At 41.8% G+C, this 72089-nt stretch overlaps 2 protein-coding genes across 4 annotated transcripts in view; both read left to right on the plus strand.

Annotated features, from left to right (window-relative positions):
• The window catches only part of LOC311133041 (serine/threonine-protein kinase Sgk1), a 6880-nt gene extending 836 nt beyond the window's left edge, over positions 1-6044 (plus strand). The window contains exons 2-9 of the mRNA XM_084166466.1: positions 14-89; positions 1153-1225; positions 1464-1649; positions 1830-2074; positions 2454-2673; positions 2973-3128; positions 3256-3345; positions 3604-6044. Of these exons, the coding sequence (XP_084022592.1) occupies positions 14-89; positions 1153-1225; positions 1464-1649; positions 1830-2074; positions 2454-2673; positions 2973-3128; positions 3256-3345; positions 3604-3765 (1208 nt within the window). The 3' untranslated portion in view covers positions 3766-6044. The remainder of the gene's footprint in view (positions 1-13; positions 90-1152; positions 1226-1463; positions 1650-1829; positions 2075-2453; positions 2674-2972; positions 3129-3255; positions 3346-3603) is intronic.
• Positions 6045-9004: 2960 nt separating this feature from the next.
• Positions 9005-38964, plus strand: eya3 (EYA transcriptional coactivator and phosphatase 3). 3 transcript variants are annotated; one of them, XM_084165677.1, is made up of 18 exons: positions 9005-9129; positions 19501-19600; positions 20962-21011; positions 21587-21684; positions 26160-26243; positions 26509-26578; positions 27342-27451; positions 27764-27904; positions 28951-29027; positions 31460-31640; positions 32611-32780; positions 33227-33310; positions 33476-33624; positions 33799-33959; positions 34546-34660; positions 34811-34932; positions 35163-35263; positions 35449-38964. In XM_084165677.1, the coding sequence occupies exons 1-18, from the start codon at positions 9026-9028 to the stop codon at positions 35527-35529; spliced, it is 1998 nt and encodes a 665-aa protein (XP_084021803.1). In that variant the 5' UTR covers positions 9005-9025; the 3' UTR covers positions 35530-38964. The 3 variants fall into 3 exon arrangements, with proteins under 3 accessions (XP_084021803.1, XP_084021804.1, XP_084021805.1); XM_084165678.1 differs by having other exon boundaries at positions 19504-19600; XM_084165679.1 differs by lacking the exon at positions 27764-27904.
• Positions 38965-72089: the final 33125 nt, after the last annotated feature.

The raw sequence follows: 72089 nt of genomic DNA on the forward strand, positions 1-72089 counted from the left end.
TTTTGATTTGCAGCTTTCATCAAGGAGAGGAAAATTGGACTTAACGACTTCATATCGAGGCTGGTGTCAAACCCACATATGTGTCAACAGTAAGTATTATATGGAGCACTTATATGGCCAAATTAGATGTTTAGATATTATATATAGGCTACCAACTGCCATTGAAATATGACAATATTATGACAAATTACCTTTTGTGAAAGTATAGATATTTATCAAATAGCCGAGATATCTATATGACAGGTACGCACACAATAGGCCTCTGTGCGTCATTTCATCTGCTTCCCATGGCATTACATTAGGCCTGTGTGTTTATTTACAATTGTATCGGTCTACCTAGGTCAGTGTAAGTTACTGTACATTTCCAATCCACCACATGTCACTATTCACATTCTGAGTCAAAGCAGTAATCTGGGGCCAAGCAGGCAAAGCCAGCACAAGAATAGTTATTTCATGTCAAGTACGTTCCCGCCACGGCCTCTCCAGTGCCTAAGCACCTTTTCTGCAAATCCCCTGTGTCCCCTAGACTGGGATAACCGGGTAATTCAATTAAGTGCGCACCACACAATATGGTTTGTTCTCAACAGCCTGCAAAGGGGCCAGGTGGGGGTCTAGCTCAGTGGAAAATTCCCAAGCACCTTGTCTACCCTCTCCAGGTGCTAGATTGTTACAGCAGTCTGATTCTGGGCTGTTTGGGCTAGTCATGTCTGATCCGCCGGCTTAGAACTACTTTTCAGATGTTGCTGCAGGCTACATGCTGTATAGGGGGTCAACAACAACTGAATAGTCTCTCAGGAGTTAGAGAAGAGACCCTTATTGACAGTCTTGGCCGGTTTGTATCTCATTTGGGTCAGTTATGACAGATGGAACCTTCTCTATCTATTTGCTCAATTAAATCACTGTAAAACTCAACATTTTATTGCAATGTCCAACTTTCAAAAATAGTATGAATTGTAATACTGGCCTTTGATGGTAATCCAAGTATTAGTCTACTGTTATAATTTAACATGTCAACTTAGAGGTCACTCAGCCCTATAAAATCCCAAAGTGGCCATGAGTGTATCAGTCAAAATAACCTCAGACAATCATAAGTGAAGGAGGATTCCATTCTAACATTCTAAAATTCTAACATTCTCTCTGTTCATTCCTCAGCTCTGAAGTTGACTTCCTCAAGATCGATGAGAACCAGAATGAGAAGATGGACAATGCTGAACTTTTAAATCCGGTGAGCATCAGCATAACACATGCCTTGGCCACTGGGACAGACTGAGCCAAAATGAACCCTATTCCCTATATAGTGCAAATTTTTTTTAAAGAGCCCTATGGTAGTGCACTATATAGGGAATAGGGTGCCATTTGAGATGCATACTAAGATATTTACCAGTGTGAAAACTGAAAATAGATCATTTTATCCAGAGCCAAGATGGTCATTCTTACCTCCTTCTCTCCTCCTCTGTTCTTAGACGTTACTGACCTCCCCCAGAAGCTCACTAGCTGAGGAGTTGGCGATCAAACCATGTGATTTCGACTACCTGAAAATCATCGGCAAAGGGAGCTTTGGGAAGGTGCTGCTGGCTCGACACAGGGAGAGCAACGAGTATTACGCTGTCAAGGTTCTACAGAAGAAAATCATCTTGAAGAAGAAAGAGGTGAGTCTTACTCTACTGATCTTCACCATAAAAACACACAAGCAATACTCCAAGCAAGCTGCAATAGCCACAAACAGACAACCATTCAGTCGCTCACTCAGTTGCTCTAATTTAAGTATTGCACTGATGTCATTGTGAGTGGTATGCTCATCTCTCTCTTTCTCTTCCTCCCTCATCCAGCAAAAGCATATCATGGCAGAGCGAAGTGTCCTGATGAAGAATATCAAACATCCTTTCCTGGTGGGGCTGCACTATTCCTTCCAGACTACCGACAAGCTGTACTTTGTGCTTGACTACGTGAATGGAGGAGAGCTGTTCTACCATCTCCAGAGAGAGCGGGTGTTTCTAGAACCCAGAGCCAGGTTCTACGCTGCAGAGATCGCCAGTGCTCTGGGATACCTCCACTCTCTGCATATTGTTTACAGGTATGAACTAAGATCCTATCCTACAGTACCCTCTGGTGGTGACCATATATAATAGCATGACAGAAAAAATACCACTCATAGAAATGTGTAGTCTGGTCTAGTGAATAAGGGCCAGTGGTTTAGTGGAAGGTAAACGCACGTAAACACCTTTTTTATTTTGCGTGAGTGTTTACCCACCTTTTGCGCAAAAATGCATTGTAAGTATAGGGAGCGTTACCTTACTCACCGCGAACGGCGATCATCGTTTACCTACCTATTTTTTAACTGATAAGGACTGAACGCTAAGGGATACTGGAGAATTAATGTGACAAGAAAAATGTAAGTATTGTATTTATTTGGTTGGCATTTTCCTAACCCTCACCTTTCTCTTCTCCTTCAGAGATCTGAAGCCTGAGAATATCCTGCTAGACTCTGCGGGCCACATCGTCCTGACAGACTTTGGCCTTTGCAAAGAGGGCCTGGCGCCCACTGGGACCACCACCACCTTCTGTGGAACACCAGAGTACCTGGCACCCGAGGTGCTGCAGAAGCAGGCGTATGACCGAACCGTGGATTGGTGGTGCCTGGGATCCGTGCTGTACGAGATGCTCTATGGACTGGTGAGTCATCACTGATCACTGCTCTTTTCCAGCATCTCTTTCATGGTTCAGCTTTCACAATGCATCTACAATAGTTATGATATCCACTATGGAAGCATCCCCAATGGCACCCTATTCCCTATATAGTGCACTTCATTTGACCAGAGCTCTATAGACTCTGGTGGGACACACCGTATGTCACCATGTCAGTTAAATATAAAGAATGTCAGTATGAATCACATAAGTACACTGACAATCATGGTGCGTAAGGAGTTTGGCCAAGTAGCATTTACTGATCTTTGCTGTCTCTCTCTCCATAGCCCCCCTTCTACAGCCGCAACACAGCTGAGATGTACAACAATATCCTGAACAAGCCTCTCATACTGAAGCCCAACGTGTCCAACGCAGGCAGAGAACTGTTGGAGGGGCTCCTGCAAAAGGACCGAACTAAGAGACTGGGAGTGAAAGACGATTTTGTAAGAACACACACACGTACAACAAACAAATACATTATTTGAAGAACACCAAAGAAAAATATTACCAAGGTGTCAGTAGTGTTGTTCTGTACCAGTGGATTGATGTAGTGTTTTAATCTGCCTCTAGATGGAACTGAAGTGCCATGCCTTCTTTTCACCCATCAACTGGGATGACCTGATGGCAAGGAAAATCACACCACCCTACATTCCCTCAGTGGTAAGTACATCTACATCTATCAACAATGTATACATATAGGCTTCCGGGTTAACGTGAGAGAAGTAAAAATGTACCTTTTCTTGTTCACGTCAAGTAGAAGTTCAATTGTTTTTTGTCTTACTCAATAATGGTCACAAACTGCATCCCAAGGACAACAATGTATATATTTAGAGGCTGTATGGGTGTGAAATGTGAATTTTATGTTTGTGTTTTGGAGCATGTTTCTAATATACTGCTCTGGCTGGTTGTTTTTCACAGAGCGGGCCTACGGACCTCAGGCACTTTGACCCAGAGTTCACCCACCTCCCTGTGACCTCATCTCTGTGCAACACGGACGGCCTGCTGGTGACTAGCAGCATCAAGGAGGCAGCTGGAGCCTTCCCAGGCTTCTCCTATGGACCTGCTGACGGCTTCATGTGAAGGACTCCTCTATCCTCATCCCCTCCACAGTCGAGAGGGGGAATAGGAACAGACAGACACAGACAGAGACGCTGCCTGGGACAGTGACCATGTACTGTTAGAGCAGCTTAGGAGGTGTGCATGGCCTGCTAATGGAACTCCTGAGTGACATGCCTAAGAGGCATGAAAAGGGGGTCCAGAAACTCCAGATCTTGTCTGTTGCATAAGGGGTGTAGATTGCATGGGACTCTCATTTTCAACACCGATGGCCCTACCTACCTACCCACCCACCCCAAAACTGATCCAAAGTGTGCCAAGGTGGGAAACAGAGATTACATTTAGTACTACAGGGAGAAAGGACATTTCTCTCGAATCGCTGTGGACTACGACCACTGTCGGAGATAAGAGTGAAGTGCCTGAAGTTTCAAGGCAGCGAGAACAGTACTGTACGAACAGGGCTAAGCAAGAAGAGCCGGCCGCATCAAACCCACAACACTTTCCAGTCTGTTTGGACTTATGACCCTGGCGCTAGCTGTAGAGAGGTCCATGCCTTCCTGATCTTTCTGCATATATTGAAGATATACGTCTGTCCAAGTCACAATGCATTTGTTATCTGTTTGTTATGTGAATGCTGGATTGCACTTGAGGAAACAAGGGTCAAGAAAATGATTGCATTGCTTAAGCATCCACTCTGTCTCTTGGTCATCTGCATATCTGTTCACCCACAAAATCATATCTCAAACAAGTAGGAAAACACCAGAATGGATAATGAAATTTCAACATAATTTTTGGGGGACCAAATAGGGTACTATGGTACCATCTGAACCAAATTCTACTGGTGGAAAAATTTTCTCCACATACTGAAAATGTTAGCGCAAATTAATGACAATGCGTAGAAAGCAGATACAGAATATTTTATTTTACAAGAAATCTGCAAAATCATGTCATGGCATACTAATTGAATCGTAATCTTACCAAATAGTTTATTTGTTTTCCATTTTATGGTACTGTTCATTTTACTACTGTATTTCAGTTTGAGAAATTACAAAGTACTCTTTTAAAAACACATTTTCCACTTGGATCTTTAACAAAAACCATAGTAATATATTAGCAAGCTCTAAATGTTTAACTATTTATACTCCCTATGTGAACAACATTTTCTTGCCTTTGTTCTTCTAATACCTGCACTTTTACACATTTACCCCCGAGACTGTGTTGACAAATTGTGTTGACATGTTTGTAGACTCATTCATATATTTTTCATCATAAATACAGTAAATGGAGTATGACATTTTACCAGCAATAATAGGTATTCTGCAGTAATAACACATATCAATCATTGTTATTCTTGCGAGTGAAAGTGATTGCTGTTTTGCTGGCAAAACACTCTAGAGAATCCATTATATTGTTATGTATATCCATTTGCATTGTGTACAGAACTCCTGCTAGATTGATATAGAAAGGAACTGTGCATGTCTTTCATTTTGTAAAGTGTGCCTGTCTGTTCCAGCCATGTTACAGTAGGATAGGAAGGCCTGATCCATACGTATCTATTTCTTCCCTGTTATCCTCATGGTCTAGAGACAACGACCTGAAAAGCTGTGCTGCTGCAATGACGAGAGCTTAGTCTGAAATGGCTCTTTGTAAACAGTGCTAGCGACGTTAATTTAGTGATGGCCCTAAATAGTGCAATAACATTGCAGGTTTGGCAAGAATCACCTTTAATTCATCAGAGATATATTTTTCCATTAGTCATCATGCCTTAAAGAATTATCCTCTAAAAATGACAGATTATGGAAGATCACAGTGTTTACCAGATGTCAGTAGTCAAAATAAAAAAGGGCATGAACTGATTTTATTTTATTTGGCCTTAACAGATATGATAATTGTTCTGTCAGCCATTACAAGGTTATCTATTCATGACGAAAATCACTTAAGATTTGTTTTTGATATGTCACTTACACTTCATTGACCCTGCTGAGTCTGAAAATGTTGGTCTGCAAAGAAGTGTAGACTGCAGTGAATATCTACAGACCATTCTGTGGTACCACTTCCTTCTTGTAGAAAATTACAAACAACGCAATACAGTTCTAGGTGATTTTCTTCCATATTTGGAAGCTTTACTTATCTTATTTGTTTTTGTATTTTATTTCTCTATGTATATTTATTTACATGTCACGACACATAATGTACTGTATGTTTAAAGACCAGAGGATAAATTCCTAGTATTGATAAATTAAATATTGAATTGTAATCTATCTGTTCAAAATGGTAAATAAAATGTATTGACCAAATTTAAATGTAAGGTATGAAGCAAATGTTTTTCTGGAGGCGAGTTTGATACTGAATTGAGGAGTTTTAAGAAAATATATTTTTGAAAATGTGTGAAATGATGAGTCTTGGTAAGTAGTATGCTAAAATAGTAAGTAGTCCATTTTAGCTGACTACATACTATTCCAAGGAACATGTTTACATAGATTTTCATATTAATTAAAAAAGCACCACACACCCAGTACATTTTGATTATTGGTGCTGGTCTCCTGGAGAATTAGGCTACATTCAATCATATGCACTGAGTGTACAAAACATTATGAACAACTGCTCTTTCCATGACAGACTGACCAGGTGAATGCTATGATCTCTTATTGATGTCACTTGTTAAATCCACTTCAATCAGTGTAGATGTATTTATTTTATTTTTATTTAACCTTTATTTAACCAAGTAAGCCAGTTGAGAACAAGTTCTCATTTACAACTGCGACCTGGCCAAGATAAAGCAAAGCAGTGCGATAAAAACAACAACACAGAGTTACATATGGAATAAACAAAACGTTCAGTCAATAACACAATAGAAAGTCTATATACAGTGTGTGCAAATGTAGTAAGTTATGGAGGTAAGGCAATAAATAGGCCATAGTGCAAAATAATTACAATTTAGTATTAACACTGGAATGATAGATGTGCAGAAGATGATGTGCAAATAGAGATACTGGGGTGCAAATGAGCAAAATAAATAACAATGTAAATAACAATATGGGGATGAGGTAGCTGGGTGGGCTAATTACAGATGGGCTGTGTACAGGTGCAGTGATCGGTAAGCTGCTCTGACAACTGATGCTTAAAGACAGTGAGGGAGATAAGTGTCTCCAGCTTCAGAGATTTTTGCAGTTCTTTCCAGTCATTTGCAGCAGAGAACTGGAAGGAATGGCAGCTAAAGGAGGTGTTGGCTTTGGGGATGACCAGTGAGATATACCTTCTGGAACGCATACTACGGGTGGGTGTTGCTATGGTGACCAATGAGCTAAGATAAGGCGGGGATTTGCCTAGAAGTGATTTATAGATGACCTGGAGCCAGTGGGTTTGGCGACAAATATGTAGTGAGGGCCAGCCAACGAGAGCGTACAGGTCACAATGGTGGGTAGTATATGGGGCTTTGGTGACAAAACGGATGGCACTGTGATAGACTACATCCAATTTGCTGAGTAGAGTGTTGGAAGCTATTTTGTAAATGACATCGCCGAAGTCAAGGATCGGTAGGATAGTCAGTTTTACGAGGGCATGTTTAGCAGCATGAGTGAAGGAGGCTTTGTTGCGAAATAGGAAGCCGTTTCTAGATGTAACTTTGGATTGGAGATGCTTAATGTGAGTCTGATAGGAGAGTTTACGGTCTAACCAGACACCTAGGTATTTGTAGTTGTCCACATATTCTAAGTCAGACCCGCCGAGAGTAGTGATTCTAGTCGGGCGGGTGCAAGCAGTGTTCGATTTAGTTTTACTAGCGTTTAAGAGCAGTTGGAGGCCACGGAAGGAGTGTTGTATGGCATTGAAGCTCGTTTGGAGGTTTGTTAACACAGTGTCCAATGAAGGGCCAGATGTATACAAAATGGTGTCGTCTGCGTAGAGGTGGATCTGAGAGTCACCAGCAGCAAGAGCGACATCATTGATATACACAGAGAATAGAGTCGGCCCGAAAATTGAACCCTGTGGCACCCCCATAGAGACTGCCAGAGGTCCAGACAACAGGCCCTCCGATTTGAACATTGAACTCTATCTGAGAAGTAGTTGGTGAACCAGGCGAGGCAGTCATTTGAGAAACCAAGGCTATTTAGTCTGCCAATAAGAATGCAGGTCGATGAAGACGGCTGCACAGTACTGTCTTTTATCGATCGCGGTTATTATATTGTTTAGGACCTTGAGCGTGGCTGAGGTGCACCCATGACCAGCTCGGAAACCAGATTGCATAGCGGAGAAGGTACGGTGGGATTCGAAATGGTCGGTGATCTGTTTGTTAACTTGGCTTTCAAATACTTTCGAAAGGCAGGGCAGGATGGACATAGGTGAAGGGGAGTAGACAGGTTAAAGAAGGATTTTTAAGCCTTGAGAAAATTGAGACATGGATTATGTATTTGTGCAATTCAGAGGTTGAATGGGCAAGACAAAATATTTAAGTGCCTTTGAACGGGGTATAGTAGTATGTGCCAGGCACACTGGTTTGTGTCAAGAACTGCAACGCTGCTGGGTTTTTCATGCTCAATAGTTTCCCGTGTGTATTAAGAATGGTCCACCACCCAAAGGACATAGGGGGCGGCAGGTAGCTTAGTGGGTAAGAGCGTTGTGCCAGTAACCGAAAGGTCGCTGGTTCTAATCCCCGAGCCGACTAGGTGAAAAATCTGTCGATGTGCCCTTAAGCAAGGCACTTAACCCTAATTGCTCCTGTAAGTCGCTCTGGATAAGAGCGTCTGCTAAATGACTAAAATGTAAATGTAAATGTAAACATCCAGCCAACTTGATTCAACAGTGGAAAGCATTGGAGCCAACATGGGCCAGCATTCTTGTGGAACGATTTCGACACCTTGTAGAGTCCATGAGCCAGCTGTTCTGGGGGGTGTTCTTAATGTTTTGTACACTCAGTGTATATTACTTACAATTTTATTGAAAGGAGCAGTGAGCACCATCAGTAATACTTTCTGTGGGGAAATATCCATGGCAATGTTTTCCATGCTGTAACATTGTTACATCTCTCTACTTCATGTTGTTACATTGTAGCTACATCTATCCACTTTTTAATGGTTGCGTTTAGACAGGCAGCCAAATGTTTGATTTGAAACGATCTGATGTGATTGGTCAAAAGACCAAATAGTGGAACAAATATATATCCGAATTTGGCAACGCGACACGCGTGGTTAGTGCAATCCGTGCTCTTTAGAACGTCCCTACTCTAACCATAACCCTTATCTAATCTAGTGACGTCCCAAGGATCCCGGATTGCACACGGCGTACCATGAATAATCAAAACTTCCTGCTAAATAGTGGTCTAACAACAGACAAAGCGGTGCGGATTCAGTACGAAGACATTCGACTAAAGCAAAATACATTATACCAATGGTAAGATTAAATTTGACAAACTCTAATCATAGACCTATGGTCTACGTCGGTAAAATTTTCAAACTTTGGAAGGGAAATTCCAGCACTTTGCCGTAATACTCCGTTAGCTAGCATAGTAGCATCTCGAGAGAGTTGGCTAGCTAACGTTAGCTAAAAACAATGCAGTTTGCTATGCGCTAGCTAACACGTTCTAGCTATGTCCCCAGTGCTCAGCTGGATAATCACATTTGTATTTAATTGCAATAGCTAAAACAATATTTATAGCTTTCCAATGCCTCTTAGTTTGCAGCTAAGTAATGTAGTAAGTTGGCTAGCTATATTATTTACTAGTAATAACTGGACTTCACCTTCAGAAGCTGTCCTTCACTCTACAAATGTAGAATGTTCTAGGAAGCGTGCCATCGCTAGCAACACCATTAAAAGCGTGTATACATTTCCTGAATAAAGATTAATAGAAATGTGGAAACATAGCTATTTATTTGGCTAGCTAACTGTTCGATTCAGTGTTGTTGCGCATGTGTAGCAGCTAACATGAGCTAGTTAGCACACATCTGTTTTGGGCATGCTAAAGTTACCTATTTTAGTCCCCCCCGCTCACTTGTATATAATTTAACTTGGATTTGCCTAGGAGGCAGAAGTTCGCAAGCTAGCTATTTTACTATCATCTGCATGCCTATCATCCAAAACGTATTGAAATGACAGACTAAAGTTAGCATCTGACAACCACCACCATAGCTGCTTTTAGCAAGGCTAGTATTTACACACTAGCCTTGAAGCAGCTACCGCCACCACATATGTCATAATTAGCTTGTAAAAAATGGAATAGTCTGCCAGAAGTAAAACATTACATTTAAACTCACTACTCTGCCGGTTGTCCGTGGTGTTGGTCCTTATGGGGTGGAGGGGGATTTGAGAAAAACAAATTAAACAGGCATTCCAAACGTGGGTCTGTTGTAGACCCGCTTACCTAGCTATATATTAAAATCTGTACCTTTTTTGGTGGACCCCAGGAAGAGTAGCTGCTGAATGTGCAATAGCTAATGGCGATCCTAATACACTATTTTGACACGAGGTTTAGTTTACAAGTCCTGCACGTGCGCCATACCTGCACACAAAAAAAGCAATAACTTGTGTGGGACTTTTATTTTGACATGAGGTAAGCCGAGATGAACTGCATGGGTATACAACAGACTCACGTTTGGAAATTCTGTTTAATTATATTACATTAGATGTTTTTTCTCAAATTCCCTCCTGCATAAGGACCAAGCCTACAGACAATCGACAGAGTACGTTGAAATTGAATTTTCCGGAGGACTATTGTTTTTTTGCAAACTAATTCCCAGCAACACTAGTGTGAAAATACTACCGTTGCTAAAAGCAGCTACCACCACCACAGATAATGGCAAGCTGCCACCTTGTCATTGGTTTTTACCTGTGTTAGCTAGCTACTACTACGAGGGTGAAAGCTTATAATTGAGTAGCTTTTAATTAAAATAATTTGAACCCATGCTGCCAAAACAGGATGTTATAGCAATCCAGCTAGACAGTAGGTTATTTGTTACCAATAGTCCATGAGCCAGGGGAGAGTCAGAAAGAAGCAAGAACAGAATCCAAAGGCAGATAAGTTCTCTATGGGCTGTTTTCCTGGACACAGATTTACCCTGGTCCTGGACTAAAAGCATTCTGAGCTTGCTTTTTTGTCCAGGACTAGTTTTAGGTTTAGGCCTAATCTGTCTGGGAAACGGGCCCTATATGTTTTATTTTTCTTCATAATGTTGCTCATAGAGTTTGACTTGATTAGATTCATTCAACAAAAATAAGGCTAGTGCATGAGGGACCATGACTATAGACCAAGCCAGTTGTTGACTAGGCCTATATCTTCATGTAGAGGATGCTCAATCCCCAACTCTTTGTAGCCTAAATCTCTGTTCTTGTGATTGGCACGGATCAACAATAGAAGGCAGTGCAGAACATCACCAAAACAGAGATTTATGCTACAAAGAGTTGGGGATTGAGCATACTCTCCATGAAGACATAGGCCTAGCTGACTACTGGCTTGGTCTATAGTCATGGTCCTTGGATTAGCCTCATCTTTGTTGTATGAATCTAATCAAGTCAAACTCTATGAGCAACATTATTAGGAAAAAACATACAGTGGCGTCAGAAAGTAGTCATATTCCTTGACTTATTCCCACATTTGTTGTTACAGCCTGAAATCAACCTGGGTTGAATTGATTTTTTTCTCTCACCTATCTACACACAATACCCCATAATGACGAAGTGAAAACATGTTTTTAGAGAGGTTTGCAAATGTATTAAATGAAATACAGAATTATCTAATTTACATAAATATTCACACCCCTGAGTCAATACATGTTAGAATCACCGTTGGCAGTGATTACAGCTGTGAGTCTTTCTGGGTAAACCTCTGAGCTTTGCATTACATTTTTCTTTACATTTACGTCATTTAGCAGACGCTCTTATCCAGAGCGACTTACAAATTGGTGCATTCACCTTTATAGCCAGTGGGATAACCACTTTACAATATGTTATTTTATTTTTTTTCTTTGGGGTGGGGTAAGGGTGGGTAGAAGGATTACTTTATCCTATCCCAGGTATTCCTTAAAGAGGTGGGGTTTCAAGTGTCTCCGGAAGGTGGTGAGTGACTCCGCTGTCCTGGCATCGTGAGGGAGCTTGTTCCACCATTGGGGTGCCAGAGCAGCGAACAGTTTTGACTGGGCTGAGCGGGAACTGTGCTTTCGCAGAGGTAGGGGGGCCAGCAGGCCAGAGGTGGATGAACGCAATGCCCTCGTTTGGGTGTAGGGACTGATCAGAGCCTGAAGGTACGGAGGTGCCGTTCCCCTCACAGCTCCGTAGGCAAGCACCATGGTCTTGTAGCAGATGCGAGCTTCAACTGGAAGCCAGTGGAGTGTGCGGAGGAGCGGGGTGACGTGAGAGAACTTGGGAAGGTTGAACACCAGACGGGCTGCAGCATTCTGGATAAGTTGTAGGGGTTTAATGGCACAAGCAGGGAGCCCAGCCAACAGCGAGTTGCAGTAATCCAGACGGGAGATGACAAGTGCCTGGATTAGGACCTGTGCCGCTTCCTGTGTAAGGCAGGGTCGTACTCTCCGAATGTTGTAGAGCATGAACCTACAGGATCGGGTCACCGCCTTGATGTTAGCGGAGAACGACAGGGTGTTGTCCAGGGTCACGCCAAGGCTCTTCGCACTCTGGGAGGAGGACACAACGGAGTTGTCAACCGTGATGGCGAGATCATGGAACGGGCAATCCTTCCCCGGGAGGAAGAGCAGCTCCGTCTTGCCAGGGTTCAGCTTGAGGTGGTGATCCGTCATCCACACTGATATGTCTGCCAGACATGCAGAGATGCGATTCGCCACCTGGTTATCAGAAGGGGGAAAGGAGAAGATTAGTTGTGTGTCGTCTGCGTAGCAATGATAGGAGAGGCCATGTGAGGATATGACAGAGCCAAGTGACTTGGTGTATAGCGAGAATAGGAGAGGGCCTAGAACTGAGCCCTGGGGGACTCCAGTGGTGAGAGCACGTGGTGCGGAGACAGATTCTCGCCACGCCACTTGGTAGGAGCGACCGGTCAGGAAGGACGCAATCCAAGAGTGAGCCGCGCCGGAGATGCCCAACTCGGAGAGGGTGGAGAGGAGGATCTGATGGTTCACAGTATCAAAGGCAGCAGACAGGTCTAGAAGGACAAGAGCAGAGGAGAGAGAGTTAGCTTTAGCATTGCGGCGAGCCTCCGTGACACAGAGAAGAGCAGTCTCAGTTGAATGACCAGTCTTGAAACCTGACTGGTTTGGATCAAGAAGGTCATTCTGAGAGAGATAGCAAGAGAGTTGGCTAAAAACGGCACGCTCTTTGCACACTTGGATTGTACAATATTTGCACGTTATTCGTAAAAAATTATTCAAGCTCTGTCAAGTTGGTTGTTGATCATTGCTAGACAGCCATTTTCAAGTCTTGCCATAGATTTCAAGACTATTTAAGTAACAATTGTAACTAGGCCACTCAGGACCATTCATCCTCGTCTTGGTAAGCAACTCCAGTGTATATTTGGCCTTGTTTTAAGTTATTGTCCTGCTGAAAGGTGAATTTGTCTTCCAGTGTCTGTTGGAAAGCAGACTGAACCAGGTTTTCCTCAAGGATTTTGCCAGTGCTTAGCTCTATTCAGTTTATTTTTATCTTTAAAAAACTCCCTAGTATGCTTGTCATTGGCAAGCATACCCATAACATGATGCAGCCACCACCATGCTTGAAAATATGAAGTGGTACTCTGTGATGTGTTGGATTTACCCCAAACATAACGCTTTGGATTCAGGACATAAAGTTAATTTCTTTGCCACATTTTTTTCATTTTTACTTTGGTGCCTTATTGCAAACAAATGCATGTTTTGGAATTTTTGTATTCTGTACAGGCTTCCATTTCACTTTGTCATTTAGGTTAGTATTGTGGAGTAACTACAATGTTGTTGATCCATCCTCAGTTTTTTCCTATCACTGCCATTAAACTCTAACTGTTTTTAAGTCACCATTGGCCTCATGGTGAAATCCCTGTCGTTTCCTTCCTCTCCGGCAACTGAGTTAGGAAGGACACCTGTATCTTTGTAGTGACTAGGTGTATTGATACAGAAAGAAGAAGAAGAAACCCGCACACTGCTCTTGCTAGTATCACTGCTCTTTATAAAGCTTAATAAAGAGCAGTGATACTAGCAGAACAGTGTGGGTGTTTGTTCTTTTTTCTCATCTCATTCAACTGTTACATGCACCTGCAACAAAGATAGCTCAGATGTGCGATTGCCTTTTGAATTTTGGGTGTATTGATACATCATCCAAAGTGTAATTATTAACTTCACCATGCTCAAAGGGATATTCAATGTCATCTTTTTTTTTTTTACCCATCTACCAGTAGGTGCCTTTTCTTTGGAAGGCATTGGAAACCCTCCCTGGTCTTTGTGGTTGAATCTGTTTGAAATTCACTGCTCGACTGAGGTACCTTACAGATATTGTATGTGTGGGGTACAGAGATGAGTAAACACTATTACACACAGTGAGTCCATGCAAGTTATGTGACTTGTTAAGCAAATGTTTTACTCCTGAACTTATTTAGTCTTGCCATAACAAAGGGGTTGAATACTTATTGACTCTAGACATTTCAGCTTTTCATTTTTAATTAATTTGTAAAAATGTCTAAACATTGGGCAGTGACACAATCTCAATTTAATCAATTTTAAGTTCACGTTGTAACACAAAAAAATGTGGAAAAAGTCTAGGGGTGTGAATACCTTCTGAAAGCACCGTAGGGCCTTAAGTCAAATCAGCACAGTACTCCTGTAAATGTCTCATTAGAGGAGGCAGTAATAACAGTAAGATCATCATACACACAACGTTTGCTTCTCAAGACAATACTCATAGGCAGCACAGAGACATCCCCATTTTTGTAGTCAAGCAATCATGCAGTAGCCTAGGCCTACAGGACAATATTTGCTCATTCTTTGGTGATCAAATATGATAAATGACAGAAATCAGTCAAATATTAAATAAAGTAGACCAGGGTTCCCCAACTAGCGGCCCGCGGGCTAAATTTCATTTGGCCCGCCAAGTTTCCTTAAAAAAAATGAACTAATTATAAACTAACATTTCTGTTGGACATAAGACTGTACAAACAGCAGGATTTTTAAAAATTTTGATTTAAGAAATCTGTTCCCAAATATTCCCATGCATAATAGAGACAAGTGATGGTATACAAATGTAAGCCAGGCTTGAAATTATTATATTTTAGTCAAACATTAGCTGTTTGGCTTCTTGCGGTCAATTTGCAGTCTACAAATTATTTGTAATTATGTTCCGGCCCCCCGACCATACGCTCAACAACACATCGGCCCACGACTGAATCTAGTTAATGATCCCTGAAGTAGACTATAGCCTATTTGAAAAAGGATTCATACTTCAGTGTCTGTGGAGCAGATGACAGAAAAAGCAGTTCTCTTAGCTTGTAGGCTTGCTTCATTGTTTTGCATAAAGCGTACTACAGTGCCTGTGTGTGCTGTGATTGAGAAAGCTAGAAGTTTAGTGACGGTTCTGAGAACTGGCAACACCATAGGGTAACATCAGCTGATCACTGTGTACAGCACAGGTACAGCAGGTTACAGGTTACCTATGTCGACAGCAGGTGCAGAGAGTAGTTCGAGCTTGTGTATGGTTGTCAGGACAACCGAGATTGCATTGGGTTCACAATAGTCTCACAAGCCAGATCTTAACATTGTATTAGCCTATAGAGGCCAGATTCACAATAGGCCTAAATTCAATAGAAAATTCCAGGGCTGTTTGCAAATCTTTAAACCATCTGATTAAATTAATATAAAAAAATGTATGTGTGTTTTTACGCTGCACTGTGAATGACGGGAGTATTTTGTACTTTTAATTTATTCTTCATCTTTGCCTTTTGGTCGTCCTAGTGCTACTGGGCGATTCCAGCATTATGGACGTTACATTTGGATGCAATATCACAACTCTACTGTCTCAGAATGCACAAAATATAAAATGAAACTTTTAATGTGTGTTTATAGTACCCCTTGCGGGGAGTTTACAGTGCATTCGGAAAGTATTCAGACCCCTTGACTTTTTCTACATTTTGTTACGTTACAGCCTTCTAAAATGGATGAAGTTGTTTTTTCCCCTCATCAATCTACACACAATACCCCATAATGACAAAGCAAAAACACGTTTTTAGAAATGTTTGCAAATTTATATAAAAAAAAAAAACGGAAATATTACATTTACATAAGTATTCAGACCATTTACTCAGAACTTTGATGAAGCACCTTTGGCAGCGATTACAGCCTCTAGTCTTAGGTATGATGCTACAAGCTTGGCACACCTGTATTTGTGGAGTTTCTCCCATTCTTCTCTGCAGATCCTCTCAAGCTCTGTCAGGTTGGCTGGGGAGCGTCCCTGCACAGCTATTTTCAGGTCTCTCCAAAGATGTTCAGGTCCGGGCTCTGGCTGGTCCACTCAAGGACATTCAGAGGCTTGTCCCGAAGCCACTCCTGCGTTTTCTTGGCTGTGTGCTTAGGGTCGTTGTCCTGTTGGAAGGTGAACCGTCGCCCCAGTCTGACGTCCTGAGCGCTCTGGAGCAGGTTTTCAGCAAGGATCTCTCTGTACTTTGCTCCGTTCATCTTTCCCTCAATCCTGACTAGTCTCCCAGTCCCTGCCGCTGAAAAACATCCCAACAGCATGATGCTGCCACCACCATGCTTCATCGTAGGGATGGTGCCAGGCTTCCTCCAGACGTGACGCTTGGCATTCAGGCCAAATAGTTCAATCTTGGTTTCATCAGTCCAGAGAATCTTGTTTCTCATGGTCTGAGAGTCCTTTAGGTGCCTTTTGGCAAACTCCAAGCAGGCTGTCATGTGCCTTTTTTACTGAGGAGTGGCTTCCGTCTGGCCACTCTACCATAAAGGCCTGATTGGTGGAGTGCTGCAGAGATGGTTGTCCTTCTGGAAGTTTCTCCCATCTCCACAGAGGAACTCTGGAGCTCTGTCAGAGTGACCATCGGGGTATTGGTCACCTCCCTGACCAAGGCCCTTCTCCCCCGATTGCTCAATTTGGCTGGGTGGCCAGCTCTAGGAAGAGTCTTGGTGGTTCCAAACTTCATCCATTTAAGAATGATTGAGGCCACTGTGTTCTTGGGGACCTTCAATGCTGCAGAAATGTTTTGGTACCCTCCCCCAGATCTGTGCCTCGACACAATCCTGTCTCGGAGCTCTACAGACAATTCCTTTGAACTCATGGCTTGGTTTTTGCTCTGACATGCACTGTCAACTGTGGGACCTTATATAGACAGGTGTGTGCTTTTCCAAATCATGTCCAATCAATTGAATTTACGACAGGTGGACTCCAATCAAGTTGTAGAAACATCTCAAGGATGATCAAATAGACAAGCTTTTTGGGGAGACTGCTGAACATTTTACCAAAGGTCTGTGAGTTTTTTAATAGGGCCGGGGCAATACCAATATCGCGATATCCGTTAGTATCGTGGCAAGGAAACAAAACATGAATCGGATTAACTTCTTTAGGAAAACAGCCCTAATGTTGAAAACAAACATCATTATGTTGTCATCCAGTGTTTATTTATTTTCCAAGCTATAGCACACAATATTTTACATACAGCAGATTTTTAAACGACCAAAGAGTTTGATCTGCTTTGTGTTTTCATTTTTGCCATATAAAGAATATTGCAATACTGGTATCTTCACAGCCCTAGTTTTTAAGTCTAAGGTCAAAACATGGATAGCCATTTTGAAACGAAAGGCTTGGCTGAACACAAAAACAATAATTTTAAAAAGATTGTCATTTCAATTGATAATTTAGAGCGGGAAAAACAACCGTTATTAATGTTACACACTTCTTTATGGATGTTACAAAAATAGATTTTGATCAAGAAATCTTTAAGATTTTAATCTATCATAACACATTTGTCATTTGAAATGTTTTTGAAATGTCAGCAGAAGGCATAGTATCACTACTTAAGGATTGGAAAATTACAGGTAGCCTGAATAGTATACAAGGCAAGGCACCACACCTTAATAGGGTATTTTCTTCTCTTTTGATACATCCAAATTAACCTTAACCAGTTGAAGGTAAACACCAGGGTTTCCCAACTGGTGGGCCGAATTTGGCCCGCGTGTGGTTTTATTTCGCCCCCAAACTTTTTTGAGCATAAAACAAACATGTATTTTTTTTATTTTAGTTGTTGGACATAAGACTGTAAAAACATACATTCAATACAGTGCCGTGACCACTTACACCCTTAGCTCTCGCCCCTTCCCTTCCACAAAGATGTAGTTCAGTACTCTTCCATCACCCAGGATTTCTCCATGCAGTTCACAGAACTTCTAATCAGTCAGGAGAGGCCTTGAGTTATTGGGAGTACACATTACTACAGTCCACTGCAGGCCACTAAGTAATTACTTCTCATACACAAAGAGCTTGAACTTAACATTCATTTCAATCTCTAAGGATATATAAAAACAATCTATTCATACCAAGAATGCTATAAAACAGTAAAGATATAAAACAAATGTACAATCTATCAACGCAAATATTTAGATTTTTTTTGTATTACCATTTTTCTGATATTGTTTGCATACAAAATTAGAAAATTATACAATATAATTTACATGTGCCAATACCATCAATTCACTTTTCTGGACACTGGATGAAGTCAGTATGTTTTGGGGCACTTTAATTTGAAAAATACACTGTAGAACTATTTAAAGATTGTTGATAAACACTTATCTTTCTATCAACAAAAAAAAATGCATTTCAGTGTGTATTTTCTAAGAGAATCTTAGCTAAAACACATTTTCAATATATCAACAATTGCTTCAGTAAAAGTCTGAAGAATACATCTCAGAACAAGCGCACACAATGTGGTGAATGCACAAGCTTCTGAAGCTAAGATATGATCCATCAATATCAACAGTTATGGATGTTACGGATATCAACACTGAAAAAGGATGGGCCTGCTGACAATTAAAAGAGAAACCAATTGTAGAATATATGAAACTTTGACAAAAGTTCGCTTTACAGAGAAAGGTGCATGATCAGACGTAAGCTGCATGGTGTACAAAAACGTTTCCTAAAAAAAAATGTAGTGGTCCATTTACTGGAAAGGGTTGCATAAGTGTTTTTTGGGACACCTGCCTCGATTATGCCTATAAATCAGGTGGCTGGCATTCTGTTCATGTGCACGGTTTCGTTAACAAGTGTCTGATAAATTAGTGTTTTTGAATTTCCCACGTGACCTATTTTCTCCCTTTTCTTTCCGCAAATGCCAGTTATATCAAGGCTCTATGGCCAGGGCCCACAGAGAGAAGGCTAAAGGGGGCGGCCGGTGGCTGAAAATGAGGTTAGATCTTATCCAGCGGACCACCCATTGATACGACAGCTTGCACCTGAACACCTAATGCCTCTCATATAATCCGCAGAGAATACATTTCCTCAAAAGTAGGCTAGGTCACATGTAAGGAGGCAAGCTCCCCTTAATCCAACTGTAAACACCGGAGTGGTGGGGCCACGGTGCGACGTCAGTGCTGCACGTGCCTCGCCTGCCGCTCCCGTGCGGTAGATTAGGCCAACCGTGCACCACTTCTTCCCAAGTAGGCGACATCACGCCTCACTGTTGATCAACTCCTACGATAGTAGGGGGGGCGGAGGGCACCGGAGATGCGTCAGGGTGGAGGGGATTATGGCTGGTCAAAGGGAGACTACTTAAAGCAGTGGTCCTGTCCACTCACCCTGTGCACACCGTGTTTGTCTGTATGTGTTTGTGTGAAGCAGGGTCCAGACAGCCTCCCAAGACGAAGAGAGTGAAGATATGTCAGGAGGACGTGGCTCAGCAGACATGGATGACTTGCAGGACCTGCCTGAACTGCCGGTGAGTTTGGACTCCAGACATTCACCTTAAAGGAATATTGTTTTTGTGCATCTCTGCAGGATTTTCAATTGATTCCCTGTGTCATTTCATGTTCCCTGTGTCATTTCATGTTTTCATGGGTATCTGAGTTATTGACGTTCAAGCAGGCAGAAATCCTGCCGGTATGACATAGCACTGTGATAAAGTCGCTGTCACTACACTGGAAGATAATAGGAATACAACTGTTAGATTGCGAAAACGTCTATCATACATGTTAGATTTCAATACTGGCCTATGTCATAACTCGGGAGGATATCTTCTCTCGAATGAGCCATTGATCAGATTTTTACGATATTCCTACCTCAATAAATGTGTAATTTAACGGAGGGTCTAGCACATTTCTCCTATTTGTCTGCCTCTTTAATCCAGGGTGTATTGCATGGTGCTGTTGCCAGAGATATTATAGAAAGGAGATAGGAATCCAATGAATGAAGGAACGTATAAGGACCCACTCAGCACACTGTCGACCAATTGCGTTCACGTTGTCATGCTGCGTCACGCGGTTGCTAAGCTAATCGTCACGTAATCCCTTCTCAAAGTCAGTGTATATGTCGAGAAACGTGCCTATTTTCCTCAAATATGTAATGTCACAATTCTAAAGCTAAACGATACTACAGATAGCACGTTAATTGTTTGGGGAAATATTTGTAATGTTGTACTTCTTGTTGACAAAATGTGTGCACATGTTGGGTTTTGGGGCTAGCACCCAATAGACTCTAATTCACTCCTTGAAGGAGAGCGCTTCTTGTCCCAGAATGCACGGCACGGCCCATTGACGTAGCATGGGCAATGTTTCCCATGTCCTCAAAAGTATATCTGCCGTTGCAAATGTTAGACTCCACTCTGTGAGGCACTTCGATCTGCAGGTTGAACATGGTGAGATTGTAGACTCCTAAATTGATAGCTGTAAAATCGCCTAAAACTGCACTAACTAGCTACATTACATGCTGATATTGTCTTTGGTATTATTGTGTGTAGCTATGTTTGCTTGCTAGCTACTAGCCAGCCAGCCCATAGAGAGAGCATTGCATTGTGGATTTTGTAGTCGACTTGAGCTACAACAGATTTCCGCAATGATTTTCCATGTTGCTACCAACCTTATTATAACGCAAAAATGAAACATTTGTTTAAAAAAATATATTGTTATTTAACACTGTAAATTGAAGGAATTAGTGGTTTTGGGTGGATTTTTCCTTTAACCTCATACCTTGCCAGGCACTAAAGTTGGCACTACCTGTCATAATTTGTTTCTAAGTGTTTTGAGACGGAAAGAAGAGTTAACATGTCATTCGTGTGTGTGTGTGTGTGTGTTACTTTCACAGATCAAGAAGGCAAGGCATGAGCTCAACGTTGGACTGGACAAAGAGCCACAGTCAGTTTTTAATTGTTTATTTCTAACAGTCGATGCTTTTTAACATAGCCCATTTCGTCTCCTCTGGAAAGCCACTCCGAATTACATTTACATCATTTAGCAGACGCTCTTATCCAGAGCGACTTACAAATTGGTGCATTCAACTTAAGATAGCCAGTGGGAAAACCACTTCTTTTTTTTGGGGGGGGGGGGGGGGAGAAGGATTACTTTTATACTATTCCTGGAATATTCTGGAATGAATGAGATCTATGTTCTGATAACAGGTGACTGAAAGAGCAGACATTTGAGAGGGTCTGTCAGCTTTTTCAGCATTCTCACATAAACTAGAAGATCATTTTGTGATTGTTTCCTGTTGTGGTTCGTACAGCGATGTGTTGTGTTTGTGTTTTTACTGTGTTTATGTTCTTATTCATGGCCTTTCAAAGATTATTATATGGTTGGCTAGACTGATAAATGTATTACTGAATAGTTTGATGGTCCAGTTTTACTTGACTCTCATTACCACAGGTAGTGCTGTCTGTGGGTAGTAAATAGGCCTGTGATATTTGGTAAATGGATGTTGATTTGTTTTTTAGGGGATTGGGTGGTGATGACCAGAGCCCCCCTACTCTCTTGGGCTCAGGAGATCAGGATGACTCCTTCTCCTCCTTGTCTAATGCCCAGCTTGATGGAGGTGAGTGGAAGAAAAGAAAGCCTGAGAAAGAAATGGCTCTGAAAAAAATGCTCATCCATCTATTGCAGGGCCTAAAATTTACTTTTTGATCCACCACCCACTGTGGCAGGTAGATTACGAAATCCACCACCCACTGTGGCAGGTAGATTACGAAATCCACCACCCACTGTGGCAGGGAGATTACGAAGTCTACCAGCCACTCACAAAACGGATGACCATGCATTGTGATGTTTCTAAGACAAGAAATGTATTAGAAAGAAGTAATGTGGTATATTGCTAAATTTAATTTAATTTTTGTTGACTCTTTTAACTAACATATCAGAAACAAAATGTTCAGCTGCCCCTTTAAGAATCCTGTCGCGTGTGTGTGTGTGTGTGTGATTTGGGATCTGACTAGGGTGTCTCTTCGCTATCAGTTGAAGCAGCAGACTCAAACTAACATTGAAAAACAACCAACCTTGTGAGCAAAACAGTGTGAATAGCCAAGAAACACGAGGACAAAGTCTCACTTTGTAGATTTTCAAGTAAATTAGACAGAATTTTATGCCAGTGCCTCCAAAAATGAATCTATCAGCACTGCACTGCACTTCACTGCCAGGCAGGGTTGCTGCGCGAGGTGGGATATAGGATTTGTATTTCTTTGTGTGATTAGCAGCTATGAAACAAAACAGCAGAAATACTTTGAAAACAGCTACTGCAGCATTTTTCTAACCCTAACTCGCACGTGCACATACTTGACTTTTGAATATTTTCACATTTGCGAATGTACTGCTTGCACAGTAGAGCCCTGCAAATTGACCACCTGCCAAAGTAGCTGGTGAAATAGACATTCTTACCCGCCAATACCTACATCTACCCACATTTGGTGGGTGTTCATTTTATGCCCTGATCTATTGAGTGTGTGGGGATATAACGAATAGATGAAACTTGTAGATGGAGTTAGTGAACATACAGTTGTCGGATGTTTACATACACTTAGGTTGGAGACATTAAAACTTGTTTTTCAACCACTCCACTAATTTCTTGTTAACAAACTGTAGTTTTGTTAAGTCGGTTTGGACATCTACTTTGTGCATGACACAAGTAATTTTTCCAACAATTGTTTACAGACAGATTATTTCACTTATAATTCACTGTATCACAAGTCCAGTGGGTTAGAAGTTTACATACACTAAGTTGACTGTGCCTTTAAACAGCTTGGAAAATTCCAGAAAATGATGTCATGGCTTTAGAAGCTTCTGATAGGCTAATTGACATAATTTGAGTCAGTTGGAGGTGTACCTGTGGATGTATTTCAAGGCCTACCTTCAAACTCAGTGCCTTTTTGCTTGACATCATGAGAAAATCAAAAGAAATCAGCCAAGAAATTGTAGACCTCCACAAGTCTGGTTCATCCTTGGGAGCAATTTCCAAACGCCTGAAGGCACCACGTTCATCTGTACAAACAATAGTACGCAAGTATAAACACCATGGGACCACGCAGCCGTCATACCGCTCAGGAAGGAGACGCGTTCTGTCTCCTAGAGATGAACGTACTTTGGTGCGAAAAGTGCAAATCAATCCCAGAACAACAGCAAAGGACCTTGTGAAGATGCTGGAGGAAACAGGTACAAAAGTATCTACAGTGAGGGAAAAAAGTATTTGATCCCCTGCTGATTTTGTGCGTTTGCCCACTGACAAAGAAATTATCAGTCTATAATTTTAATGGTAGGTTTATTTGAACAGTGAGAGACAGAATAACAACAAAAAAATCCAGAAAAACGCATGTCAAAAATGTTATAAATTGATTTGAATTTTAATGAGGGAAATAAGTATTTGACGACCTCTCAATCAGAAAGATTTCTGGCTCCCAGGTGTCTTTTATACAGGTAACAAGCTGAGATTAGGAGCACTCCCTTTAAGAGTGTGCTCCTAATCTCAGTTTGTTACCTGTATAAAAGACACCTGTCCACAGAAGCAATCAATCAATCAGATTCCAAACTCTCCACCATGGCCAAAACTAAAGAGCTCTCCAAGGATGTCAGGGACAAGATTGTAGACCTACACAAGGCTGGAATGGGCTACAAGACCATCGCCAAGCAGCTTGGTGAGAAGGTGACAACAGTTGGTCCGATTATTATTATCCATATACAAATGGAAGAAACACAAAAGAACTGTCAATCTCCCTCGGCCTGGGGCTCCATGCAAGATCTCACCTCGTGGAGTTGCAATGATCATGAGAACGGTGAGGAATCAGCCCAGAACTACATGGGAGGATCTTGTCAATGATCTCAAGGCAGCTGGGACCATAGTCACCAAGAAAACAATTGGTAACACACTACGCCGTGAAGGACTGAAATCCTGCAGCGCTCACAAGGTCCCCCTGCTCAAGAAAGCACATATACAGGGCCGTCTGAAGTTTGCCAATGAACATCTGAATGATTCAGAGGAGAACTGGGTGAAAGTGTTGTGGTCAGATGAGACCAAATTCGAGCTCTTTGGCATCAACTCAACTCGCCGTGTTTGGAGGAGGAGGAATGCTGCCTATGACCCCAAGAACACCATCCCCACCGTCAAACATGGAGGTGAAACATTATGCTTTGGGGGTGTTTTTCTGCTAAGGGGACAGGACAACTTCACTGCATCAAAGGGACGATGGACGGGGCCATGTACCGTCAAATCTTGGGTGAGAACCTCCTTGCCTCAGCCAGGGCACTGAAAATGGGTCGTGGATGGGGATTCCAGCATGACAATGACCCAAAACACACGGCCAAGGCAACAAAGGAGTGGCTCAAGAAGAAGCACATTAAGGTCCTGGAGTGGCCTAGCCAGTCTCCAGACCTTAATCCCATAGAAAATCTGTGGAGGGAGCTGAAGGTTCGAGTTGCCAAACGTCAGCCTCGAAACCTTCATGACTTGGAGAAGCTCTGCAAAGAGGAGTGGGACAAAATCCCTCCTGAGATGTGTGCAAACCTGGTGGCCAACTACAAGAAACGTCTGACCTCTGTGATTGCCAGCAAGGGTTTTGCCACCAAGTACTAAGTCATGTTTTGCAGAGGGGTCAAATACTTAGTGGGGAGAACAAGTATTTGATACACTGCCGATTTTGCAGGTTTTCCTACTTACAAAGCATGTAGAGGTCTGTAATTTTTATCATAGGTACACTTCAACTGTGAGAGACGGAATCTAAAACAAAAATCCAGAAAATCACATTTTTTAAAGTAATTAATTTGCATTTTATTGCATGACATAAGTATTTGATCGCCTACCAACCAGTAAGAATTCCGGCTCTCACAGACCTGTTAGTTTTTCTTTAAGAAGCCCTCCTGTTCTCCACTCATTACCTGTATTAACTGCACCCGTTTGAACCCGTTACCTGTATAAAAGACAGCTGTCCAAACACTCAATCAAACAGACTCCAACCTCTCCACAATGGCCAAGACCAGAGAGCTGTGTAAGGACATCAGGGATATAATTGTAGACCTGCACAAGGCTGGGATGGGCTACAGGACAATAGGCAAGCAGCTTGGTGAGAAGGCAACAACTGTTGGCGCAATTATTAGAAAATGGAAGAAGTTCAAGATGACGGTCAATCACCCTCGGTCTGGGGCTCCATGCAAGATCTCACCTCATGGGGCATCAATGATCATGAGGAAGGTGAGGGATCAGCCCAGAACTACACGATAGGCCTGGTCAATGACCTGAAGAGAGCTGGGACCACAGTCTCAAAGAAAACCATTAGTAACACACTACGCCGTCATAGATTAAAATCCTGCAGCGCTCGCAAGGTCCCCCTGCTCAAACCAGCGCATGTCCAGGCCCGTCTGAAGTTTGCCAATGACTATCTGGATGATCCAGAGGAGGAATGGGAGAAGGTCATGTGGTCTGATGAGACAAAAATATAGCTTTTTGGTCTAAACTCCACTCGCCGTGTTTGGAGGAAGAAGAAGGATGAGTACAACCCCAAGAACACCATCCCAACCGTGAAGCATGGAGGTGGAAACATCATTCTTTGGGGATGCTTTTCTGCAAAGGGGACAGGACGACTACACCGTATTGAGGGGAGGATGTATCGCGAGATCTTGGCCAACAACCTCCTTCCCTCAATAAGAGCATTGAAGATGGGTCGTGGCTGGGTCTTCCAGCATGACAACGACCCGAAACACACAGCCAGGGCAAATAAGGATTGGCTCCGTAAGAAGCATCTCATGGTCCTGGAGTGGCCTAGCCAGTCTCCAGACATGAACCCAATAGAAAATATTTGGAGGGAGCTGAAAGTCCGTATATACTATTATTCTGACATTTCACATTCTTAAAATAAAGTGGTGATCCTAACTGACCTAAGACAGGGAATTTTTACTCTGATTAAATGTCAGGAATTGTGAAAAACTGAGTTTAAATGTATGTGGCTAAGGTGTATGTAAACTTCTGACTTCAACTGTAAGTGGTAGTTCACTCATTGGCGTAGATGGTTGACTGTTGTCTTTTGATTTCAGTGAGCAGGGACCAGTCTGGTCCAGACAGAGGAGGAGCGGGGCCTCAGGCTTGTGACGAGTCCATGAACCCCTACACACACACTGGTATGAGCACAACACCCTACACCAGGGTTCCCCAAACTCAGTCCTGGGGACCCCAAGGGGTGCACATTTTGGTTTTTGCAAAACCCAAACCGTGCACCCCTTGGGGTCCCCAGGACTGAGTTTGGGAAACGCTGCCCTACACACACGCCGGTACGAGCAAAACACTCCTTGGGTCTACACACGCTTTTAATTTGTCATAGTGAGACCATGTTTTGTAAAACGTGTTTAAGCTGAGGCTTGGCTACCATTGTTCATGTTTTTCCAGCGGTGACCTGCAAAGAGCTTACCATGACAACAGCCTCTGAATATAACTCCCACATCTACCATGGAAGCAGGTGAGTATCCTCTGCTGTCATGATGGGTTATTCAGTGTTTCCTGGTCCTGGAGACCCAAAGGGGTGCACATTTATTTTATTTTATCCCTAGCAATAACACACCTGATTAAAAAAAAATAGAAGGCTTGATGATGAGTTGATTTGTTGAGTCAAGTATGTTAGGGCAAAAACAAAAATGTGTAACTCTTTGGGTTCCCAGGACCAGGATTGGGAAACACTGGGTTACTTGTATGTTGGGATTTGCATGACTATTCAATTTAAACTTTATTGTTCCCGCAGGGAAATGCTTTGTGCAGCCAGAAGTAATCAGTGTGTGATGACTTCTAGTTCTACTGTATAAATATTAATGTAAGAATCTGTCTGTGGAAACTAGATATTAAAACTTTCTGTTCAGGACCCATATTTATCAAGCGTCTCAGAGCAGAAGTGCTGATCTAGGATCCGGTCCGTCCATAATAATCTGAATGATTATGATCTAAAATGCCAAAATGATCCTAGATCAGCACTATGCATCTCAGTCACTTGATAAATGTGGGCCCAGGGCCCATAATCATAATGCGTCTCAGAGTAGGAGTTCTGCTCTAGGATCAGTTTGGCCTTTTTAAATCATAATGCATCAGATTACATGGACATGGCGGACCTGATCCTAGATCAGCATTCCTACTCTGAGACAATTGATAAATGCGGGCCCAGTTCTCCACTGCATGCTATTGGGAAGATAGTTTTCCTCCAGTAGGTCTCACAGTCCCCGTCTGTCCCACAGCCCAGCCGTCACGTCGTACAGCAGCCAGGTGGCCTTCCCTCCTCTGACCCAGTCCACTGTGTACACCGCCTTCCCCCAGGCAGGACAGACCTACGGCCTCCCACCATTCGGTCAGTCCTTGATCTCTCACACACACAAACACCATATACGTCCCTGGTCTTCTCCTAACATCACCTGCACAATAATCCAACACTACGCTTTTGTTCGTTCATTGTTACGCTACGTCAAGCTTTTGCACTGATTCAAATGCCCTAAAATTTCACTTTCACTCCTTTGACTGAAAGGTCTTTCTTTCTAACTCCTTTTTCCCTTCTCTACATCTTTTTCTTTCCTTTTACACCTCCCTCTCCTATCTTTTGCTCTCTCTCTCTCTCTCTCTCTCTCTCTCTCTCTCTCTCTCTCTCTCTCTGTCCATCCCTCAGGTGCTATGTGGCCAGGCGTTAAGACAGAGACAGGGCTGCCTGATGCAGTGCCTTCTGTTGGCCAGCCTGGGTTTCTCAGCTTCAGCTCTGCATATACCTCAACCCAGCCAGGCCAGGTGCACTATTCATACCCCAGCCAAGGCAAGCCATCGCCATCTATCAATCTCACTACCCTAACTCACATCATATAACCTAACGTAGCAGGTGTAGAAAGACGCCTGAGAGGATTCCCTTCTTCTGTTTTTCAGGGCAAATGGAAGTTAGGTTGAAAATACTGTATCCCTGAAAACTAAGAAACATCTGCTTTCTGTCAATGCCGCTAAGGGTGCACCTCATATACCGTATTTTCCGCACTATAAGGCGCACCGGAGTATAAGCCGCAGCAGCTAAATTGAATGATATTGAATGATGTGTACATATATAAGCCGCACTGGACTATAAGCCGCAGGTGTTTTAATGTTTAATTACCATATGTAAGGGTTCGTGCACAGAGGGGATTGTCGGGAAAGAGACAAACTGTCTCGCTCTCGTAATGTCTGTCTGTCTTGCTCTCGTTCTGTCTCTCGTACCACTCTCGGTTCCACTTTTACTTTTGCGCGCTACCTGTCTCACTCTTTTCCGGCCTCCAGCTTTTCCTGCTGGAGCCCGCCGCTTAAAGGTGGGGGGCGTGGACCGGTCATAGAGCCCATAGAGTTAAAGTTGGTGGACTGTAACCTGTAAAATCCATAGATTTAGGAGGTTTTCTAGTGGCCGTTAGCTGTAAAAATCCATAGATTAGCCGCACCGTTATATAAGCCGCAGGGTCGAAAAATTGGAAAAAAGGCGCGGCTTATAGTCCGAAAATTACGGTAATACTCTTTCTAACCAATGCTTGATTCACACTACAGGGACAAACTGAGCCAAGCTGTGCTGGGCTGGCCTGGTTACGCAAGGCAATGTGGAGGGAAAATATCCAAGCCAGCACATTACGGTTCTGAACGGTCCCATAGTGTGAGTCAGGCACAAGCTTACTGGACAAGAAAATCAGGGGGCTATGATTTATGCAGATGTGTTCTTGCACTTTTCACTACTATGGTTACTGCGCTCACTGGAGTGAATGATCTATTCATTGAAATGGATTGAGATGAGGTATTAATTCTTGTCTGTGTTTTTCCAATGTTTTGAGGTGTCTGTTTTCTCTCCACCAGGCTCCAGTTTCACTACATCCAGTGTGTACACTAACATCCCCTCAGCTACCACGGCTACACCTACAGTGACTCACCAGGTAAGGACTGGCCAGCTTTGAACAGGGAAATTAGGGCATCAAAAAGCCAAAAAAACTCCAAACGATCTCTGTTAGGGCTGTGGCGGTGATGAAATTTTGTCAGCTGGTTATTGTCATGCAAAAGCCTGCTGGTCTCATGGTAATTGACCATTCATTAACATGTTTAGCATCTCCAGGCTTCACTCATACAAGCCACTGATATGTGCCTTTTGGAACATCTACATAAAATTTTTTATAATAAATCAATTTAATATACACCATCACAATACATTATTTATTTATTTTAGGCAGGTCTAAAGAAAAATTATTCATATCATGTTTTTTTCAGAAGAACAGAGTTGGCCTACTGTATGTTATCTGACTATGCCATAAGCTGTAGGCTTGTTCATTTACAGTGGGGGAAAAAAGTATTTAGTCAGCCACCAATTGTGCAGGTTCTCCCACTTAAAAAGATGAGAGGCCTGTAATTTTCATCATAGGTATACGTCAACTATGACAGACAAATTGAGAGAAAAAAAATCCAGAAAATCACATTGTAGGATTTTTAATGAATTTTAATGAAGTTACAGCTCTCACAGACCTGTAACTTCTTCTTTAAGAGGCTCATCTGTCCTCCACTCTTTACCTGTATTAATGGCACCTGTTTGAACTTGTTATCAGTATAAAAGACACCTGTCCACAACCTCAAACAGTCACACTCCAAACTCCACTATGGCCAAGACCAAAGAGCTGTCAAAGGACACCAGAAACAAAATTGTAGACCTGCACCAGGCTGGGAAGACTGAATCTGCAATAGGTAAGCAGCTTGGTTTGAAGAAATCAACTGTGGGAGCAATTATTAGGAAATGGAAGACATACAAGACCACTGATAATCTCCCTCGATCTGGGGCTCCACGCAAGATCTCACCCCGTGGGGTCAAAATGATCACAAGAACGGTGAGCAAAAATCCCAGAACCACACGGGGGGACCTAGTGAATGACCTGCAGAGCGCTGGGACCAAAGTAACAAAGCCTACCATCAGTAACACACTACACCGCCAGGGACTCAAATCCTGCAGTGCCAGACGTGTCCCCCTGCTTAAGCCAGTACATGTCCAGGCCGGCTACTCCGGTAATTTCGCTGCGCCATAGGTGATATTCCCCCCAAACGCTGTATGCCATGGGCACTCCAACCCTGCTCTAGCAGCTACCCAGTGCTTAATTTGAGAAACCAAGTGAAATCTGTTCGGGAACATCGATAGTCACATGTTTTCACAACAAAACATTTTTCATTTTCACTGTTGACAGTGAAGAAAGGAATAGAGGAGAGAGAGGGGAGATGGAAACTCACGGTGGTGAGAGATTCTGTAGCTAAAGGTAATCTGTCAGTCTATTAATTATGAAAATAAAATAAAAGTCCTATTACTATGCTATTCAAAATCTTAAACAAATTCACTATAATTGTAGGCTAAATCTGAATTTGTTTAATTTAGGCTAGACCAGTTATGTAACGTTACCAAATATATTTTAAAGCAGTAATGTTTTTCTGTCGTGTGTATGCGGTTGGCTATGTATTGTATAACGGCCCAATCATTATTTTAATTCAGTTTTTGGGGGGGTATTGGGCTCATATATAAGCCTATGCTAATGCTTCATCACCTTAGAAAGCGCTGTCCATTTCGTTGTGTTAGGCTTTGAAACAACATCCACAATGGCCATGTTTTCCACTCAGTTTCAACCTATTGTTGAACTTCTTTCATCAAATTGATCAATCAGAATGAGGTGAATTTTTTAAAGCACATACTGTTTTGATGATAAGTGTTTGATGTGATTTTCGATTGCATTTGCATTGATGTTAGAGGGACAATAGAGCCCTGAGTACCAGGCCATTAGTGACCTGATGATCGTTAGCGAGTTGGATAGGCTACTACTAAGGCATGTCCAGAGTGCATAAAAGGAGATTACCGTGACTCAACTTCCATTTAGAATTTTACTGTGGTCATTTTTATTTTATTTTTGTCATTTAGCAGACGCTCTTATCCAGAGCGACTTACATGAGCAATTAGGGTTAAGTGCCTTGCTCAAGGGCACATCGACAGATTTTTCACCTAGTCGGCTCGGATTAGAACCAGCGACCTTTCGGTTACTGGCACAACGTTCTTAACCACTAAGCTACCTGCCGCCCCACGTCATGACTCATGACTGCCCTAGTCTCTGTAGCAAAACGTCACTGGAGCATACGTCAAGTTACATCTCTATACAGAGCCTTCATTGTGTTGCATGGTCGTCACAATGCATTCACGGAGTATGTCTAATGGAGTATGGTTGCCTCACAAATGGCACCCTATTCCATACATAGTGCACTTTTGACCAGAGCCCTGTGGGACACAACCTGTAAATCCATCCTTGGATTGTTTCATATCCCTTCTCTGTATGCGTGTCTTGTGCTGCAGGAGTTCAGCAGCTATAACTCTCTGGGCCAGGCCCAGTTCCCTCAGTACTACGCCCCGCCTCCTAGCTACGTGCTCGCCGGCCAGCCCAATAGCGAAGGGAATGGATCCAGTGTGGGTGTGGCTGGCTATCCAGCCATCAAGACCGAGGGAAGTGCCTCCGCTGGACTGCCCAGCACTACAGGTACTTCAGCCTTACCTCATAACAATAGCTAGTACAGTCTTGCCTAGGGTTGGTAGGTTACAAATGTTAACATAATTTGGGTAATTAACAAAATCAATGGTAACTTTGGTAATTTATACTGGAATAACTTTTAACAAATGTATTCGTATATAGTATACATTTTTTATATCGGTGTCATATTGTCCATGAGTTTCTAGTAGATAGACCAATATGATTCAAGAGAAAAGAGCCTAATTAATGAAAAAAGCATCTAATCAACGACAATCAACACACAATGACATTATTTTCAATTAACTCTGCAACTCTTCCAACTATTGACGTTTTTCACAACTGCCACCAGTTTGACGCCAAAACATTGATGACAAATACATATTGAAATAGTAAAATAAATGGGTGCGAAAAAAATATGAAGGATATTTCATGCATGGTTTATATTTAGGATAATGTTTTACAGCTTTGTTATTCTATTTTTATGTTAAAATCATCTTATTTAATATATTTTACATGCGATAAGGCCATATAGATGGCCAGAGATCATTAGACACCTGTAAAAAGCTGAAGTACCCAAAAGGGCCATTAGATGTCTTGTGATAGATTACATAAAATCCTTAAAAGATGCCAACATTCTGGTAGTTTAGCTGGTAAACCTCGAAAGTTTCCAGTAATATACCCTCCCTTTGCAACCTTAGTCTTACCTTTAGGACCATGCAGGTATCTATAGGTACTTCTGGTCACTCCCATTATCGGTTTCACTCTGCCTTACCGTATGAATGTCAGTTCCATGTTTATAATATAGCTGGATGGATAACACTGGGATCCAGTAGTTATTGTGTTATCAACATTGCTTTGATTACGGGCTTGTTAGGCCATTTAGGCTGAGGTGTTCAACATTCAGAAACATGGAGGATTGTGTCAATGCTCAACTGAATTGTCAACTATCTATCCTCAACCTGTCTGCCCTCTCCCTCAGACGCGTCTCCACGTGAAAACCTCCCGACCGGAGTGGCCCTCCCGACAGGGGTGGCTCTCCCCACGGGGGCCCGGGACCAGGATGAGGCAGGGAGGAGGAACCCTGCTGGGAAGGCCAAGGGGAAGGCCAAGAAATCAGACAGCAACCAGCCCACTGACAACGACCTTGAGGTAACTATAGGACCCATATGAACAGAGATGCACAACCACTTACTCACTCACAGTCACATACACATTTACCAGCGACTCAGATGAGGGGTTCTTTTAAAGTAACTTTTTAGTAAAAATCTCACTTAAAAGTTCATAGTCTGTTAACTCGTACCCAAATAATGTAGTTGACTCATCCTATACTTATATTTGTGGCCAAAGCATAAATTAAAATAAAATAAAAAACACTTCAAAACCCCCACCTAAGACTGTTTTAAAAGATGCAGTCATTCATATACAGACGTACAAATTAACCAGCTACTCAGGTGACTGGTTATTTGTCTTATTTATGTATCTGCTCTGGAAAATGTTATTTCATTTTTACATGTTCATGTAATTTTACAAGATTCATAATTTCTGATTAATCCCACTCCTTAGTTACTGACCCATTCCTCTCCCGTCTCTTTCAGAGAATCTTTCTATGGGATCTGGATGAAACCATCATCATTTTCCACTCTCTACTCACCGGGTCCTTCGCTCAGAAGTTTGGCAAGGTGTGTCTTTGGGAATGATAAAAAACATTGGGGAAATCACAACAATCATGTTTTGAGCTATCATTTATTATTTTACACATCTGTGTAATAGAGAATTTCTCTGTTGATATGTGGTAAGATTTCTATTGATATGAATATAACCTATGTCCTGTTGGGGCTGTGTAGGACCCTGCCACAGTACTGAACCTGGGTCTTCAGATGGAGGAGCTGATCTTTGAGCTGGCAGACACACACCTGTTCTTCAATGACCTGGAGGAGTGTGACCAGGTCCATGTTGAAGACATGGTTTCTGATGACAACGGACAGGATCTGAGGTATTGATATGTCTTCAGTTATGATGCTGCTGGATACAACCAGTAAACGCAAGAGGCCATACTATTTAGCTAAATAATGATGATTTGTGATGCTTATATCAGGAAACGGTAGAGACTCAGTGACCCTACTTTCCACGCTAGCCACATACAAACCTCTCATCCGCCTCCTCTCAGCACCTATAACTTCCTGGCGGACGGCTTCAACGGCCCCAGTGGTGGAGGGGCCCCAGGGGCCACCACTGGAGTCCAGGGTGGAGTGGAGTGGATGAGGAAACTGGCCTTCCGCTACCGCCGTCTAAAGGACATCTATAACGGATACAAAGGGAACGTGGGAGGTGAGAAGTGTGACTGCGTGTCAACTGTATTTGTGTTCAAATTCGAACTAATCACCGGACTGTGACTTACTGGGAAACCCTTAGGGCACAGCATCCAAACACTGATGACATCTGAATAGTTCCCCCAATATTACTTTGAGATGTTAGTTGATGCATTGTTCAAATAAAAACTGTATGCTTTTGTGTATTCTTGCCCTGTCATAGTATCGCCTGTGAGGAATATTCCTGTTTGTGCACAGTCATTTTATTTTTTTGTGTGTGGCATACTGGAATCTAGAATCTAACCAGACATTGATATAACAGCCAGATCTAAAGCCAGATACCAATACATTATAAAAGAACAGGGAGATGATGGGGAGGTTGTAATTGTGTTCCTGCGCCATCTCCTGGTTGCTGTGGTAATAACACCTCTAAACGCCCAGCTCTGATATCATTGTTTTTGTATACATTTACATTTTAGTCATTTAGCAGATGCTCTTATCCAGAGCGACTTACAGTTAGTGAGTATACGGTATCATTGCAATAAATTGGTGATGCTATAATTGTGTGTTCTTGCGCCTATCCTGGTAATAACGCTCTCCTCTAGGCCTACTGAGTCCCATGAAGAGGGAGCTACTCCTTCGACTGCAGTCTGAGATGGAAAATGTGACAGATGCCTGGCTCAGCACGGCACTCAAATCCTTGCTGCTCATCCAGTCCAGGTCAGCACAGTGAGATTGACGTTTTAGACAATCTGTATTCAAATTTTACAGTTTTTAACTTGATGTTTTTTAACAGAAATTTGGACAGTGTATAGTAGTGTAGTTTATTGTGGCCTTGCTCTCACAGTGTGTGTGCATCCTTGTCCACAGGGGTAAGTGTATGAATGTCCTGGTGACGACCACCCAGCTAGTGCCTGCTCTGGCCAAGGTGCTGCTCTACGGCCTGGGGGATGTCTTCCCCATAGAGAACATTTACAGCGCCACCAAGATAGGTAAACTAAACCACTAACACATTTTTTTACATTTGAGTCATTTAGCAGACACTCTTTTCCAGAGCGACTTACAGCAGTCCCCGTAGCTGTGGGGTTTAAAGGATTTGTATTTGATCCAAGGTGGATGAAATAGATTAAATCCAGAGTTTGAGTATCTCAGCTGAAAGTCAATCTACTAATGTGTGTGTGTCCTTATGTGACTATTTGCTTTTCCTGTGGTCTTTCTGTAGGGAAAGAGAGCTGCTTTGAGCGCATCGTCTCTCGCTTTGGGAAGAAGGTGACCTATGTGGTGGTAGGAGACGGTCGTGATGAGGAATTTGCAGCAAAACAGGTAGACCTATGTATTGGCTGCATATTACAAGGTATTAAGACTGAACAAACAGCCGGCAGTAATTATTCTGTGTTGCATACAGTATGGCAAGTACTTCTGCTATTCACCATTTTACACTCAACACTGCAGTAAATAAGTCTTGGTGTATTGATTTGACTGTTGGTTTCTCTGCTCTGTCTTTGCAGCACAACATGCCTTTCTGGCGTATCTCCACCCACGGGGACCTAGTATCCCTCCACCAAGCCCTGGAGCTAGACTTCTTGTAGAGCGGAAGGGATAGAGGTCTGACAGAGGGAAACAGTCAGTCACCCCTCTGTTCGCTTGTGGAGTGACTTATTATTATTATTATTATTATTATTATTATTAGGGTACTCAGCTCCACCCCAGCCCTCTGAAACACGCACACACACCTACACACACACACACACTCTTACACAACTGCTGGCCCTAGTGAGTTAATCTTGCCCCAGTGTGATGGCCATGGACTGAACTGAGGTGGACTTTGGGATGGTAGTGGTTGGGAAGTAGACTGGACAGACATACTCTCTGATGCAGGGCTACCGCCCAGCATCACTCTCCCTATGGCAGCTATCCTAGCACTGGGGCACAACAGTCAGACAGACAGGACACGACTAAACGGAAGAAGGCAAACCTCTCGCTCTCTGGCTCCACAACCCACAGGCTGTTGTTCCTCTGGATTCATCCCAAATGGCACCCTATTCCCTATGTAGTGCACTACTTTTGACCAAGTCGTGGGAAAAAATAGTGACTATACGGAAAAGGGTGCCATTTGGGACGTACACGCTCTCTTTCGTGGATTGACCAAAGCAAAGGTCTGCAGCACTGTCAGGCATCACGGACGGACGCTTTGGGTTGTTTTAGAGCCCTCAGTTTCTCTTTCTGGAGGGTAGCTATACATGTATCAATGCTATATCTTTTTTTTTTAAGGTTGTTTTGCACTCATTCCAAAGCTTAAACAGAAGTCAATGTTACTGAGGCAGCATTGATAGGGGTCGGTCATTGTTGTATTTTTTCTAAGTATATGATGAGATAGCTACTTAGGAATGACCTTCAATTGTCTTCTGGATATAACCTTTCTACTAGTTATACTCTAGTACTGACAATGTCCTCCATGGAGATAGAATGGTGGACTCATTATAAAACCACCCTTCTCTCAGCTGTCCCGACCTCTCCACTGTGTCAGACTTCAACAGCCTAACAGTCTTCGGTGGTCTTTTTACATAAACTGATGTGTGGTCAGACAATGACTCAATGAAGAACCTAACCTGTATTTCACTGCATGATATCTATGGACCCCAGGTTGCTGTATATTATTACCTAAGATAAGCCAAACCAGGCCTTTCTGTAAATTAACTTTAAAAGACCAAGAATGGGCCTTTGAAACAATGTGTAATTTCTTCAGTATTGTGCTGAAGTTTAATGTTTGTACATGTATACATAACCTTTAGAAGAAGCTGGGCTAACTGTTCCTCAGAGCACAGCCCTAAGTGTCCTTGAATTCCTGCAAAGAGACTTAAACTTGACAAAGAGCATTTAAAAGCAGTTCACTGAAAGGGATGGCAAATCGCACAATCCATTCACATGTTGTATAAGATACAGTGCAATTGTTATCTGTTATTGTTCAATACTGGAAATGCTGTTAGACCAAGTCACAGGAGGTCCTGATTACCTCACAACATGACAGATATTTTCCATCACAAAGATCAACTGCTTGTGTCATGGATAAATGAAAATGGGTGTAGGTCTCCATTGTAGAATCAATCTGTAGTTGATTTGCATGGTGTGGGTCACACCCAACCTCAAAACCCCAGATACCATTATTTCAATGTGGTGGTTAATTTACCAAAAATATTTGTGTGTTGATTTATTTCCCAAGAGTGATGTCGCAGTTTCCAAATACTTCACATTTTACTATAGTCATATTTGAATAGAGAAACAGCGGCATACAAAGATATTTCCCAAGTTGGTAATTCATCAGTGAACTAGCTGGGGAATCCCCTCTAAATTTGCTATTGATTTGTGCAGGTCCGATGCCCAAAAAATATACCGCCGCAGTCTGTTTGCAGTGTAGTCAGTCGGTCTACCCTCGTCATTATACATATTAGGAAAAACCAGGGATGACTGTGCAATACATTTCTGGTCAGTGGTAATGTTATGCCTGTTTATTAACTGGTCTATAGTTCAAGGGACATTTTGTTGCCGCATGTAGCTAGCTGGTCAAGAGAGGTGGTTAGAGGGTTGATATAATTAATCCCTGGTCCGTGTGAGATTACGACTAAACAATACTGAGCCTGAAGAAGATTAGGCATTTTTACACACCTGCAGCTTGACCGTTAAGAATGTGTTCTTTGTGTATTTGTTTGCGTCATTCTTGAGTGTCTTGTACATATTTATATTGTGCCTTTTTAACCATCTATATTGTATATGAATATATCATCTCTAAGGGAAATACTTAAGATGTGTTAAATGCATTATCAAACATGGTTGTTACACTTTAGTTTAAGTGTTTCTTATTTTATTACTCATACCTTTTTTTTAACCATTAATCGGTGCCGAAATATTTTATTTGTAACTATCAGTAACGCTGAAAAGCTTACTGTATGTGAATAATGTATTTTTTCCTTTTCACAAAGTTTTTATTTTCTTGTTTTGATTGTCTTGCCGGTGACATGTTACAGAGGAAATTCTCTCCTTTAAAGACGATTCGCAGCTTTGTTCACCCAGTCGTAGCATCCTTCCCCTTGTTGAAAACAGAATCCCAATACTGTCACCTGTTAAATATTATTTTAGCATTTATGAGTCGCTGTGACTGGCTTTTACTGCTTAGACAATCAAATCTGTATCACATGGTACTTTGAATGGTGCCCAGATCCACCTCCTATGGTGAAGCATGTATATAGACTTGCAGTATGTTTGGTGTATGTTCGCCTGAAACGGTACATGTTACTACCTAATGGGAGTTAAGAGGAAATGGATGCATTGTAAAATTATGTATTAGATCCTTTGGAATGGCATTTTGTGAAGTTGACACAGACATTTTGAAATCAACATACCCCAACCAAAATCCCTTTGTGGCTGATTTTTCATTGTGAACTGATCATTAGATCATCTTTAGTTTTGTTTGTCTTTCACCCTTGGGTTGGTATGATTTTAGTTTGTTTGTCATGGTAGGTGTTTACGGTGCATGTATTTATATCAGTGATTTCAACAGTACTTTGTTGCTAACAAAATGTATGATTATGTAAGAGTTTTTTTTTTTTTACTTATTTGCTGGGGCTGGGTCTGCTTTTTGCATTTCCTTTGGATTTGTGTTAAAGGCCAAGAACTATATACCATTTTATAAACTAACAAACCTTTTGTTGAAGTGCATTTTGACCAGTCTCTGTTGGCTGTCATGTAGAGTTATTTTCTAGTAACATTTCAACTGTCGAATGCAAGGTAGAGCTATGAAGGCACAGCTTTGTAGGAACATATCTGGCTCAACTTGATCATGTTATTTCTTGAATACTCAGCTATTGTGACTATCTTATGTAGGGAGAAAAAAAAAAGCCTAGACAATAAAACATGTAAGGATTTTTTTGTATGGGACTGGAACACTGTTGAAGGCCCAATAAGGTTGTCCTGTGTATAATAAGAACATGCAAGGCAATGTAAATACAAATAAAATAACTTTGAAAGTGCCTGGTTTTCATTATGTACATTTATGGTTCTAGTGTTTGCATACAAACAAAATACAAATACTGTACATAAAGTGCTTCAGAACCTCACTAGCAGCTGTATGAAAATTATTTTTTTATGAGAGATGACATTCTTATAAAATCCCATGAGGTTTTTACCATCTAATCCTAAAATGTCCACACTGGAGGCCCTGCTAACGTTTCAGGAAGTAACCCTGATCAGCCTTGGTCATGAGACTGCAGTAATAAGAACTTCATGACCCTGATACACATTTCTGTAATGTTTACCCTGCTATGGGAAGCCCAATTCGTCTGACTAATAGTTTGCCCATCTGACTTCAGAGGCTCCGGCCCCTTCCTCCTCTATGCTGGCTCCAGCTCCGATGGAGTCTACCACCGGCTCGGTTCAATCGTCGGCAGCTCAGAGATGTTTAGGTTTCCAGATTAACCACCTTGTGCTATCCTAGGGCGCGGGTTAAGGATATTACTCAGCTGCTTCCTTCCATACTTCCCCAGAGGCTGGGGGCTCTTCAAGTTGGCTGCTCAAGCAGGATTTTTAAGAGCTAATAACTTTGAAAGACTCAGGACTGCGGTTGATCATCTTCTTTGCAAATTGATCTCAGTGATCACTGTCCTGTTGCATGTATTAACCCTTTGATGCGTACGATCGCATATTTGTGATTGTTGAGTGGTCCCTGCAGCGTACCATCGCAAATATGTGATTGGAACAGTAGCAACAGAACGTATGATGCAACAAACGCGTCTGAAAAGCATCTAAACAATGTTTTGTACTGATGGGAAATAAAGGTCTCCACAACTTTATTCCTAAATTTCACCTTTTATTGTAAAAGATAAATGTGAACTTCCTCATCCAAGCGTCACACGGAACAGATCCACAGCCAAACACATTCCATAAACCAGTCTAAATAACAGGTTGCGCTGACAAACAAAACATAAGTTAGGGACCTAACAGCTAGACTTGTTTACAATGTTCCACATCTCTGGTGAGCACAAGGGAGAAATGCAATATTGTTTAGAAAAGAGATGCATGTCAGCTAAATTAACAGCAGTTAAATTCTTTATGACGGCAGCCATGTTTGTTTATGTTTGACAAGCAAAAACTCCCTAATCCCAGAATGCCATTCACTATAAGATGCAAATAAACAAAAAAATCAAAGATAGCTGCACCCATTGCCTGAAAAATATTAATTTGGCATATTACAAATCTTCGATGTACTTGTTACAGTGTATACAAGAACCGGAGCACATGACTTGACAAGTCGTTTACCGTTTTTGACAAAATCACAAAGCAAATAAAATGTTATCACCTCACAGATAATCACCCCAAATAAAAGCCTACTGCATAGCTTAACCGTAGCGCGAAAGCTAAACAGGGTTGCCAAGTTTGGATGAAACCATTTTATGGGGGTTTGTGGGGGGGGTTCAATTCATTTGTGGGGGGTTTTCAAAGCCATGGGGAATAGAAATGGGGTAAGGTATCGTGGGGGGATATGATGCAAGAAATATTACTATGAGGGGGGATTTATCAATAAATGGGGGGCAAACACAGGATAAGTTAAATAAATAAAAAAAACCTGGAAAGGGGGGCCCTGAGCTGGCAACCCTGAGGTACCAAATCTACAATCTGATGCCATGTTCAAAACAACTGGGAACTCGGAAATCTCCGACTTCAGTGCGTTCAAGACAAATGGGAATGAGCTCCGACTGGGAAAAATCATTTTGAACGGTCATCCAACTCGGGAACTCTGGCCTCTTTCTAGAGCTCCAACTTTCCGACCTGAAGATCACTGACATCATGATTTGACCTCATATTTTTCAGAGTTCCCAGTTGTCTTAAGCACCATAAGTCAGTCGAGTGAACCATCCCTTCATAAGTCAGTCGAGTGAACCATCCCTTCACCTCATTTTGTCATAACATCTTTGGTCTGACAGACACTTACGTGACAACCAGAATGCATTGTATGATGTCAACAAACATGGCGCCACACATAGCTGGCAAATAGTTTAGCATTAGCTCATCATAATCAGTACAACCTTCAAAAAGTTATTTAAACACACATCATGTGTCCATTTCAATCTATGCAAGAATCGGAATGGATGATTTGTCACCAGTAATAAATAAATAAATAAATATGCCATTTAGCAGACGCTTTTATCCAAAGCGACTTACAGTCATACTTGAAAACATGAATAAAACAGTAAATACACTACCGGTCAAAAGTTTTAGAACACCTACTCACTCATTCAAGGGTTTTTACATTGTAGAATAATAGTGAAGACATCAAAACTATGAAATAGCACATATGGAATCATGTAGTAACCAAAAAAAGTGTTAAACAAATCAAAATATATTTTATATTTGAGATTCTTCAAATAGCCACCCTTTGCCTTGATGACAGCTTTGCACACTCTTGGCATTCTCTCAACCAGCTTCACCTGGAATGCTTTTGCAAAAGTATTGACGGAGTTCCCACATATGCTGAGCACTTTGCTTTTCCTTCACTCTGCGGTCCAACTCATCCCAAACCATCTCAATTGGGTTGAGGTCGGGTGATTGTGGAGGCCAGGTCATCTGATGCAGCACTCCATCACTCTCCTTCTTGATAAAATAGCCCTTACACAGCCTGGAGGTGTGCTGGGTCATTGTCCTGTTGAAAAACAAATGATAGTTAAAAATAAAAATAAATAAATAAAATAAATATGCCATTTAGCAGACGCTTTTATCCAAAGCGACTTACAGTCATGTGTGCATACATTTTTACGTATGGGTGGTCCCGGGGATCGAACCCACTACCCTGGCGTTACAAGCGCCATGCTCTACCAATTGAGCTACAGAGTTCCACTAAGCCCAAACCAGATGGGATGGCGTATCGCTGTAGAATGCTGTGGTAGACATGCTGGTTAAGTGTGCCTTGAATTATAAATTAAATCACAGACAGTGTCACCAGCAAAGCACCCCCACACTATAACACCTCCTCCTCCATGCTTTACGGTGGGAAATACACATGCGGAGATCATCCGTTCACCCACACCGCGTCTCACAAAGACACGGCGGTTGGAACCAAAAATCTCCAATTTGGACTCCAGACAAAAGGACACATTTCCACCGGTCTAATGTCCATTGCTCGTGTTTCTTGGCCCAAGCAGGTCTCTTCTTCTTATTGGTGTCCTTTAGTAGTGGTTTCTTTGAAGCAATTCGACCATGAAGGCCTGATTCACACAGTCCCCTCTGAACAGTTGATGTTGAGATGTGTCTGTTACTTGAACTATGTGAAGCATTTATTTGGGCTGCAATTTCTGAGGCTGGTAACTCTAATGAACTTATCCTCTGCAGCAGAGGTAACTCTGGGTCTTCCATTCCTGTGGTGGTCCTCATGAGAGCCAGTTTCATAATAGCGCTTGATGGTTTTTGCAACTGCATTTGAAGAAACTTTCAAAGTTCTTGAAATGTTTCGTATTGACTGACCTTCATGTCTTTAGGTAATGACGGACTGTCATTTCTCTTTGTTTATTTGAGCTGCTCTTGCCATAATATGGACTTGGTATTTTACCAAATATGGTTATCTTCTGTATACCCCACTCCTTTGTCACAACTGATTGGCTCAAACGCATTAAGAAGGAAAGAAATTCCACAAATTAACTTTTAAGAAGGCACACCTGTTAATTGAAATGCATTCCAGGTGACTACCTCGTGAAGCTGGTTGAGAGAATGCCAAGAGTGTGCAAAGCTGTCATCAAGGCAAAGGGTGGCTATTTGAAGAATCTCAAATATAAAATATATATTGATTTGTTTAACACTTTTTTGGTTACTACATGATTCCGTATGTGTTATTTCATAGTTTTGATTTCTTCACTATTATTCTGCGATGTAGAAAATAGTTTTAAAAAATAAAGAAAAACCCTTGAATGAGTAGTTGTTCTAAAACTTTTGATCGGTAGTGTACAACTGACAATGTACTCTGGAATGTTTATGTCTCATTTCAAACATGGTATTAGGCAATCGTATTTGCTGTACCTTTCCTGTCAGCGGGGACTATTTATTTTAACTGCAACACAATCAGTGGAGCAGACTGCAGAAAAGGAGCCTTGCTTGCTAGACTCACAAGGACTGTGAAAACAACCTTTTTAGGTTATAAACACAGCCTGTGCTGTTTCCAGTTCAACACCAAGTTATAAACACAGCCTGGGCTGTTTCCAGTTCAACACCAAGTTATAAACACAGTGTCGTGTATTAGGATTATGCCTTTGTTAAATGTTTTTCATGAAGAAATGGAATGTTGTTTATGTTAGGTCAAATGTGGCGTTTGTGGGGTGACGCCCCAGGGGAGACGGGTGATTGGACAGCAGAGGGAGCCACCCATCTTTTTGCATTGTTTATAAGTAGGGGCTAGACAAAGAGAGGGCAGAGCGACCATTGCAACCTGAGGCGTCGCTCTCCGGGTGGGCATGACACCTGTAACTTATGCTGAAAACTTGTGATATTAATAAAAGCTTCTAATCAAGGTGCAGCCTAAGCGGACTCTGTGTTTGACAGCAATAGCCACCAACATCCGACGGGACACGACAGAATGGGGGCTCGTCCGGGATTCTGATTGCATCGTTCTTGGTTCCTTTCCTGAGTCGCGAGTTGACTACTGCTCAAGCCGGCTTTAAAGGTGAGATTACTCACAAAATTTGGGCATTAGTTATTCCGCTGATTCATGAGAGGGCATTGAAGGTGTACAGTTAAAAGTACTTGGGTCGTTGTTGATGTGGTGCTATTGCGGTCGACTGAGTCTGTAATAATTATTCTAAAATGTGGGTGCATTGGTAAACGGTAGATAATTGGAATTTTAGAGCACAAAACGGTAGGAATTAAGGCAGATATTGGCAGGTGTACAATTAAGGCAGATATGCGCATACATTAGAGCACTGTACCGCTTAAGACCCCGGGGGGGCCATTTAGAAATGGGCCGACAAATCCGGTTGCGCGTTAGAATGTGCAGTCGGTGGGTTTTAAAGAAAACTCGGGTTGATGGAATTTATCTGATTTGTGATTATTGCTCGACTTTCGTCCGACGGGGGGCTGCTTGGGTGTAATTTCTCGGTGAATGGTCATTAAATCCACGGTAGCACAAAACGGTAGGATAATAAGTCAAAAGAAAAAGGGCAGTGCGGGAGGCTTATTGTGTGGGGTAGGCCACAGTTAGCTAAAGGCTAATGCTAATGCTAATGCTAAATGTTGGTTCAGGCCACATTGTACATAAAGGCTAATGCTAAATGCTAAGGCTAAATGCTAATTGTGTTGCGTGCTACATGCTAACGGGTGTCCTTAGAGGTCCCATTGCGATAGGATAACCCTCTTAAATGTGTTTGTGTGTTTGTGAGCTCTGTTAAGTTATTGTCTGACTATAAGTGTAAAATAGAGAACTGAGGTAGAATGCTGGCGTTCTATTGTTTGGCAATCGTGTTGTTAAATGGATTTGCGCATGCGCTTGATTTTACGGCGCTAAAACTACAACACGAGGGGATTGGTTAAACTACAACACGGGATTGTGGGTAAAGGGTCATATTTCTGTGGGGTTGCGTGCTGCAGGGGGTGACAGAGAAATAGCCACAGACAAGAGAGATTTGGACACGAATCTTCTAATCGTTAAAGTGACTGTTGTTCGAAAATGAAACTATTTGTTGGGATGTAGTGAATTTATAAATTAAATATATGTTGACGGATTATAATGAATTAAATTAAATGACGGATTAAAATAAAATAAAAATGTTTTTGAGCGATCTATTTAGTCCTGAATTAAGTCTTAAAGCGAATGTGAACGAAGGAATATTGAATATGGTTGAAATAACTCAGTGATTGCAGTAACTACTAAAATCTTTTTCTGTGTCTCTGTTTTTGTCATATGAGAGGAACAATAGGACGAGACGACAGGAGAGAGAGAGAGAAAGAGAGGGTGTGCTGACGTATACATCACGTCACGTGACGCGACAGATGATCGAGTCAAACAGGTTTTGGTACTGGTCTGGTTGCAAAATCTTCCCCTACAGGATATTTGATGTTATGACAATTTCACAGAGGCTTGGCAACAGACTGATCATTTGAATGAAATTTGCATTTGGGAGGCTCTGTGCATCACTTAGGTTTGATTTAAGTTGTGTTGGGAATCAAGGACTGACATTATTCTGTAAAATTAAGATAATTAGGTGCTTATAGAGCAAGGGGGGTTATGGGAATTGTAGTGTTGTAAGGTTAGAAGGCTTTGTTTTTGGGATTGCTTTGAAGTTGACTAACTTACATTTACTTTCCTGATGGGTTGTGGTAAGATAGCCACTAATTGATAAATGGGTAAGATAGGATATAGAAATAAAAATTGGTTTTAATTATTCATAATTTTTAATTGATTTTTTAATTGATTTTTTATTTTAATTAGAAATGGTTTTTGAATAAAAAATTTAATAGAATTTTTTTCATATTCATATTTTTATTGACTTTGGTTTATATTAATAATTAAAGGGGGGAAGCCATAGGCTATATAGTCTAAAATAAAATAATTCACGATAAAGGAATATAAAAGGGTTGTTACAATGGGGAAAAAGGACAGCAAGGCTATGAAGGTGAATACACCGGTTGGTATAGTACAAAATAGTAACCCTTTAACTAAAGTATTGCTAGGTTATCCGGCAAATGAAAAAAAAGTTGCCCTTCATTCTCAAACAAAAACTGATAAAAGATTCCAGCGATAAGATAAACAACGGTATAGAGGTGACAGAAAAACTAATGGCAGAAGTTAGTACACCTTTCTCACATACGGATTCAGCAAAAAGACACCCACCTTACGAGAAGGAAGTAGAGCTTAGGGATGCTTATCCTCAGCTTCCAGTGATCATCCAGCAGGGTGATTATTGCATCAGAGATGAAGATGAACGAATAATAGATAGAGGACAAGCAGAAACGACAATGAAGATGAATCCAAAACTCCAGAAGTAAGAAAAACCGAGATGTCTGGAAACTAAGAGAAGAATGAGGTTCGGGAAGATGAAGACTTAGAATTAAAGGTGCTTTATGTTCAAGAGGATTTTATTCAACAATGATTGACACAGAAGAAATAGAAGAAGATATAGACCGATGCTTATCATGCCTGGATAAAGCGAATAGTTTAGAAGAAGTAACACAACTGGATGAACAACTCAAGAAGAGAAGATACAGAAGGAGAAAACCTGCTGAGAAAATAATCCCAAGAATTGGAGGAGAAGAATACATTGAGGCCAAGAAGCTGAAGAAAAGTAAGAAGATGATGGAAGATGATATTTCGAGGACAGAACTTAGAATATAAGCTTTTGAAGAATACTGATATGTCAACAACAGGAAGAACAGGATAAAGAAACTCTCAAAAACCTCAATCATACAACTGGGGGAGAAGAGACGCTTTGGTTATGAAGAATCAGAGTGAACCAAATCAACAATCACTGTTACAGCTTCAACTGAACAATATCAAATGCAATTGTACCAGCCAAGGGGGGTACCAGGTTATTCATATCCACAGCCAGTTTCTGGACAGACACAGAATTGGAGAGGAAGAGGACGAGAAGGCTTAGAAGGAGGAGGAAGATTTCAGCTACACTTCCAGCAACTTTCAGAAGACTGTTATAATTATGGACAGATTGGTCACTTTACCTGTGAGTGCAATAAGTCAGGAGGAAACAACAGAGAACATTTCTAAGGAAGATAAAGGAGCAAGTGAAGATCACCTGTTCTCCAGGTGAACCCTAAGGATTCTAGAGGTGCCTAGAAGATCCGAAAGGGGGGTGTCAGCTGATAGCACCAATTAGGAAGAAAATATCTAACAATTGAAGTAAAAACAGAGGACTATGAGAAATAATGGTGAATGGTGGAAAAACTTATCTGTGTTCAGCCTAAAGAGGTTAAACATCTCACTATGTAAAATTAACTAATTAGGATAGGGATTTGAGGTAGTAAAACAGCTAATTACTCTTAAGGAACCGATTGAGCTCTGCTACAAAAATCAAAGAGAAATTAAAATAGAAATACTAATATTAGAACATATACCTATTGCATTGTTGGAAAGAGATGCATTGTGTAAATTGGACTGTACAATAAGATGTACACTAAACGGCTGTCTGGTAGAAGATTTTAAAAGAATAGGGTTTTTGGGAATCATATTTGCTTAAAAAGATAATATCATAGGAAGGATGATAATCTATTAGACTGCCTATTAGACAATCTGTCTGAAAAATAAAGTTAAAAGGGGTGACTGTTATTCTGGGTTACATTCTTACACCAAGAGATTTCAGGCTAGGCTAAAAGGTGTTTAGTCGTTTGCCAAGTCTGTGTGTAAAGAAGTCAGAAGCATGTGGGGACTTCCCAATCACATATCCTAAAAATTGGTGGTGAAGGGATTTTGTGAATAAATCAGTGGAAAAGGTTTTTAAAGGTTAGGAGAAAAGATTAGATTAAAATAAGTTAGGAGAACTAGGTTGAAGGAACTCTAAGACAGTAAGCTAAGTTTCAAAGTTAGTAGTAAGAGAGAGAGAACAGTAGTGAAGGACATTTTAGAGTAGGAAGATCAAGGTAATTATAGGTGTATTTTTTATAATCAAAAATTTGAAAGTCAGGGATTAAAGGTAGGACTGAGAGTTGAAAAAGTGACACTAATGGTGATAGATGGAAGTACAAGCAAAGAGTTCAAAGCTTTGGGGAAAATGGATGAAGTAACTAAGGACATTAACACTTCAGTCTATTAAAACAACAGTGAGAAGCAATTTAACTCTTTCAACATTGACAGTTATTAAAGCCATAAATATATCGCATTTGATTACAAGGAACCCAATAGCTCCAGCACCAATTTTAGAAGAAAAGACTGTTATTGAGGTTAGGAGGGGTGAGACAGCTCATCTTCCGTGTAGCTGTGAGAGATGGAGTGGGGGAGGGGACGTTCCTCCCACATGGAGAGATAATTATGGAGAAGAAGTAGTGTTATCAGGACCAGATGTAGAAGCGGTGCCCCCTATTCAAAGGAAGTATATTTTGTACAACAATATGGAGGGGAAGAGGGTTATGAGTGATTGTTCACTTATTTTGCGTAATGTTACAGAGAAAGATCAGGGAGAATATATGTGTACTTATCTAGTGCAAGCATTAACATTTGTTCAGGTTAAGAATTATTGGTTAAAAGGCTATGTAATTCGTAAAGTAACGCTTATAATGGAAGAGTTGAGGTCTGTTGTAGCCTCCACGGTCATCAAAGTTCAGGATAGGTTTATTACAGTAGTCACTCCAACAATGAATAATACACAGAGTATATCGGTAACTTTCCCACTAGAAGTAATTAAGAGTGTTAATACATCAACTAAATCAACTACTTTAATGGTAACTTTGGAAGGGATTAATGATACGATGGCAATAGCAAATGTAGGAAGTATGACACCGACAACAACTTTCCTGAAATTAAAGGAGGTAGCAAGAGAGACTCAGAGGTTTATGATACGGATAGAGAGTCAATACAGATTCATCTGAAATAGTGAAGGATACTATCATGGAGGTACAGGATGAGGTCTTTGATTTTAATGACAGACAAGGAGAGGTATCTGATCAGTACCGCTCGTTAGGGAAGAGAGAAACTAAATGGATGGGTTTGATTCTTCTGTTGTGAAAATTAGAGATAGATGGGCAGGTAGGAATCTTTGGTTCCAGCAGCTCATTCTGTAATATCAGTGAGGAATCTTGAGGGTCCATGTCTGTTGAGAATTCCAGCACCAGACACGTGGGGTTCGACCTCTATCAAGTATGTGTCAATCTTATGCTTTGTCATGACTGTGGTATCAGCAACAGTCAGTAACAGATAAAATAATGTCGTTGTCAAAACATTTGTTTAAGCCTAGGTTTAGGTGTTCTTGGTTAAATGAATTACCCTATGGGAATTTGTTAGATGGGAAGGAAAATCAGGTAATAGCGAACCCTGGAGCATTGGAGGTGAAACCATTGAGGGCTAAAAGTTGTTTTGTTCTAATAAAACATATGATGTAAGGGGTATGTTTATGGAAATATCAGATTGTGATGATTATATGATGACTTTGGATAAGCACGAACATAAGGTTAGAGAGGACAAATATAATGTAACTTTTTATGTACCAGGTAGTAAGAAGAGCAGGACTTTGATGGTGAAAGATCAGCTTTTGCCTGTCAATGTAACTATTGGGAATTTTAGAGATATTTGGTGGGTTTGTGGTGATAAAGCATATATATTCTTACCCTATGGATGGACAGGATGTTGTTACATGTCGACGTTGAAGCTTCCATATGAGGTTTTTACCATTAAAAGAGGGGTAGCACCGAACACAGATCAATCTGAAACTAGAGTTGAAAATAGGGTGAAAAGAGACATGGCTACATGTAATAGTCTTGAAGCATACCATTGGAGAATAAGTCTTGGGGAGAAGTGGGGACTCTGTCTTTTTCCATGGTATGGTGTAACATTTTTGGCAGATCATATTGATAATATTACATATACTTTGCAGGGGTTTGCGAATGAAACAATAAGAGGGTTTAACCTTCTGTCAAATACTCAAAGAAGTCACAGACTGACGCTGTTGAAACATGACATGGCTCTTGACTATATTTTGGCAAAACAAGGTGGCTTATGTTTGGCTATGAATCTGACGGGGGATGATTGTTATACTTTGATCCCAGATAGTTCCGATAATATCACGAGTGTTATAGATGCGTTGAAGAATATAAGGGATGCATTTGGTAGATCTGAGGGAGCTGGATGGTCAGCGAAGTCTTGGTTGCAAGATCAGTTAGGCCCAATAGGAGCAGTGATGGTTCAGATTTTAGTTGCAGCTCTGATAGCGTTGTGTGTGATGTTTTGCTTTTGTACTTTGTTACTGACCTTTGCGAAAGCTATGATATTAAGATGGGTTGGTGTTGTGATGCCTGGAGACAACACTCAGATGCCGTTGTTGACTGTTCCTGATCTGGATGAAGATGGACAAGGGGGACTGGATGATAAATATCCTTTTTGATTATTTGATCATTTTTCAATTTTTTTTTTTCAATATTAGGGTGATTTTAGTATGATTTTATGAATCAAAGGGGGGAAGTGTATGAATGAATAATTATCCTAGTTCATTATTCTATCATTTATATTGATTCATGCATCATTTATATATCATTTTTATATTCTTAGTTGATATTGATGTTTAATTTGAAAGTGTTATTTTGCAAAAGATACTGTTTGGTCTTTTCTTTTCTTCCAGAAGCATTTGGGGGAACATGTGGAGATTGAAATACTCAAACAAGGACAATATGAAGGGACAATGTGAAAGGACAATGACTGGAGGAGATGAAACAAGGAGGGTGTGGAAAGGTTCCCATTCCATCATCAACAATCCATTGGAAGTCGAGACTACGGGGAGATGAAGTGTAGTGGACTACATTCCAGTGTCTGCAATGAAATATAGACATATTTCATGTGTAATACATAATTTGTGTCATACTCTTACGTATTAATTTTTGTAGAATGATATTTGATGTTATTGAATACATGTGGGGATCTTAGATGTTTTTGTTTATTTCGTTGATGCTTAGGGACAGGGAGTCTAGGCAGGGAGAGGTCCACTATAGGGTCCAATGGGTTGACCAGCCTTAGAGTGGATATTTTTTGGATAGGATTTTGTTTGCAGGGGCTTACATGTGTATTTAATTGCATCATAGTTTCAAATGCATTTACATTGTTTATGAGTTTATCGGGAGTACCTAGGTGGTTGCCTGGGGCAGAGGGACCGTGAGAGAATTTTACTGTCTTGATTGATGGATGGATATCTGGAAAGATGGCTGCCGGACAGGTTTTTCGCTCTTACACTCCATAAAGATTTGTTCATATTTCATAGTAATGTATTCACACTTCATAAACAGTTAGTCATATTTCATAGAAAGGTATATACACTCTAGAGAATAATGTTTTTTTGGTTTAAGGTTAAAGATACTCAATAAGATAAATTGTTACTGGTCATAATCCTATTCTGTTTGTTTTCGAGACTTTTAGTTAGTCTCGAAGGGGGGAAATGTCGTGTATTAGGATTATGCCTTTGTTAAATGTTTTTCATGAAGAAATGGAATGTTGTTTATGTTAGGTCAAATGTGGCGTTTGTGGGGTGACGCCCCAGGGGAGACGGGTGATTGGACAGCAGAGGGAGCCACCCATCTTTTTGCATTGTTTATAGACAAAGAGAGGGCAGAGCGACCATTGCAATCTGAGGCGTCGCTCTCCGGGTGGGCATGACACCTGTAACTTATGCTGAAAGCTTGTGATATTAATAAAAGCTTCTAATCAAGGTGCAGCCTAAGCGGACTCTGTGTTTGACAGCAATAGCCACCAACATCCGACGGGACACGACAACAGCCTGTGCTGTTTCCAGTTCAACACCAAGTAAACACAGTTTACTCCACCTGAGGTAAACTCCCATCTGGAAAACATGGAGGATCTTGAGACAGCAGAGGTTCTTCACAAGGCTCTCAGTCCTGGTCTCAGTCCCCTCCTTGTCATAGTGGTGCCACAGCCAGCTGAAAGCCTGGACCAGTGCCGAGTAACCTAGGAGTAGGAACACCAGCAGTCCCATGAACACATAGGCCTCTTCCTGATAAAAAGACACCACCGCACACGCGTCCAGTCCCATGTCCAGGAGAAAGAACACCAGACCACCGACTGTCAACAGGAAGTAGTCAGATACTGGGTACTTGAAGAGAGGACTTCCCCCGTCCTCCTCTCATGATTTGATTTGATTAAAAAAAAAAAGTTTAGTCATTTAGCAGACGCTCTTATCCAGAGCGACTTACAGTTAGTGCGTGCATACATTCCTAAACCTAAATTCCACACTTTTGCGGTTGCTCTAGCATTTAACTACCCAATGAAAAAAAAGGAAAGAAAAAAGCCACAGCCGCTACTTGTGACACCTGGTCACTGAGCGACCTATCGACTGTGAAACTCAAAGTACGCAAATAGAAGAAGTCCAGACGGTTTTCAAGTACACACACTTCCAAACAAATCCCCACGCCTCCAACATGTTTTGTGGATGGACAAGAGAAATATGTAAAGCACATGTGCATACAACAGAGAGTATTTAATGGTGTACACAACCTGAGCAGATAATAAAAGAAAAGAAAATAACAAAGTTACAGAAGTCACTATGGATCCTCATGTACTTACAGTTAAAGTACAAATGTTCAATACTTGCTACTGCACTTCAATTGACATGTTTGAAGACAGAGGCGTGTGAGCATTACTGATATGCCCACACACAGCCTGGTCTCATAGACTACACGTAACATAGTAAAACGAAATCCAGGACACTCAAAATAGTCTGATATGTTATGTTTGGGATGGTTACATAAAAAAAGGCAAAAACACAGACGTCTAGCTAGCCACAGTATGAAAATTTATGCACTCACTAACTGTAAGTCGCCCTGGATAAGAGCGTCTGCTAAATGACTAAAATGTAAATGTTGTGTATTTGAATCGCATCACGGATAACTTTAGCATTTTAGCTAATTAGCTACTTTGCAACTACTTACACATGTTTAGATACTTTGCTACTTCCCTTATCCCTAACCTTAACCCTTTTAGCCAACCTTTCCCCTTCCCCTAACCGTAACCTTAACCCTTTAACCTAACTTCTAACCTTAACCCTAACCTTAGCCCTAACCCCTAACCCTATCCCTACCCTAGCTAACTTTAGTGTTAGCCACCTAGCCACCTAGCTAACATTAGCAACAACAAATTGTAATTCATAACATATCATACGAATTGTAATTCATAACATATCATAAGAAATGGATGATGGACATCCACAAATTAATACATACCATACGAAATGTAACATATTTTACTAAATGGAGGGTCTCGAATTTACTTATGGAATAATACGAAAAGGGAGGCGCCAGTATCAAACATTAGTTTGCAATTTAGTCATATAAAAACTGGCGCACCAGCATTTTCCAGCCCTAACGCCAGGTTCTGCAATTTACCTGTCTAACATCAGCTCGCTTGTGCTGAGGTGGTGGAGGGGTGGAAATATTTGAGGTGCGTCCTTAAAAAAATTGACACAAAATAATTTGGTTAATAGGGCAGTGAATCTGCTGTACCAGACACACATTTCTCTCTAGATATTATTTTGAAGACACACCTGTAAGTAAACACGGGAGTCTTATTTAGTTGATAGTCATCTGTTGTATTTTGCATGTCATGTATTCCATGTACACTGTTATTGTATGTGTGTTTATTCTTACTAATACATCTTATTAGTTGATTTGAGTAAATGCATTCCTCGTTTATAAAGTAAACTCTTTGATTGACTATACCTTCATAATTGAGTAGGTACAGTTGAAGTTTACATACACTTAGGTTGGAGTCATTAAAACTCGTTTTTCAACCACTCCACAAAATTCTTGTTAACAAACTATAGTTTTGGCAAGTTGGTTAGGACATCTACTTTGTGCATGACACAAGTAATTTTTCCAACAATTGTTTACAGACAGATTATTTCACTTATTATTCACTGTATCACAAATCCAGTGGGTCAGAAGTTTACATACACTAAATTGACTGTGCCTTTAAACAGCTTGGAAAATTCCAGAAAACGATGTCATGGGTTTATAAGCTTCTGATAGGCTAATTGACATAATTGGAGTCAATTGGAGGTGTACCTGTGGATGTATTTCAAGGCCTACCTCCAAACTCAGTGCCTCTTTGCTTGACATCATGGGAAAATCAAAAGAAATCAGCCAAGACCTCAGAAAAAAAATGGTAGACCTCCACAAGTCTGGTTCATCCTTGGGAGCAATTCCCAAATGCCTGAAGGTACTACGTTCATCTGTACAAACAATAGTACGCAGGTATAAACACCATGGGACCACGCAGCTGTCATACCGCTCAGGAAGGAGACACGTTCTGTCTCCTAGAGATTAACGTACTTTGGTGCGAAAAGTGCAAATCAATCCCAGAATAAGAGCAAAGGACCTTGTGAAGATGCAAAATACTCTGTAATGTCAAAGTCGAAGAATAAAAATGTGATTTTGTTCAGGCAAGCCCAAATTAGTTCAGGAGTAGAATCTGGCTTAACAAATCACATAATACGTTACATTGACTCACTCTGTGTGAAATAATAGGGGTTGACATGATTTTTTAATGAGTAAACATTCCTCTGTCCCCCATACATACATCTGTAAAGCCCCTCAGTCAAGTATTGAATTTCAAGCAAAAATTAAACCAGGGGCGCAACTTTCACTGCAGACGAGGGGGACATGTCCCCAACTGTCACGACTTCCGCCGAGGCTGCCTCCCGTCCTTGTTCGGGCAGGTTTCGTCGTCACCGGCTTACTAGCTGCTGCCGATCCATTTATCATCACTCCACTTGTCTTGTCTAATTAATCACACACACCTGGTCCTTATCACCAATTAGTCATTGTATAAGTGTTCCCTCTGCTTCCTTGTCTGTGTGGGTGATTGTTTGTTGTGAGCTGTGTGTAGCGCGGTTGAGCTACCCTTACCTTGTTGTTGGCAGGGTAGTATTTTCCCCTGTGCCTGAGTGTTGTTGTCGCATGCTTGCGCAACTGTTTATCGACGGAATAAACTATTTGGATGCGTATTACTCTCCTGCGCCTGACTCCTATCACACGCATCACACCCACACATTCTGAAATTGCATTTTTATCCCCCCCAGTTTTAGCATTGGAATGTGATACAAACGCGGCCGCAGTGTGCTTTAGGACCGTGCGGAAACCACAGAGCGGGCTGACAGGCTATGTGAAGGCAAAGCTTCTGGAAGGCTGGCTGGACCAGCACAGGAGAGTTGAGCATGGTTCAGTGTGTTCAAGGTAACTGCTGTTTAACTTAACAGAAAAAAAAACCGAGTGTTTATTCGCAGTTCTGAGCTAGTATTGTAACTGACATGTAACGTTAGCTAATGTTTCATACCCTCTCGACTGAGGTAAATGAATAAGCTACGGTAGTGAGTAGCTACCACAGCCAAGTCAGCTCTAGCCTCTAGTTATCTGTCAGATGGCGATATGAGGTGGCTATTATTACTATCTAACAGCAGTTGTTTGTATGAAAATGTTTTGTAGCCTTTGTTTTGTCGTGTTTCAGAAGTAAATGAACTTGGCAAGCTTTCGCCAGTTGATGTATCATTAGAGAGAGAGAGCTATTATTTTTGCCTCAATCAAACTAGAACTGAATCAAACGATAAAACCATCAGCCAAACGATTGAATATTGATATTCTGTTTTTTCAGTGCAATGTGAGTTGTATTAGTCAGTATGGCAATGTAACTTTATTGATCTGTCAGTTTCCTTAGCTAATTCCCTACTTTACACTCTGACACAGTAATAAACAGCTGTAACGTTACAGGCTTCACTGAGATGGTGCACAGTAGAGGTCTGTGCGGGACCAATTTCTTCATCCTGCTCCTGCCCGCACCAGCTGGCTTTCTGTCCGACTCCTACCTGCTACTCTAAGAACTGGTCCCAAACCCAACCGCAGTCCCGCAATGTTATTTTAGGCGTATGTGACGCAGCTCACTTGCCTTGTCACAACACAACTGTATACCCCCCCACAAATTAACTTTTAAAAAGGCACACCTGCTAATTGAAAACCATTCCAGGTGACTACCTCATGACGCTGGTTGAGAGAATGCCTAGAGTGTGCAAAGCTGTCATCAAGGCAAAGGGTGGCTATTTGAAGAATATATCAAATATATTTTGATTTGTTTAACACTTTTTGGTTACTACATGATTCCATATGTGTTATTTCATAGTTTTGATGTCTTCACTATTATTCTACAATGTAGAATAATAGTAAAAATAAAGAAAAACCCTTAAATGAGTAGGTGTTCTAAAACTTTTGACCGGTAGTGTACATGACAGCAGCTTAAGCTTAAAGCTACAGTCTTGGATCTGGGAACATTGTTTTTTAAATTATTGAACCATTTATTATATTCTTGGATAATATAATGTATAAATGTACACCTAAGTAATTGTCATTTAGTCATGCCTCATTTTAGGAGGATCAGATGGCGACAGGGGTCTCAGCATGGTCAGGCAGCCAGGGAAGACCAGTCTGTGACAGAGCTGAGGTGAATTTTTGCAGATAAAACACTTTATTCTCTCTGCCCAGCAAACACTGGACAATTCAGATGCTATTTTAAGGCACTCTGACAAACCTCCAAAGTTGAATTTCCGAACTGTATCAAGGGTTGATAGAGGCTTTTACCGATGATACAAAACATGTACACAAAAAAATGTGAGGAAGACCTGGGAGATGCTATTGATGATGATGAATGGATAAAGATATCTTAGAATGCCCAGTCATGTTCATATAATCTCAGACATAAATTACTGCAGTTTAAGACCATCCATAGAATGTACTATATGCCAGTGAAACTGAATGTCATGCAATTTTATTATTCTGCTGGAGGTGTTAAGCACAAAAGGGAACATATTTGCATATGTTGTGGTCTTGTGAAGGCTGGCGGAATTCTGGCAAAGAGTATGTTCTTTTATCTCAGCATGTCTACAGATTCTCCCTTCTCCCTATTTTGTTTTGCTTGGAAATGTTGATACTGGAGACTGTTATCAGAAGAAACTGTGTAACATAGCACTTATAGTGGCTAATAAATGCATTGCAATTAATTGGAAGGTTGGTTATCCTCCCACAATGTATGGAAGAAATGTCAAGTTATGTACAGTATCACTAGATTTGTTTTAAGATTAAGGGAATACAGTGCCTTGCAAAAGTATTCATCCCCCTTGGTGTTTTTCCTATACCTGTAATTTAATTGGATTTTTATTTGGATTTCATGTAATGGACATACACAAAATAGTCCAAATTGGTGAAGTGAAATGAAAAAAATCACTTATTTCAGAAAATTCTAAAAAATAAATAATGGAAAAGTGGTGCGTGCATTTGTATTCACCCCCGTTGCTAGGAAGCCCCTAAATAAGATCTGGTGCAACCAATTACCTTCAGAAGTCACATAATTAGTTAGATTGCACACAGGTGGACTTTATTTAAGTGTCACATGATCTGTCACATGATTTTAGTATATACACACCTGTTCTGAAAGGCCCCAGGGTCTGTAACACCACTAAGCAAGGGGCACCACCAAGCAAGCGGCACCATGAAGACCAAGGAGCTCTCCAAACAGGTCAGGGACAAAGTTGTGGAGAAGTACAGATCAGGGTTGGGTTATAAAAAAATATCTGAAACTTTGAACATCCCATGGAGCACCATTAAATCCATTATTAAAAAAATAGAAAGAATATGGCACCACAACAAACCTGCCAAGAGAGGGCTGTCCACCAAAAATCACAGACCAGGCAAGGAGGGCATTAATCAGAGAAGCAACAAAGAGACCAAAGATAACCTTGAAGGAGCTGCAAAGCTCCACAGCGGAGATTGGAGTATCTGTCCATAGGACCACTTTAAGCCATACACTCCACAGAGCTGGGCTTTACGGAAGAGTGGCCAGAAAAAAGCAATTGCTTAACGAAAAAAATATGCAAACACGGTTGGTGTTCGCCAAAAGGCATGGGGGAGACTCCCCAAACATATGGAAGAAGGTACTCTGGTCAGATGAGACTAAAATTGAGCTTTTTGGCCATCAAGGAAAACGCTATGTCTGGCACAAACCCAACAACTCTCATCACCCCGAGAACACCATCCCACAGTGAAGCATGGTGGTGGCAGCATCATGCTGTGGAGATGTTTTTCATCGGCAGGGACTGGGAAACTGGTCAGAATTGAAGGAATGATGGATAGTGCAAAATACAGGGAAATTCTTGAGGGAAACCTGTTTCAGTCTTCCAGAGATTTGAGACTGGGACGGAGGTTCACCTTCCAGCAGGACAATGACCCTAAGCATACTGCTAAAGCAACACTCAAGTGGTTTAAGGTGAAACATTTAAATGACTTGGAATGGCCTAGTCAAAGCCCAGATCTCAATCCAATTGAGAATCTGTGGTATAACTTAAAGATTGCTGTACACTAGCAGAACCCATCCAACTTAAAGGAGCTGGAGCAGTTTTGCCTTGAAGAATGGGCAAAAATCCCAGTGGCTAGATGTGCCAAGCTTATAGAGACATACCCCAAGAGACTTGCAGCTGTAATTGCTGCAAAAGGTGTCTCTACAAAGTATTGACTTTGGGGGGATGAATAGTTATGCACCATCAAGTTTTCTGTTTTTTCGTCTTATTTCTTGTTTGTATCACAATAACAAATATTTTGCATCTTCAAAGTGGTAGGCATGTTGTATAAATCTAATGATACAACCCCCACCAAAATCAATTTTAATTCCAGGTTGTAAGGCAACAAAATAGGGAAAATGCCAAGGGGGTGAATACTTTTGCACGCCACTATATGTCCCCCTCTGCAAATAGCACTGCTGGGTGATTTAAAAAGTCATAGTCAATCGATCAATAATATAATAATACTCTTAGCACATTTTTTATTTTTAATTTACAATATGTAGAATTTATGAGAATAGAAAGGGTCAGAACTTCTGTGAAACATCACAGCACAGTTGTAAAATATATGACAAATAGAAATCAAAACTGGATGGTGTTCAGAAATAGATGGGAGGGGTTGAGTGGAGCTGAAGGATGGGACTAAAAACAAACCAAAGATAACTATTGTAAAATATTCTGTGTCTGTAAAATGTACAGTGCATTCGAAAAGTATTCAGACCCCATGACTTCTTCCAGATTTTGTTACGTTACAGCCTTATTCTAAAATGGATTCAATTGTTTTTACTGAGGAGTGGCTTCCGTCTGGCCACTCTACCATAAAGGCCTGATTGGTGGAGTGCTGCAGAGATGGTTGTACTTCTGGAAGGTTCTCCCATCTCCACAGAGGAACTCTGGAGCTCTGTCAGAGTGACCATCTGGTTCTTGGTCACCTCTCTGACCAAGGCCGTTCTCCCCCGATTGCTCAGTTTGGCCTGGCAACCAGCTCTAGGAAGAGTCTTGGTGGTTCCAAACTTCTTCCATTTATGAATGATGGAGGCCACTGTGTTCTTGGGGACGTTCAATGCTGCAGACATTTTTTGGTACCCTTCCCCAGATCTGTGCCTCGACACAATCCTGTCTCTGAGCTCTACGGTCAATTCCTTCGACCTCATGGCTTGGTTTTTGCTCTGACATGCACTGTCAACTGTGGGACCTTATATAGACAGGTGTGTGCCTTTCCAAATCATGTCCAATCAATTGAATTTACCACAGGTGGACTCCAATCAAGTTGTAGAAACATCTCAAGGATGATCAATGGAAACAGGATGCACCTGAGCTCAATTTCAACTCTCATAGCAAAGGGTCTGAATACTTATGTAAATAAGGTATTTCTGTTTTTTATTTTTAATACATTTGCAAAAACCTGTTTTCACTTTGTCATTAAGGGGTATTGTGTGTAGATTGATGATTTTAGAATAAGACTGTAACGTACCAAAATGTGGAGAAAGGGAAGGGGTCTGAATACTTTCCGAATGGACTGTAAATGAATGCTGCAGGAGCGCTCCCTCTTGCTCCTGCAGCACTACACCCCTGAACTAAATGTTACATATCATACTAAATGGAGTGTTGCTGATTTAAGTACATAATAATACGAATTTCCCTGACACCATGTTGCCCTAGAGTCTAGACCAATGAGCCAGATGAACTCCCTTTCAAAAATCTCATAAGAGCATCACTTTCAACTCAAGTGCCACGTACGTTGGGGTAGGATTAAAGCTCTCATGTCCCTGTAGTAATGGAATCCTGACCTGCAGGTTTTAGTTACTTTCCCCCATTTAGTGGCCAGTGTCCACACTGCAGGACGCCCAAACCTCATTCCCAGCGCCACCAGATGGCAGTGTAGTCCCATTGAAGAATCGGAATTGTCATAACTTGACCTTTAGCTGGACTGCAGACGTCATGGACAGGCTCGTTGGTCTAGGGGTATGATTCTCGCTTAGGGTGCGAGAGGTCCCGGGTTCAAATCCCGGACGAGCCCTGGTTTTAGGATAGGCCACCCTGTATTGAAATAAAGTGAGGAGTGAAGCCTGCTCTATGGCTACACTTCTTCTGTGATCCTTTTCAGTAGTAGCCTGTTGTCATATTGCTGGTGGTAAGAAATCTTTGGCATTTATTTATTCCTCCTTTATTGATACTGGTGATCCCTCTGAAATGATCTCACTAAAATAAAAAAATATGCTGTATATATTTCAGAGGAGGGATCTCTCCCAGGAGAGAGCAATCAAACGTATGTTTTGAACTATGAACAATACAGAACACATTCAATCAAACCCAAAAACCTGATTTACAGGATAAGTAAAAAACAACAACCACAGCATTCTTCCACTGATGTCTACATTTTCATTCCTGCTCTCAGAACCATATTTACAGTCATGGAACAAAAATAAACTTGATATTCAGGCAAACTTTGGTTGTGTAGGAGGAGGGAGGTTGTTTTTGACTCCTCCAGGAAATCCGGAAGGTGATTTTGTTTGACTTGCACCATGAGAGTAGGGAGGAGGAGCTGTGGTGTTCAACCAACACTACACTGGCAGCCACAGACAGAGATGTCTGGCTTTGTTTCATTATCCACACTCCATTGAAAATGCTGTTTGGCCCAGGATTAGGCTCATCTGTATCTGAGAGTAGTAAAGGGGGCAGGCCTATAGAGGTGTGTTTTCAGTCTGAATCTGTGTCTGAAACCACGCCTATAGGCCTACCCCCTTACCAAAGATTGATTGATTGATAACTAACCCAAGTTAGTTAATCTGTGTCGTTTACAGTGGGAACAAATTAAGCATAGTGGGCAGAACAATTAAGGAGGTGGGCAAAGCCAAGCTTGAGCTAGCGAGATCCTATTAGCATGTATTTCCATTAGGGAACGCCTCCTCTGTGAAGTGTGCATGTGCACAAACTCAATTCGACCTTGCACTCCTTCTAAACAACGCAATTTTTTACAACTTTGGCAAAGTGTCAAGTCTATCAAACTTAATGCAGTGTTTGCAACAGATTCTAGTTTTGGGAACAGACAAATGTATTGAGATCAGATGTTTCATCGATAAGATAATTAGCAGAATGTATGCCCAGTTTCACCTAGCTCCATCCTCTGCCAGTACCTGCGACTGGATTTCCTCTCACTTATTTGGTGGTGAGAAAACGTTCTAAACTGATGTTTCAGCTTCATAGCCCCTGTGACATGTCTGGGTTACGCCTTCTGTCTGTGCCCTTACTGTATAATGCAAACACAATCCATTTCCTCATTATAAGTGGTATGTTAATGTGGCTATTGGAACACACTACAGGTAGAACTGTGTCTGAAACAACCTGCCAGGAAGAAGAAGCCACATCAGCCACTCCAGCCTTTACCTACCTACAGTATAGACACAGATTCAGTTAGAGGACAAGATGAGTTGCAGTGATTTTGAGATTCAACTTGCCAAGGAGGTTAGGAGATTCCCAAACCTTTACAAATCAAAAGATACAAGAAGAAATAAGAAATATTGGATTCAAATTGCTCGTAATGTCAGCAAAGGCAAAAAAGAAATAAACATCAGTTTTTGCAGGAAAGCATGGAGAAGGCTGAGAGACAACTATGCCAGGGAGCATAAGATCAAGATCACGAGCAGGAATTCAAGTGTTGGACCAGAAGATCCTGAGATATTACAGGAGTTGGACTGGCTCGGCCCCTTTATAAAACACAAAACCCAACCGACCCAAGTTTCAGGAGGAGAGGTGAGCTGTGTAGCCTATTTCATTGAAGGAAGACCATTAGAATCACCCAGAACATTTAGGGAACTTTATTGTGACTTTATCGTATTTCCTTCTTACTTATATAATATTATCTCATGGATGGGCAGGATCTAGGGGTTAGATGAGATGCTAGGCCTAGGTTGACATGTAACTTCACAACATTTGTCAGTTCAACTCTCCTGGTGATATAACTTTACTGGGGAGGTTTCTCCACTCACACAAAGAAAGTTTGACGAGAAAACACAGACTCATTTATAGATGTTTTGAAAGAATGGTAAACATAATATTTAGTTATAAATGAATTGCTGTATGTTTTATCATTTGAGGAAATGTCCTTTGGACATTGAACATACAACTAAGCTTTATAGACACTCCTTGGCAAGCTATTAATACTAAGGAGTTTTCTCCTTCTCATACTGATGTCACATTGTGTGAGTCCATTAATGCAAGCCTTTGTTTCTTATTATGCCACCAAGATTCTGACAAGGAGAAGACAAGGAGAGACTGGAGGCAGTCGAGGTAACCGTTTCACCCCCTTGTCCACCCATGCAGCAGACAGCACCTTTACCCCTCCTGTGACCACACACACCAGACCCTTCAGACCCACATCTACCCTGACAAAGTCTGGGGACGGCCCCTCTTCATCTAAACCAAGCTCCAGCTCTACCAGTGGACCAGCCCAACCAAGGAAGAGGACACATGACAGAGTAGATCAAGCCTCCAGTAAGGACCCTAAGAAGGCTGATAATACCAGAGAGCATAGGGTCAGTAGTATGGGAGGTAGTGATGATGATGACGGTTTACTTGGCCAAATGATAACGTCACAGCTCCGCAAATTGCCACCTGAACTGAAGTCCCAAGCTAAATCAGAAATATTTAAACTGCTTTCTGTAATGGAGGAAATGCTCTCCCAGACCTAGCAGCATAGTCGCAGAAAAGAAGACTACCATCAGTCTGTAAACAAAAACAATATTTAACACATATATTTTTTACATTTTATTTTGGAAAACTGTAGCATAGATTTTTATATTAGCATGCATGACAGGCTAGAGTAAGTAAAGCATGTTTGCCAGCGTTATTTCAGATGTACACGATGTGCAACGTCTTTTACAATTGAACATGGACTGTAACTAACAGCCAATAAGGCTCTCCGAGCTAATGCCTAAGCTTTAGCATATAGAGCAAACACCATCTTGTGTTGCGCAGGAGACCTTGGTTATAACCCCGATCGGTCATTTAAGAACATATCTTTGGGGTTTTGATTGGCAAATGAAATTCAAATTAAGCTGAAATTAGTATGTAAAATATGTTCACTTGGTACATTTATCAACATCATCTTGAACCACCAACACTGTAAATAAAACAACACCGATTTGCACCTCTACCTGCCTGCCTACTGCTGAATTTTTGTCCATACGACTGCAACAAGGTCCCTATTTTGCATTTGGTATGCAAAACGGTGAGTATGCAAAAGAGTATTACATCTGTGCAGTAGGATTCTTACACTGCATTTACACAGACAGCCTTTGTCCCTTAGTATCTAGCTACTTCATGGAGAATCTTCAGAAGTAATGTTCAGAATATATCTTCCTACTATTTAAAATCAAATCCAAATCAAATCAAATTGTATTTGTCACACAACAGGTGTAGATCTTACAGTGAAATGCTAACTTTCAAGCCAAACAACAATGCAGTTAAGAAAAAGTGTTAAGAAAGTATTTACTAAAATAAACTGAAGTAAAAAATACATAAAGAAAAAAGAAAAAGAAAAAAAAAAGAAAAAAGAAAAATAACAAAGAACTAAAGAGCAACAATAAAATAAAAGTAAAGAGGCTATATACAGAGGGTACCGGTTGAGGTAATTAAGGTATGTACATGTGACTATGCATAGATAATACACAGAGAGTAGCAGCAGCATAATAATGGGGTAGGGGGTGGGGGTGGGGGGTGATTAGCTGTTCAGGATTCTTATGGCTTGGTGGTAGAAGCTGTTAAGAAGCCTTTTGGACATAGACTTGGCACCCCCCAAACTTTTGACCGGTAGTGTACATGACAGCAGCTTAAGCTTAAAGCTACAGTCTTGGATCTGGGAACAATGTTTTTTAAATTTTTGAACCATTTATTATATTCTTGGATAATATAATGTATAAATGTACACCTAAGTAATTGTCATTGAGTCATGCCTCATTTTAGGAGGATCAGATGGCGACAGGGGTCTCAGCATGGTCAGGCAGCCAGGGAAGACCAGTCTGTGACAGAGCTGAGGTGAATTTTTGCAGATAAAACACTTTATTCTCTCTGCCCAGCAAACACTGGACAATTCAGATGCTATTTTAAGGCAGTCTGACAAACCTCCAAAGTTGAATTTCCGAACTGTATCAAGGGTTGATAGAGGCTTTTACCGATGATACAAAACATGTACACAAAAAAATGTGAGGAAGACCTGGGAGATGCTATTGATGATGATGAATGGATAAAGATATCTTAGAATGCCCAGTCATGTTCATATAATCTCAGAGATAAATTACTGCAGTTTAAGACCATCCATAGAATGTACTATATGCCAGTGAAACTGAATGTCATGCAATTTTATTATTCTGCTGGAGGTGTTAAGCACAAAAGGGAACATATTTGCATATGTTGTGGTCTTGTGAAGGCTGGCGGAATTCTGGCAAAGAGTATGTTCTTTTATCTCAGCATGTCTACAGATTCTCCCTTCTCCCTATTTTGTTTTGCTTGGAAATGTTGATACTGGAGACTGTTATCAGAAGAAACTGTGTAACATAGCACTTATAGTGGCTAATAAATGCATTGCAATTAATTGGAAGGTTGGTTATCCTCCCACAATGAATGGAAGAAATGTCAAGTTATGTACAGTATCACTAGATTTGTTTTAAGATTAACGGAATACAGTGCCTTGCAAAAGTATTCATCTCCCTTCGTGTTTTTCCTATACCTGTAATTTAATTAGATTTTTATTTGGATTTCATGTAATGGACATACACAAAATAGTCCAAATTGGTGAAGTGAAATGAAAAAAATCACTTATTTCAGAAAATTCTAAAAAATAAATAATGGAAAAGTGGTGCGTGCATATGTATTCACCCCCGTTGCTAGGAAGCCTCTAAATAAGATCTGGTGCAACCAATTACCTTCAGAAGTCACATAATTAGTTAAATAAAGTCCACCTGTGTGCAATCTAAGTGTCACATGATCTGTCACATGATTTTAGTATATACACACCTGTTCTGAAAGGCCCCAGGGTCTGTAACACCACTAAGCAAGGGGCACCACCAAGCAAGCGGCACCATGAAGACCAAGGAGCTCTCCAAACAAGTCAGGGACAAAGTTGTGGAGAAGTACAGATCAGGGTTGGGTTCTAAAAAAAATATCTGAAACTTTGAACATCCCATGGAGCACCATTAAATCCATTATTAAAAAAATAGAAAGAATATGGCACCACAACAAACCTGCCAAGAGAGGGCCGTCCACCAAAACTCACAGACCAGGCAAGGAGGGCATTAATCAGAGAAGCAACAAAGAGACCAAAGATAACCTTGAAGGAGCTGCAAAGCTCCACAGCGGAGATGGGAGTATCTGTCCATAGGACCACTTTAAGCCATACACTCCACAGAGCTGGGCTTTACGGAAGAGTGGCCAGAAAAAAGCAATTGCTTAAAGAAAAAAATATGCAAACACGGTTGGTGTTTGCCAAAAGGCATGGGGGAGACTCCCCAAACATATGGAAGAAGGTACTCTGGTCAGATGAGACTAAAATTGAGCTTTTTGGCCATCAAGGAAAACGCTATGTCTGGCGCAAACCCGACAACTCTCATCACCCCGAGAACACCATCCCACAGTGAAGCATGGTGGTGGCAGCATCATGATGTGGAGATGTTTTTCATCGGCAGGGACTGGGAAACTGGTCAGAATTGAAGGAATGATGGATAGCGCAAAATACAGGGAAATTCTTGAGGGAAACCTGTTTCAGTCTTCCAGAGATTTGAGACTGGGACAGAGGTTCACCTTCCAGCAGGACAATGACCCTAAGCATACTGCTAAAGCAACACTCAAGTGGTTTAAGGGGAAACATTTAAATGACTTGGAATCATTTTACATTTACATTTTAGTCATTTAGCAGACGCTCTTAACCAGAGCGACTTACAGGAGCAATTAGGGTTAAGTGCCTTGCTCAAGGGCACATTAACGTCATTTAGCGGACGCTCTTAGCCAGAGCGACTCACAAATTGGTGCGTTCACCCTATAGCCAGTGGGATAACCACTTTACAATTTGGGGGGGGGGGGGGGGGGGGGGGGGTTAGAAGGAATACTTTATCCTATCCCAGGTATTCCTTAAAGAGGTGGGGTTTCAAATGTCTCCGGAAGGTGGTGAGTGACTCCGCTGTCCTGGCGTCGTGAGGGAGCTTGTTCCACCATTGGGGTGCCAGAGCAGCGAACAGTTTTGACTGGGCTGAGCGGGAGCTGTGCTTCCGCAGAGGAAGGGGAGCCAGCAGGCCAGAGGTGGATGAACGCAATGTCCTCGTTTGGGTGTAGGGACTGATCAGAGCCTGAAGGTACAGAGGTGCCGTTCCCCTCACTGCTCCATAGGCAAGCACCATGGTCTTGTAGCGGATGCGAGCTTCAACTGGAAGCCAGTGGAGTGTGCGGAGGAGGGGGGTGACGTGAGAGAACTTGGGAAGGTTGAACACCAGACGGGCTGCGGCATTCTGGATGAGTTGTAGGGGTTTAATGGCACAGGCAGGGAGCCCAGCCAACAGCGAGTTGCAGTAGTCCAGACGGGAGATGACAAGTGCCTGGACCAGGACCTGCGCCGCTTCCTGTGTAAGGCAGGGTCGCACTCTCCGAATGTTGTAGAGCATGAACCTGCAGGAGCGGGTCACCGCCTTGATGTTGGCGGAGAACGACAGGGTGTTGTCCAGGGTCACGCCTAGGCTCTTCGCACTCTGGGAGGAGGACACAGCGGAGTTGTCAACCGTGATGGCGAGATCATGGAACGGGCAGTCCTTCCCCGGGAGGAAGAGCAGCTCCGTCTTGCCAGGGTTCAGCTTGAGGTGGTGATCCGTCATCCATACTGATATGTCTGCCAGACATGCAGAGATGCGATTCGCCACCTGGTTATCAGAAGGGGGAAAGGAGAAGATTAGTTGTGTATCGTCAGCGTAGCAATGATAGGAGAGACCATGTGAGGATATGACAGAGCCAAGTGACTTGGTGTATAGGGAGAAAAGGAGAGGGCCCAGAACCGATCCCTGGGGGACACCAGTGGTGAGAGCACGTGGTGCGGAGACAGCTTCCCGCCACGCCACTTGGTAGGAGCGACCGGTCAGGTAGGACGCAATCCAGGAGTGAGCCGCGCCGGAGATGCCCATCTCGGAGAGGGTGGAGAGGAGGATCTGATGGTTCACAGTATCAAAGGCAGCAGACAGGTCTAGAAGGACAAGAGCAGAGGAGAGAGAGTTAGCTTTAGCAGTGCGGAGAGTCTCCGTGACACAGAGAAGAGCAGTCTCAGTTGAATGACCAGTCCTGAAACCTGATTGGTTTGGATCAAGAAGGTCATTCTGAGAGAGATAGCAAGAGAGTTGGCTAAAGACGGCACGCTCAATAGTTTTGGAAAGAAAAGAAAGAAGGGATACTGGTCTGTAGTTGTTGACATCAGTGGGGTCGAGTGTTGGTTTTTTGAGGAGGGGAGCAACTCTCGCTCTCTTGAAGACGGAAGGGACATGGCCAGCGGTCAAGGATGAGTTGATCAGCGAGGTGAGGTAGGGGAGAAGGTCACCGGAGATGGTCTGGAGAAGGGAGGAGGGGATGGGGTCAAGCGGGCAGGTTGTTGGGCGGCCTGCAGTCACAAGTCGCAGGATTTTATCTGGAGAGAGAGGGGAGAAAGAAGTCAAAGCATAGGGTAGGGCAGTGTGAGCAGGACCAGCAGTGTTATTAGACTTAACAAACGAGGATCGGATGTCGTCAACCTTCTTTTCAAAGTGGTTGACGAAGTCATCCACAGAGAGAGAGGAGGTGGGGGGGGGGGGAGGAGGATTCAGGAGGGAGGAAAATGTGGCAAAGAGCTTCCTAGGGTTAGAGGCAGATGCTTGGAATTTAGAGTGGTAGAAGGTGGCCTTAGCAGCAGAAACAGATGAAGAAAATGTAGAGAGGAGGGAGTGAAAAGATGCCAGGTCGGTAGGGAGTTTAGTTTTCTTCCATTTCCGCTCCGCTGCCCGGAGCTCTGTTCTGTGAGCTCGCAGTGAGTCATCAAGCCACGGAGCTGGGGGGGAGGACCGAGCCGGCCGGGAGGATAGGGGACACAGAGAGTCAAAGGATGCAGAAAGGGAGGAGAGGAGGGTTGAGGAGGCAGAATCAGGAGATTGGAGGGAGAAGGATTGAGCAGAGGGAAGAGATGATAGGATGGAAGAGGAGAGAGTAGTGGGAGAGAGAGAGCGAAGGTTGCGGCGGCGCATTACCATCTGTGTAGGGGCAGAGTGAGTAGTGTGGGAGGAGAGCGAGAGAGAAAAGGAAACAAAGTAGTGGTCGGAGACTTGGAGGGGAGTTGCAGTGAGATTAGTAGAGGAGCAGCATCTAGTGAAGATGAGGTCAAGCGTATTGCCTGCCTTGTGAGTAGGGGGGGACGGTGAGAGGGTGAGGTCAAAAGAGGAGAGGAGTGGAAAGAAGGAGGCAGAGAGAAATGAGTCAAACGTGGACATAGGGAGGTTGAAATCCCCCAAAACTGTGAGGGGTGAGCCATCCTCAGGAAAGGAACTTATCAAGGCGTCAAGCTCGTTGATGAACTCTCCAAGGGAACCTGGAGGGCGATAGATGACAAGGATATTAAGCTTAAATGGGTTAGTGACTGTGACAGCATGGAATTCAAATGAGGAGATAGACAGATGGGTTAGGGGAAAAATTGAGAATGTCCACTTGGGAGAGATGAGGATTCCTGTACCACCACCCCTCTGACCAGATGCTCTCGGGGTATGCGAGAACACATGGTCAGACGAGGAGAGAGCAGTAGGAGTAGCCGTGTTTTCAGTGGTGATCCATGTTTCCGTCAGCGCCAGGAAGTCGAGGGACTGGAGGTTGGCATAGGCTGGGATGAAGTCAGCTTTGTTGGCAGCAGAACGGCAGTTCCAGAGGCTGCCTGCGACCTGGAACTCCAGGTGAGGGGTGCGAGCAGGGACCACCAGGTTGGAGAGGCAGCAGCCGCGCGATGTTGTGCGTTGTTTGTGTAGCCTGTGCAGAGACGAGAGAACAGGGATAGGCAGAGGCATAGTTGACAGGCTGTAGCAAATGGCTACAAAAATGCAGAGGAGATCGGAATGAAATGAGCTAAGCATCTGGGAGAGGAGAGAGGGGGGCCTCCCTCACCAAAAACTTCTACCTCAGAAACTAAAATTGTTTCACTGAACAGTTGTTCAATGTTTAAAGGAATAAACTCAAACCCACTTTATTCAGCTAGCCAACTATGACACCATAGCTGACTAGCATGCTAGCATCCAATAACACACAGTTTAACACACAGTTAAGCACAAATACTCACAACAAACCACCAATAGTGGAATGGCCTAGTCAAAGCCCAGATCTCAATCCAATTGAGAATCTGTGGTTTAACTTAAAGATTGCTGTACACCAGCAGAACCCATCCAATTTAAAGGAGCTGGAGCAGTTTTGCCTTGAAGAATGGGCAAAAATCCCAGTGGCTAGATGTGCCAAGCTTATAGAGACATACCCCAAGAGACTTGCAGCTGTAATTGCTGCAAAGGGTGTCTCTACAAAGTATTGACTTTGGGGGGATGAATAGTTATGCACCATCAAGTTTTCTGTTTTTTTGTCTTATTTCTTGTTTGTTTCACAATAACAAATATTCTGCATCTTCAAAGTGGTAGGCATGTTGTATAAATCTAATGATACAACCCCCCCCCCAAAATCAATTTTAATTCCAGGTTGTAAGGCAACAAAATAGGGAAAATGCCAAGGGGGTGAATACTTTTGCACGCCACTATATGTCCCCCTCTGCAAATAGCACTGCTGGGTGATTTAAAAAGTCATAGTCAATCGATCAATAATATAATAATACTCTTAGCACATTTTGTAGAATTTATGAGAATAGAAAGGGTCAGAACTTCTGTGAAACATCACAGCACAGTTGTAAAATATATGACAAATAGAAATCAAAACTGGATGGTGTTCAGAAATAGATGGGAGGGGTTGAGTGGAGCTGAAGGAAGGGACTAAAAACAAACCAAAGATAACTATTGTAAAATATTCTGTGTCTGTAAAATGTACAGTGCATTCGAAAAGTATTCAGACCCCATGACTTCTTCCAGATTTTGTTACGTTACAGCCTTATTCTAAAATGGATTCAATTGTTTTTACTGAGGAGTGGCTTCTGTCTGGCCACTCTACCATAAAGGCCTGATTGGTGGAGTGCTGCAGAAATGGTTGTACTTCTGGAAGGTTCTCCCATCTCCACAGAGGAACTCTGGAGCTCTGTCAGAGTGACCATCTGGTTCTTGGTCACCTCTCTGACCAAGGCCGTTCTCCCCCGATTGCTCAGTTTGGCCTGGCAACCAGCTCTAGGAAGAGTCTTGGTGGTTCCAAACTTCTTCCATTTATGAATGATGGAGGCCACTGTGTTCTTGGGGACGTTCAATGCTGCAGACATTTTTTGGTACCCTTCCCCAGATCTGTGCCTCGACACAATCCTGTCTCTGAGCTCTACGGTCAATTCCTTCGACCTCATGGCTTGGTTTTTGCTCTGACATGCACTGTCAACTGTGGGACCTTATATAGACAGGTGTGTCCCTATCCAAATCATGTCCAATCAATTGAATTTACCACAGGTGGACTCCAATCAAGTTGTAGAAACATCTCAAGGATGATCAATGGAAACAGGATGCACCTGAGCTCAATTTCAACTCTCATAGCAAAGGGTCTGAATACTTATGTAAATAAGGTATTTCTGTTTTTTATTTTTAATACATTTGCAAAAACCTGTTTTCACTTTGTCATTAAGGGGTATTGTGTGTAGATTGATGATTTTAGAATAAGACTGTAACGTACCAAAATGTGGAGAAAGGGAAGGGGTCTGAATACTTTCTGAATGGACTGTAAATGAATGCTGCAGGAGCGCTCCCTCTTGCTCCTGCAGCACTACACCCCTGAACTTAATGTTACATATCATACTAAATGGTGTGTTGCTGATTTAAGTACATAATAATACGAATTTCCCTGACACCATGTTGCCCTAGAGTCTAGACCAATGAGCCAGATGAACTCCATTTAAAAAATCTCATAAGAGCATCACTTTCAACTCAAGTGCCACGTACGTTGGGGTAGGATTAAAGCTCTCATGTCCCTGTAGTAATGGAATCCTGACCTGCAGGTTTTAGTTACTTTCCCCCAATTAGTGGCCAGTGTCCACACTGCAGGACGCCCAAACTTCATTCACAGCGCCACCAGATGGCAGTGTAGTACCATTGAAGAATCGGAATTTTCATAAGGTGGCGTGTAGCTGGACTTTAAACTTCATGGACAGGCTCGTTGGTCTAGGGGTATGATTCTCGCTTAGGGTGCGAGAGGTCCAGGGTTCAAATCCTGGACGAGCCCTGGTTTTAGGATAGGCCACCCTGTATTGAAATAAAGTGAGGAGTGAAGCCTGCTCTATGGCTACACTTCTTCTGTGATCCTTTTCAATAGTAGCCTGTTGTCATATTGCTGGTGGTAAGAAATCTTTGGGATTTATTTATTTATCCTTTATTGATACTAGTGATCCCTCTGAAATGATCTCACTGAAATAAAAAAATATGCTGTATATATTTCAGAGGAGGGATCTCTCCCAGGAGAGAGCAATCAAACGTATGTTTTGAACTATGAACAATACAGAACACATTCAATCAAACCCAAAAACCTGATTTACAAGATAAGTAAAAAACAACAACCACAGCATTCTTCCACTGCTGTCTACATTTTCATTCCTGCTCTCAGAACCATATTTAGAGTCATGGAACAAAAATAAACTTGATATTCAGGCAAACTTTGGTTGTGTAGGAGGAGGGAGGTTGTTTTTGACTCCAGGAAATCCGGAAGGTGGTTTTGTTTGACTTGCACTATGAGAGTAGGGAGGAGGAGTTGTGGTGTTCAACCAACAGTACACTGGCAGCCACAGACAGAGATGTCTGGCTTTGTTTCATTATCCACACTCCATTGAAAATGCCGTTTGGCCCAGGATTAGGCTCATCTGTATCTGAGAGTAGTAAAGGGGGCAGGCCTATAGAGGTGTGTTTTCAGTCTGAATCTGTGTCTGA

This window comes from Coregonus lavaretus (genome assembly GCF_964263955.1).
Source record: "Coregonus lavaretus genome assembly, chromosome: 7".
Taxonomy (NCBI): Eukaryota; Metazoa; Chordata; class Actinopteri; order Salmoniformes; family Salmonidae; genus Coregonus; species Coregonus lavaretus.

Coding starts and splice junctions, on each gene's coding strand:
- eya3 (XM_084165677.1), top strand. CDS start 9,026: ATGAATAATCAAAACTTCCTGCTAAATAGTGGTCTAACAACAGACAAA. Junction 21,685..26,159: donor TAATGCCCAGCTTGATGGAG/GTGAGTGGAAGA, acceptor TTTTGATTTCAG/TGAGCAGGGACCAGTCTGGT. Junction 27,905..28,950: donor CTATTCATACCCCAGCCAAG/GCAAGCCATCGC, acceptor TCTCTCCACCAG/GCTCCAGTTTCACTACATCC.